The 72,089-nt window shown below is 41.5% G+C and overlaps 2 protein-coding genes across 2 annotated transcripts; both read left to right on the top strand.

Annotated features, from left to right (window-relative positions):
* Positions 1 to 14,716: 14,716 nt before the first annotated feature.
* On the top strand, positions 14,717 to 21,403 carry LOC311066507 (uncharacterized protein). Its single transcript, XM_084087736.1, has 8 exons — positions 14,717 to 15,229; positions 15,308 to 15,410; positions 15,540 to 15,739; positions 16,021 to 16,101; positions 16,824 to 16,902; positions 17,023 to 17,191; positions 19,046 to 19,115; positions 19,206 to 21,403. Coding segments are annotated over exons 2-6 (477 nt in total). The 5' UTR covers positions 14,717 to 15,229; positions 15,308 to 15,408; the 3' UTR covers positions 17,138 to 17,191; positions 19,046 to 19,115; positions 19,206 to 21,403.
* Positions 21,404 to 51,158: 29,755 nt separating this feature from the next.
* LOC311098447 (uncharacterized protein) lies at positions 51,159 to 53,222 on the top strand. Its single transcript, XM_084138646.1, has 5 exons — positions 51,159 to 51,262; positions 51,392 to 51,591; positions 51,711 to 51,792; positions 51,873 to 51,947; positions 52,667 to 53,222. Exons 2-5 carry the CDS (start codon positions 51,556 to 51,558, stop codon positions 52,978 to 52,980), a joined length of 507 nt encoding a protein of 168 aa, XP_083994772.1. The 5' UTR covers positions 51,159 to 51,262; positions 51,392 to 51,555; the 3' UTR covers positions 52,981 to 53,222.
* The last annotated feature ends 18,867 nt before the right edge of the window (positions 53,223 to 72,089 follow it).

Genomic DNA, 72,089 nt, shown 5'->3' with positions numbered 1-72,089 from the left:
ACCATAGACAGTATAAGAAAGACTCACACCACTGATCTATATAGAATGTCACTGTGACGTCATATAGCGTCAAACGCAGGTCAATTAAAGCACACTTTCACTCATTTTCTTCATTACTTTGCTGTTAGTTTTCTACTGGCATTTGAAAATGGGTTCAATCTTTTTTTTGTGTTAATTGCGTAGGTGTATGTGACAGTGTGGAGAATTTACACAAAACAGAGAAAGACAAGACCAGCTCAAGTGAGGGTAAGAAAGAGGACCAGACATGTCAATGTTATTGGAATATGTAGAGTATGTAGAATATGTGAAGTTTTGTTTTTAAAGCCTAATAAGTCTAAAAGATAATGTAGAGCGAGGCGGTTGTTATAGCGAATACAACCCCGACAGGCTGAACGGGACCCCGACGCGAAGCAGAGTCGTTATTACATGGCTACCTACCAAATAAATCAATAATTACTAAAGGATAATTCACTAACATAACATACTTAACATGTATAGATGAAAGATGCGTAAATGCCTTTAAACAGACATTAAAATGTATTATTACATGGCTTGGTTGAATTCCAATATAGAATGCGGTCTGTTATTTCTTGATAACAGGCCGCTGCGAAGTATAACACACCGTTGCCATGAAAAACAGAGCGTTGCTGTGGATGCTTTATTTAGCGGAAGCAATACAATAGTTTTTAAATCAATAAACTCCTTTTTAAATCAATAATTTGTGTCAAATTATTGATTTATTTGGTAGGTAGCCATGTAATAACGACTCCACTTCGCGTTGGGGTTGCATTCGCTATAACAACCGCCTCGCTCTACATTATCCCTTACTTAACTTACCCCTAAGATTTTTATTGAAGTTTTTATGTTGTCTTTACAAGTCTTAAAAAGGTGAAATTTCTCAAGAATAATTTTTATGCCGCATGATTCAAGTCTAAAAATCAAGATGTTGTGCTAATCAGATGGCAAATTCATGAATTCTACATTTGAACATGTATGGTTACTAAAGAATTACCAGGCAACATCTGGATTGCCCCATTAACATTCACACACACAACTGAATGAAACTTAATGAATGTAAACTTAACTTAATGACTGTGTTGAAAAGTTAAACTATTTTTAATTTGACACTTAAACAGAGAACAGAACATTCCTGCATGTGCTCACTGACCGACAACTGAGAAAGCAGATTGCACAAATTAGACCTGTCTGAAAGCCCCAAAAACTCGCTTCATAATTTACAGCAAGCTTAGTTGCAGCAATATTAGTGTCTAGTAATGTATATGGTTATGCAATCTTTTATTAATAGTATTTCATTAAAACCATCTTTTGGTTATATCATTTCCCTCTTTAGATCAGACTTCTCAGCATGTCACCAGTACCAGTGAGGCTGAAGTCCTCCCCATTGCAGAGGAACCTGGTCATGCTAAAGTCGATGATGAGTGGACGGATGACTCCTTCCAGGACTTAGTCAGAGACTGTAGAGATGATGCCCCTCAAGTTACAGACTGTGCCACGTCAGACTGTGGAGTCAACAATGTCCATGTCGGACCGACAGGGGACACTGTATCACCTCCGTTAAAGAAACTGGAGGATAATATGATTATTGGTAAGTTGACTGTCATGATGCCAACATAACACAATACAGACAAACTTTTGATATTATATCTGTCTTTACTAATGTCAACTCCTATTTTTCTTTTAACAGACACCGGTTTCTACAGCTATGAAATCGGCAGGAAGCTCGGTGAAGGAGCCTATGGATGCGTTTATGCAGGGATTCGCTTGAATGATGGCCTTGAGGTATCACTTATTTTACTTGCATTATTTATCTATCAAAGTGTTCTTGCCCTATCTTATACTCGAATCATTCTCTTCTTTTCAAGCATTCTCAGTGTATCTTATGTTCACTACTTAGAGCACTTGACCTTTCAGACCTGTTTAAATTGTTAGAAATGCTCTACATGATTAAAATTTAAATTCATGAAACTGAACATGTCTGTTCAAGGTTAATGACTGACATGATATGAACTCTGCACACACATTGTAAATAATTCTAACACAAATCCATTTTTTGTGTTGTTGATCAGGTGGCGCTGAAATTCACTCACAAAGTGGTTGTAGAATGCATCGACATTGTAAGTACTCTGTTTCTCTCAGTCTATTTTTCAATAGACATACTGGTATTGTCAGTAGTTTAGTAGTGGTCTACATCCTTTCTCCATGTAATATCATAAGAATTGTCTTTCTTCTAGGAGGGTCATCCTGAAGCCGTTCCAAAGGAGATCGGTCTGCTAATTCTTGCCAACAAAGGCCCCAGGGTTCCCCAGATCATCCAGCTTCTGGACTGGGTCGAAGTGCCTGAAGGATACATTATGGTTCTAGAGCTGCCTAAGCCCTGTGAGAACTTGTTTGAATTTTATAAGCGCCTCGAAGGCTACATTGAAGAAAGCACAGCAACGGTTATCATGCAGCAGGTAACCCTCGCAGCTCAAGCATGCTGTCAACGTGGAGTGCTGCACCGCGACATACAGCTGAGAAACCTGCTGATTAACCCGGACACCCTGGAAGTCAAACTGATTGACTTTGGGTGCGGCGAAATCCTGACCAATGCGGGATACACGTCCTATGCTGGTATGTATTATTCCTCAGAGCTGTAAGGTGGGCCTCAAACTTTGATGACGGGTCAGAAGCCATTCGACTTGAATGAGTCAAGGTCTTACAAAGCATCATGTAATGGGATCCACCATTGTGAATCAATAGCATCAAATAATTTCTTGCATGCTAATGAATACCTAGTCAAATGTTTCTTTAATACAAACTTACAAATCAGATAAAATGTATTTTTCCAGGCACAGTAGCGTACTGCCCCCCTGAGTATAAGTCAAACGGCATGTATCACGGGGAACCAGCGACAGTTTGGTCACTCGGGATACTCTTGTTTGTACTGATGTGTGGGCAATTTCCTGAGTCAGAAGAATTTGACAAACTCAATGATAACATCTGGACCAAAGAGGGCTTGTCACAAGGTAAGATCTTCATTTCAGCAAAGTACACTTGCAATTCTAAATCATACAAAATAGAACAAAGTAATTCAAATGGTTGTGTGGGTAATGCAGTAATATTTAGATCTTTCAGCTTAATCAAAGAGAGCGAGTGTGAAGTTTAAGATAATAATAGGACTCTCTTCTCTTTCTTCACAGAATGCTGCGAATTACTTTGCTCTCTCCTGCAAAGAAACCCAGAGAAGCGGCTTGAATTGGACAGTGTTTGTCGCCACAATTGGTTTAAGAAATTTAAGTGTCAGCCTGAGAATAATGAGATTATTGGTAAGTTTACTGTCATAACTCCGACATAACACAAGACAAACACACGTTTGATACAATATAAGCCTTTACTCAGGCACAAAGTAATTTTCATATCAACTCTTCTTATTTTTCTTTTAACAGACACCGGTTTCTACAGCTATGAAATCGGCAGGAAGCTCGGTGAAGGAGCCTATGGATGCGTTTATGCAGGGATTCGCTTGAAAGATGGCCTTGAGGTATCACTTATTTTACTTGCATTATTTATATATCAAAGTGTTCTTGTCCTATCTTATACTCGAATCATTCTCTTCTTTTCAAGCATTCTCAGTGTATCTTATGTTCACTACTTAGAGCACTTGACCTTTCAGACCTGTTTAAATTGTTAGAAATGCTCTAGATGATTAGAATTTAAATTCATGAAACTGAACATGTCTGTTCAAGGTTAATGACTGACATGACATAAACTCTGCACACACATTGTAAATAATTCTAACACAAATCCATTTTTTGTGTTGTTGATCAGGTGGCGCTGAAATTCGCTCACAAAGTGGGTATAGAATGCATCGACATTGTAAGTACTCTGTTTCTCTCAGTCTATTTTTCAATAGACATACTGGTATTGTCAGTAGTTTAGTAGTGGTCTACATCCTTTCTCCATGTAATATCATAAGAATTGTCTTTCTTCTAGGAGGGTCATCCTGAACCCGTTCCAAAGGAGATCGGTCTGCTAATTCTTGCCAACAAAGGTCCCAGGGTTCCCCAGATCATCCAGCTTCTGGACTGGGTCGAAGAGCCTGAACGATACATTATGGTTCTAGAGCTGCCTAAGCCCTGTGAGAACTTGTTCGAATTTTTTAACCGCCTCAGAGGCTACATCGGAGAAAGCACAGCAACGGTTATCATGCAGCAGGTAACCCTCGCAGCTCAAGCATGCTGTCAACGTGGAGTGCTGCACCGCGACATAAAGCTGGAAAACCTGCTGATTAACCCGGACACCCTGGAAGTCAATCTGATTGATTTTGGGTGCGGCGAAATCCTGACCAATGCGGGATACACGTCCTATGCTGGTATGTATTATTCCTCAGAGCTATAAGATGGGCCTCAAACTTTGATGACGGGTCATTAAGCTTTTCGACTTGCATCATGTAATGGGATCCACCATTGTGAATCAATAGCATCAAATAATTTCTTGCATCAAGAATAATAATAATAAACGAAGCAAAAACAATAGGGTCCTCTCACCATCGGTGCTCGGGCCCTAAAAATAATCCAGTCTATGACCCCTTTAATACGAACTTACAAATCAGACAAAATGTATTTTTCCAGGCACAGAAGTGTACTGCCCCCCTGAGTATAAGTCAAACGGCATGTATCACGGGGAACCAATGACAGTTTGGTCACTAGGGATGATCTTGTTTGTACTGATGTGTGGGCAATTTCCTGAGTCAGAAGAATTGGACGAACTCAATGATAACATCTGGACCAAAGAGGGCTTGTCACAAGGTAAGATCTTCATTTCAGAAAAGTACACTTGCAATTCTAAATCATACAAAATAGAACAAAGTAATTCAAATGGATGTGTGGGTAATGCAGTAATATTTAGATCTTTCAGCTTAATCAAAGAGAGCGAGTGTGAAGTTTAAGATAATAATAGGACTCTCTTCTCTTTCTTCACAGAATGCTGCAAATTACTTTGCTCTCTCCTGCAAAGAAACCCAGAGAAGCGGCTTGAATTGGACAGTGTTTGTCGCCACAATTGGTTTAAGAAATTTAAGTGTCAGCCTGAGAATAATGAGATTATTGGTAAGTTTACTGTCATAACTCCGACATAACACAAGACAAACACACGTTTGATTCAATATAAGCCTTTACTCAGACACAAAGCATTTTTCATGTCAACTCATTTTTTTTTATGTTAAGTGTAAGAGATGCCTGGTTGAGTCTCTGCAGTAATAACGACTCCGCTTCGCGTTGGGGTCCTAATCAGCCTGTCGGGGGTTGTATTCGCTATAACAACCGCCTCGCTCTACATTATCCCTTACTTAACTTACCTCAGATTTTTATTGAAGTTTTTATGCTGTCTTTACAAGTCTTAACAAGGTGAAATTGCTCAAGAATAATTATTATGCCGCGTGACGTTTGCCCAGTGGGCCAAATTCAAGTCTGAAAATGAAGATGTTGTGCTAATCAGATGGCAAATTCATGAATTCTACATTTGAACATGTATGGTTACTAAAGAATTACCAGGCAACATCTGGATTGCCCCATTAACATTCACACACACAACTGAATGAAGCTTAATGAATGTAAACTTTCATGTAAATAGCTTTAAAATGTAAAATGAATGAAGCCTGGATGAATGGATGGATGAATAAAATGTTTTCTTTTTAATAAAAGATCAGATAAAATAAGAAAAATAACTTTATCGTTGAATCGGGATCACCAGGCTCCACCCTCGTAATCGTGATAATAGTGAAATAAAATGACTATTAATATTGTGAAATAATATGTTGGGACATTTATGCAGGCATTAAGCAGAAGTCAGGTGGATAGCGTGAACAATTCCCATTACTTTAGATTTGTAACATTACAGATAAGATTTTAATAGTAAAATGTAAGTTAAGTCATATCATTGCTTAATTTGACGTCAGAGATGGGTCTAATAGTTGTTTTCATTTGTTTTTTCTTCATTTCAGAAAAAGCTCCAGAACGTAGGAAGATACCTGGTTGTTTCCTCAGGCTCTGGAAGGCTACTAAGGGTGTTTTCAGCAGCTCTTCCAGTAGTGCTGTGAATGTTGTGGAGCCTTTTATTCCTCCAGCAGATCCTGTTGTTGAACCATCATCACCTGCTCCAGTTCACTCCGGCGTCAAGACAAATAATGGTAAATCATTATTTCTCCATCATTATTTTAAAATTATCTTGTTTTCCACTCAAAATAAGGCTTGTTTTTACAGCATATTAAAATTATTTCCCCCATTATAATAGCGCTGACATCTTATTTATAAATTATAGAAACGTCTGTCTGTCTGTGTGTGTGTCTGTTATTCGCATTTCTCTCGAACCGTTAGTCCGATGGATTTCAAACTTGACAGGTGTCTCGCTACGGGCACGAGTAAGTGCAGTGCCAAGTTTGACATTGTTTGGATGAGAAATGCAAAAGATATCGTTAAAAATACCAGTAAAAGAAGCACTTAGAAGGTTGTGGTTTAAAAATAAACATTCTGATAAGCTACACTGTTTACTTCTGAATATTATATTTTATTCACGGCCATCATTTAACCTATTCACAAACTGTTTGCTCAAGCGTAGCATTTTTTCGGAGTTCACTGTGTTTCACTGTGTAGCCTGCTCCCTGAAATCTGTAAGCCACCTACGCCGTTTACTTCTGTATATTATATCTATCTATAAATTACGGGAACGTCTTTCTGTGTGTGTGTGTGTGTGTGTTATTCGCATATCTCTCAAACTGTTATTCCTATGGATTTCAAACTTGACAGGTGTCTTGCTACGGGCACGAGTAAGTGCAGTGCCAAGTTTGACATTGTTTGGATTAGAAATGCAAAAAATATCGGTAAATATATATATTGGTAAAAGAAGCACACACTGGCTTTTGCCGCTCTAGCCACTCTGACTTTTGACTCTCACAGAGAGGGTCGAAGAAAGCAGTGGAGCTTAAGTAGCTCGGAGTTCACTGTGTATCCTGCTCCCTGAATCGTGTAGTTTAATTTTCCACATTTATTGTATGTCATTATGTCAGTATCAGTATTTGCTTTCTACCATGCACAAATAAAAATGTCACTGAACTTTTGCTGTGCAATTGTAACAATGAGCACTCAAACACACCAAACCAACAATTACTAAAAACACACCCAAAAACTTTTGCACGGGCATTTTGCACTAGTTTTGATTAATTTGAGTAAAAATGTGTTTTCTTTACCAAGAAAGTGGCAAGATGAAATCCACTATTTTCTGTTTCAAACTTTCACATAGCATCTTTAGGTTATAATAACATAAAAAAATTCAAATCCAGATTTTGATTGTCACAGATTTATTATAAAAACCCAAAAATGCAATAAATTCATGAGACTTTTTTTTTCAAAATGTAATTAATCCATTGAATCAATATAAAAGTTATTTTTTATTATATTGAAATCAGCCATCGCTAAGAAAAATCTCCTGAACTTTTTTGACTGCGATCAGCTCACAAAAACTGATTTGACGTCAGAGATGTGTCTTTATAGTTGTTTTCATTTGTTTTTTCTTCATTTCAGAAAAAGCTCCAGAACGTAGGAAGATACCTGGTTGTTTCCTCAGGCTCTGGAAGGCTACGAAGGGTGTTTTCAGCAGCTCTTCCAGTAGTGCTGTGAATGTTGTGGAGCCTTTTATTCCTCCAGCAGATCCTGTTCTTGAATCATCATCACCTGCTCCAGTTCACTCCGGCGTCAAGCCAAATAATGGTAAATCATTATTTCTCCATCATTATTTCAACTACATGTCAACTTATTCTAACCCTACCAGTCTACTAATACTCTCATTAGAGTTAGTAGACATGTTGGTGCAATGTTACTTATAGACTTATAGAATGTCTTAAAGGGACCAAAATAAAGTGAAACCAAATTAACAATTTGATGTGACCACTGACATTGATAATTAATATTATAAAAAAATAAATAAAACAAAAACAGTTTTTGATGTCTGAAATGTTCCATCCTCAGGCTACCCCAGATCCTGGAGAACTGCTTCCACAGATTCTTCTCCGGGCATCACGTCATCCTCAGCTTGGTCCCTCCCTCAGGTCCATGTCGAGAGGAGATGTAGAGAGTCGTTGAGTCTGTGCAGCCGAGGATCGGATGGCCCAAACCAACATGGTTTGTCCAGGTCCGACAGCCTTGAAGTGTTTCTGTGTCCTCCGCTGCCTGGTCAAGTTCCTTTCGAGCCAAAAGAGAGATCAACTGGCCGAACTGCTCAGGGTGCCGTGGAATGCCAGTATTAAATATACAGCACCTAGCTGTGTCAGAGTTGAGAGAGAGGACCCAAAAGCGAAAGCAGGTAATAATGTCTTTTAATAGAAATTAGGCAATCGGCCGCTTAGGCTGGCAAACAGAAAGTCTCTCATAAATAATCAACAAAAGTAGATGTAGACCCAAGGCAGGGTAAAACAGGTCATAGATGAGAACAGCGGTGGCAAGCAGCAGCGGCCGTAGACAGGTGTACTCACGGAACCGATAACAGCATTCAGGTGCACGTGAGCTGGGCAGAGCACAGATTTAGCATAAACACTTAAGGCAGTGGAGGTAGACGAGATGGTCGTGTAGACCAGACAGGACAAGACAAGGCTTGGTGGTAGAGAGATCAGACACATATGTAATCAATGTTAATAATCTGGCAGAGAACAAAGGAAAGAAGAGAACTAGAAGTAGAGAAGCTAATCAGAGAGAAAGAGGGGACAGGTGTGGAATGGATGAGTGTGATGACAACAGGTAATGAGGAACAGCTGAGTCAAAGTGAGTGTCCCGGGCAGGAATCCAACTTCTCTCCTCAGGACCGTATCCCTCCCAATCGACCAGAAACTGATGACCACGACCTCGAGGGCGAACGTCCAATAATCTGCGGAGAGTATACACAGGAGAACCCTCGACGCGGATAGGAGGAGCGGCAGGACGAAGAGGAGCGCGTACTACTGGCTTAAGACAAGAGACATGGAAGACAGGATGGATGCGCTGCAAATTAGAAGGCAACTTGAGTTTTACAGAGACAGGGTTCAGTACCTTAATAACCCGGAAGGGCCCGATGAATTTAGGGGCCAATTTGCGTGAGACGGACTGGAGTGGGAGGTTAAGAGTGGAAAGCCACACTCTTTGACCACAGACATATCGAGGGCTCTTAATACGGCGGCGATTAGCGGCTCGGCGAATGCGGGAACAGGACTTGCAAAGAGCTGATCTTACCCTTCTCCAAGTGCGTTTACAGCGTTGGATGAATGACTCTACAGAGCGTTGGACTCTGAGTTCTAAGAGGTGAAGAGTTGGGGCTGGTAACCTAAACAACACTGAAAAGGAGAAAGACCGGTGGCGGAGGAAGGAGCCGAATTGTGGGCGTATTCAGCCCAGGGAAGCTGTTCGGCCCAGGATGTGGGATTGCAGAAGGCTAGACTGCGAAGGATGCAGCCAATAATTTGGTTTGCTCGCTCGGCTTGGCCGTTAGTCTGTGGGTGAAAGCCAGAGGAAAGGCTAGCGGACGCACCGACGAGACGACAGAACTCTTTCCAAAATTGCGAAACGAATTGGGGTCCACGGTCAGAGACAATGTCAGAGGGGAGACTGTGTATTCGAAAAACATGCTCGACGACGATTTGATGGAGAAAGTCCTGTTATAAAATCAAGGGCAATGTGGGACCACGGCCGAGAAGGGACGGGTAGAGGTCTGAGGAGACCAGCAGGCGGTGAATTATTAAGCTTGGTCTGGGCGCAGACGGTACAAGACGCAATGAAGTGGCGAATCTCCCTGGTGGGCCACCAGAACCTCTGACGGATAGAGGCTACTGTAGAGTCCTGCACGGGTTTGGGTACCAACTGTGTCGGATACGGGTGCGGGTCGGACACGGGGGAAACACAGGTCTAAACACGGGTTTAAAACATGCAAACGTAAAATATAAATATGCATATTTTTAGGTACCCATCTACAAAAATATGCCTGTATTTCAAGTTGATAAAATAATTTAAAATCCACATCAGTTTATTTGTGCCCACGTGCCACGCCCTCCCAGGAATCTATAACGTTACCTAGGCTACATTCACTTTTAAAAATTCATCATAACCACACGCGCGCGATCTGCTTGCAGTCGTCGAGATGGATGCTGAGGAGTTGAAAAGAATAGCTAAGATAGTTAAGATAATAGCTATAAAGTTGTCGACAATACGTCATCAAAAATCAAGTCCAGTGTGTGGGAGAAATTTGGAGTTATCTGAAGAAAATATTGTGAAAGGCTTATTTGCTGCATGCATTTTCATGTTGGATAGCCGTAAATGTGGAACTTCATCGCAGAGGAAGCACGCAGATAACTGTTACTGTGGTAACAAACAAAGCAGTTCTATCGAACAGTATGTTTCAAATTTAACACTAAGTATGTGTGGTGTGCAGGGCGTGTTTGAACCCAATATTGTCAAATGTAGGCTAGACAAAATTGCGTGGCAAATAGTGTTGTAGCCGCGTCTGTTCGATTGGTAAAATGTTATAGGGCTACTCAGTTTTGTGGAAACGTTTGCCATGTTCTTCATGTAACTTACTGCCCTTTTGACAGCTTCTGCTGAAGTTGTCCTTGTGTTAATTGTCGTGTAGCTTCTGTATGACCTGGCAATAAACATTTTTGTAAGTTTGTCTATAATGTGATAGTCTAAACTGAATTTATTTCGGGTGCGGGTCGGGTATCGGTTCTATTTTAAGCGGGTTGGGTCGGGTGCGGATTTTAATTAGTGCTGCTGTCGGGAAACGGGTCGGATGCGGTTTTAAGCACTGCGGGTACGGGCGGGTGCGGATTTACAAAATCGGACCCGTGCAGGACTCTGGGCTATGGTACCCCTAACACCGGGATGGGCGAATAATTTAGACGAATGCCCCCACTGAAGGACAGCCAGACGAGCAGAGGAAGGAACAAACAAAAGTCCCTTAGGACAACCACGAGGCGCGATACAATGAGAGAGGGTCCGTTTGACAAGACGCTCGATTCCCCAGACCACTGTGCCAACCACACGGCCCTGAGGGAGGATCTCCTCCTGGGTTGGCACAATCTCTGGGGAAGCGAACTGATGCGAGAAGGCGTCGGGCTTGACATTATAGAGCCCGGACGGTAGGAAATTGTGAAATCAAATTGAGCGAAGAAAAGTGCCCAACGTGCCTGGCGAGCGTTAAGCCTCTTTACTGAACGAATATACTCTAAATTTCGGTGGTCCGTCCAGACAATGAACGGAACGGACGCTCTCTCCAACCAATGACGCCACTCACCCAAAGCAAGGCGGACGGCCAGCAGTTCTCGATTACCGACACCATTATTTCGTTCAGTGGGTGTGAGGCGATGCGAAAAATATATACGCACAGGGGTGAATCTTCCCGTCGGAGGAGGAACGCTGGGAAAGGATTGCCCACCTCCGATGCATCGACCTCGACGATAAACTGCTTGGAGACATCTGGAGTAGAGAAAATAAGGGCAGGCATAAAGAAAGACTATGAGATCAAAAGCGGCTTGATAGACGTGAATGCAGTGAGTGGGGCAGCAATTTGACTAAAGTTATGAATGAAGCGTTGATAAAAGGAGAGTACCTCGTCTTTAATGTCAGCATTCAAATCCTCCAGGAAACGAGCGACCAGAGCGGGTTCGTTCCATTCACAGGAGGAACAATTCTCCAAAAGACGTTGAAGAACGCGCCAAACGTGCTTAACATGCACCTGGAGAGAGGGGGAGAAAATCAAAATATCATCGAGATACACGAAAACAAAAATGTTTAGCATGTCTCTTAAAACGTCATTGACTAAAGCCTGAAAGACAGCTGGGGCGTTGACCAAACCGAAAGGTAAAACACGATATTCAAAGTGCCCTAATGGCGTGTTAAACGCCGTCTTCCACACCATCAAGGGCTCCTGAGTCGATCAACGCTTGAAAGGAGACAGCAGCACCCGGCCAGCGGAGGTTGACCGAAAAAGTAGTGCAAGTGCGTGAAGGAGGGGCTAGGACAGATGCGCTCACCAGTAACCCTCTCTCTACTGGTGAGCGTTGGTTTTTACTTGACAGGATGAGACGAAGTGATCTGCCGCTCCGCAGTACAAACAAAGGCGATTAGTGATACGCCGTTGACGCTACGCGGTGGTGATGCGAATTCCCCCCAGCTGTATTGGTTCAGAGTCAGAGCTAGCAGAGGGAGAGGAAGTGGAAGCAGGAGCGGAGAGGAGTGACTTCTCCAGACTGCGAGCTCGACGTTGTGTAAGTCAAAACGCTTCTCCACGCGGATAGCCAGGTCGATCAGAGGATCTAGGCGAGATGGAGTCTCGGAGAGTACCTCGGCTTTAATGTCAGCATTCAAATCCTCCAGGAAACGAGCGACCAGAGCGGGTTCGTTCCATTCACAGGAGGAACGATTCTCCAAAAGACGTTGAAGAACGCGCCAAACGTGCTTAACATGCACCTGGAGAGAGGGGGAGAAAATCAAAATATCATCAAGATACACGAAAACAAAAATGTTTAGCATGTCTCTTAAAACGTCATTGACTAAAGCCTGAAAGACAGCTGGGGCGTTGACCAAACCGAAAGGTAAAACACGATATTCAAAGTGCCCTAATGGCGTGTTAAACGCCTTCTTCCACACCATCAAGGGCATAAACAGAAGTGGCCTCCTTTAGATAGATGAGAGGGATGCCCTGATCGAGAGCCCAGGATACATCAACGAAACTTGCCTCAGCTCCTGAGTCGATCAACGCTTGACAGGAGACAGCAGCACCCGGCCAGCGGAGGTTGACTGAAAAAGTAGTGTGAGTGCGTGAAGGAGGGGCTTGGACAGATGTGCTCACCAGTAACCCTCTCTCTACTGGTGAGCGTTGGCTTTACTTGACTTGATGAGACGAAGTGATCTGCCGCTCCGCAGTACAAACAAAGGCGATTAGTGATACGCCGTTGACGCTCCGCGGTGGTGATGCGAATTCCCCCCAGCTGTATTGGTTCAGAGTCAGAACTAGCAGAGGGAGAGGAAGTGGAAGCAGGAGCGGAGAGGAGTGACTTCTCCAGACTGCGAGCTCGACGTTGTGTAAGTCAAAACGCTTCTCCACGCGGATAGCCAGGTCGATCAGAGGATCTAGGCGAGATGGAGTCTCAGAGAGTACCTCGTCTTTAATGTCAGCATTCAAATCCTCCAGGAAACGAGCGACCAGAGCGGGTTCGTTCCATTCACAGGAGGAGGTCAGTGTGCAAAATTCAATAGAGAAATCAGCGGCAGACCTCTTCCCTTGGCGGAGAGTAGATAGAAGGTGCGAAGCTTTAGGTCCGTGGTCGGAATGGTCAAACACTCGAATCATTTCCTCCTTGAAGAGAGTGTAATGATCTGGGCTGCGTTTCCCAAAAGCATCGTAAGCCTAAGTAGATCGTAAAAACGATCGTACGACTGGTCTTAATATTACGGTCTGTTTCCCAAAAGCATTGTAACTTAAGTAGCACTTAAAAATCATCGTAGATCTACGAGTGCTCTGGAGTAATCGTAAATCCCCAAGTGCATCATAAGAAGACAGAGTTATGAGGTCACCTGCAGGACAACCGGCAGATTACACCTTTAACTTTATTCAAATGCAATGTGATTATAATATAAGTTTTGATTGTACTTTATTGTACACTTTATTAGGCCTACTCTTTTTTGTTGTTGTTGTTGTTGTTGTTGTTTTTTTGTTAAATTAATGTATAAATTAAATATTTGAAAAGGTCAGAAAAAAAGCAAAAAAAATGTAATCTAATAATTTTAATCAAAGTTAAATGAATGAAAAAAAAAGAAAGATGTAATATGCTTCAAAGACTGGGAAAAATAGGGATGAAAAAAATAAAAATAATAATCTGTCAATGACTTGCACCTGATTTATTAAATGTTTTCCTCTGCAGAGCCCTTTTCCTTTTAGCAAAGGCTGGCAAAGTCCTGCCACTTCTTCCTGACCTCCTTCCCTGATCTTTTAATGCCCCTAGTTGCAGTCAGTTTTCTAGCAAAATCCTCCCAGATTTTTGTTTTGTTTTGTTTTCTTTATATTTAAATCACTTCCCTTAAACCTGCTGAAAATAATATGTTTGTATAGCTCCACCTCCTCTAAAATTACCTTAATCTCCTCTTTTTAAAAAAAAAGGTATTTTCTTTTTTTTTGGTTCAGCCATTTTGCTGGTGTCTCCACTCGTAGCTTTGTGCTTTTATAGATTATTGGCCTCGTGGAAAATGCACATCAGGTGAAAACAGGTTAAACATTTAAAATTGCAAACGTGCGCTGCAATTACAAGCCATTCTACAAGGTGACATTTCAGCACTTGACAAAGGGACAGCGACTCTTAAGTAGCACTTAAAGCACAGCTGCGAACGATCGTGCTAAGTGCATTTTTGTGAAACGGACGTGAAATGAACACGAACGTTCGTAAAGTCGCTCGCAGAAAATCCTCGTAAGTGCTAAGATCCATCGTTATCGGGAAACTCAGCCCAAGACAGTCAGCTTCAGCGTTCCACACGTCAGTTCCCCATTCCCGTGCTCGTCCCGTCAGAAGGGAGACCACGTAAGCGATTCGGGAGCGATCCTTGGAATACGTCGAGGGCTGTAGCGAAAACACAACCTCACATTGAGTAAGGAAAGAACAGCACTCGGTGGGCTCACCAGCATAGCGGGGAGTATTGTTGACTCTGGGTTCATGAGCGTCGAGAGTTCTTGGTGATAGTGGATCAGCACGGAGATGACGAAGTTGCGTGGAAAGATCGGTCACCTGGGCGGCCAAAGTCTCAATGGCGTGACGGGCGGCGGACAACTCCTCGTGTCTGCCCAGCATAGCCCCCTGCATCTCGAAGGCAGTCTGAAAAGGGTTCTCCTTCGCTGGGTCCATGATGGCCAGATTATTCTGTCAGAGTTGAGAGAGAGGACCCAAAAGCGAAAGCAGGTAATAATGTCTTTTAATAGAAATTAGGCAATCGGCCGCTTAGGCTGGCAAACAGAAAGTCTCTCATAAATAATCAACAAAAGTAGATGTAGACCCAAGGCAGGGTAAAACAGGTCCGTAGATGAGAACAGCGGTGGCAAGCAGCAGCGGCCGTAGACAGGTGTTCTCACGGAACCGATAACAGCATTCAGCGGCAGGTGAGCTGGGCAGAGCACAGATGCCAAGTCAAGACTGGGTGTCCTGGGAGATTAGAGCTGTTCACTACTGGTATGTTGGGGATATCTCTAATTTATGTATTCTTAGGAATGATTATAGTGATTTAATTCATCTTTTTTATTTAAACAGATAACTATGAGGAAGGAAGGAGGAAGGTTTGAGAGGCTGAGGTTCAATCTGACCTTCAGTCAGAAGCAGAGGAGCCAGGCCGAAAAAAAGCAAAGCGTAAAATGTAGGTGTAATATTTTTTGTAATATTTGTTTTCTGTTGTCTCATAATAAATTGGTTTTCACATTATATGATTTGCTCAGTGCACTGAAGTGACACAAATTACTTTATTTAAAAAAAATATATTTTAAAGGCCAAGCACTCGACTGTTGAGCTCGTTTGTGATCATGGACTCTGAAGAAGATGAAGAATTACAGCAGGGTAGCACAGGCCTTCGTACTGCTCCACCAGTCCACCAGTTTGACCGACCCACACATACAAAGAGTATATCCTTTACAGATATGCTGACCAGTCACCATGCCATCTGGCCAACTGAGGATTTCACATGTGAACGTGAGTGTATACAGCACATGGTTCTATAGGAAATTATGGGTATATGTCAGACATATACTTTTTTTTTTAAATAAAAAAATTAATCTGCATATTCTTTTTTTTAAAAAAAACCTCTCCAGCTCCACAAGAGCCTATACGATCCTGGTTCCCAGAAATACCTCTCTGTGGAAACAGCTCAGCAGTCAACTGAACTAATTGCCAGTAAGTTGGTGTAGGCCAAAATTATGTCATATAAATTAATAAACGGTTTTCTATTTACCCCTTGCATTATTTTCCTTAAGGTCCAAAGAGCCCAAAACAGCCTAAACAGACTCCAGAAGGATCCCAAAGGACTCCTCAGACTCCTACTCCTGAAGTTGTCTGTAAGTATGTTTTCTTTTATCAGCAGAATGTACTTGAGCATAAAAAAGGCTACTTCAGTATTAAAAGAAATATAACACAGAATTTAGAAATAGTAAGACATAAACATGGTTTCTGGAATGTAACATTTATTGTACACTGATGAGCCAGAACATTATGAGCAGTCACAGGTGAAGTGAATATCTTTGATCATCTTCTAACAGGCCCATATATTAAAGGGATACTCCACTTTTTTGGAAATAAGCTCATTTTACAACTCCCCCAGAGTTAAACTGTTGAGTTTTACCGTTTTTGAATCCATTCAGCCGAACTCCGGGTCTGGCGGTACCACTTTTAGCATAGCTTAGCATAGATCATTGAATCGGACAGGACCATTAGCATCTCTCTCTAAAAAATGACCAAAGAGTTTCGATATTTTTCCTATTTAAAACTTGACTCTTCTGTAGTTACATCGTGTACGGAAGGAGACGGAAAATGTAAAGTTGCGATTTTCTAGGCTGATATGGCTAGGAACTATACTCTCATTACGCAGGAACTTTTCATTTTTCGTCGGTCTTAGTACATGATGTAACTACAGAAGAGTCAAGTTTTAAATAGGAAAAATATTAGTGGTAAATTAGTAGTAAATTAGTAGTGATATTGGTAGTATCACTGCTAATTTATTGTTCATTTGCTATAATGGCGAATATATCGGATGTGTGTCTAACGTTACCTTTGAGTGCAGGTGAGGACACGTTCGAGCTGCATTCGGTGCAGTTAGAGCTGGAGTCCGTGGAGAAGCAGATCCGCGACCTACTAGAGAGGCAAGCCGAGCTGCGAGATCGGCGATCAGCACTTGAAACATCACGCGCTGATGCTCACAAGTCAGTGGTTAGTAACTTTTTGACTCCGACCTCGTCTACTCCGTGTGTTTCTCTGCACAGGACCCGAGCACCCAGGACGCCATCATCCCTGGTTTCACATCAGGCTCCAGCAGACAGAGGTTCGGAAGAAGGACTACAGGAGCCTGATCGAGACGGTACGCAGCACATCGCCTGAAACAACGATCATCGTGTCTGGACCGCTTCCCACGTACCGACTAGGACATGAAAGGTTCAGTAGATTATTTGCTCTAAATTAATGGCTAATGTCATGGTGTAATGAACAGAGACTGCTCTTTGTAAATAATTGGAATCTGTTCTGGGAGCGATCTAGGCTCTTCCGTGCTGATGGCCTTCACCCCAGCAGAATCGGAGTGGCTCTTCTGTCGGACAACATCTCCAAGACGTTACACACCATATGACTAGTAAGTCAAAGTCCAAATCACAGTCTTTGCTGTCCCAACTTAATTGATATAAGTACCAATGTAGAACATTATATAGAAACTGTGTCTATTCCTCGTTTAGTGAGGTCAAACATTAAATCTACTGTAAAATCTAGGAAAAATCTAATTGTGATTAAACCAGAAAATCTTAATATTAGTGAACAAAAACAATTTCTAAAGCTAGGTCTTCTAAACATTAGATCGCTCACACCTAAGGCGGTTATTGTAAATGAAATGGTCACAGATAATAGTTTCGATGTACTTTGCCTTACTGAAACCTGGCTTAAACCAAATGATTATTTCGGTCTTAATGAGTCTACTCCACCAGAATACTGTTATAAGCATGAGCCCCGTCTGATTGGTCGTGGCGTAGGTGTTGCAACAATCTATAGAGATATTCTTAATGTTACTCAGAAAACAGGTCACAGGTTTAATTCGTTTGAAGTACTTGTGCTAAATATTACGCTCTTAGATGTAAGAAAGAAATCCCTATTATCTCTAGCCTTGGCTACTGTATATAGACCTCCAGGTCTTACTTCTAGCTTCTGACCAAGGCTGTATCTCAATACTAGTTTTACTCGATCTTAGCGCTGCGTTCGACACTATAGATCACAAAATACTCTTAAATCGACTACAAAACTACACTGGTGTTCATGGACAGGCATTAAGCTGGTTTAGATCGTACTTATCAGACCGCTACCATTTTGTCTGTTTAAATGGGGAAAAATAGAAGATAACGTCAGTAAACTATGGAGTGCCGCAAGGATCTGTGATAGGCCCTCTGCTATTCTCAATATATATGCTGCCACTTGGTAATATTATAAGAAAACATGGAATTAATTTCCACTGTTATGCTGATGACACTCAATTATATATTTCATCACGACCAGATGAAAACACTAAATTATCTAAATTGACAGAGTGTGTTAAAGATATAAAATACTGCATGACGTGTCATTTTCTGCTATTAAATTCAGATAAAACGGAGGTATTGCTTATTGGCCCAAAAAACTGCCCACAAAACCTCTTACAATACAACTTTAATTTAGAAGGATGTCCTGTTACTTTATCCACTACAGTAAAAGACCTGTGCCTGGTTGCATAAAGCACCTTAAGTGTAATTTTCCCTTAAGTTCGCCCTTATGTTTCCCTTAAACCTAAGGGTGTTGCAGAAAAAAACCCTTAAGTGTTACTTAAGGGGTTCTTTAACAGACACACAGACAGACAGACAGACAGACGTAATTTATAGAGAGATGTGTGTGTGTGAGAGTAAGTGTGTGTGTGCGTTTATGAGTGTGTGTGTGTGAGAGAGTGAATGTGAAGTGTGTGTGTGTGTGTGTGAAATAAATTATAATCATAATTATATATTAATATATTAGAATTTATTATTCATTTACCTGCATCAAAACTGTACATAAAAATAAAAATGAAATGCAAATAAAACTCAATGCAAATCTACAATAAATATATACAATTATTTTTGGTAGATTTGCAGAAATGAGTTCCATCATTGTATGTACATTTTTATTGCATTTATGCGCATATTATTATTTTTTTTATGTTATAAAATGTCGACAAAATCTATTGAGTTCCAGGTGTGAACATCACACACTCACTCCTCTGTTCTGTCGCTCTGTGTTCAGACAGTAACCTGAGGCTGTTCGTGAGCCGAGACGGAACCACAGCGCTGAGCGGGATCCAGCTGGGAAACAGGTGATTCATCACAAACACACCAGAACTGGGTTCGTTCTGCTGTTGCAAAAACACAAAACCTACTGATCAAACTCTGTGTTGTGTTCGCAGGGTCTCTGCTGGTGTGTATGAGCCAGTCGTCATCGAAAGCCATTAGATGTATTCCCAACGTGTGTCCTGTTTTAACACCGGAACAATCACACAAACTCTGATCTATTCAAATCACAATTTAATGTTCTTAAAAAAAATTTAAGTGCCAAACCACTGCAGATGCCAGATCCAAACCACTGCACTGGACACATCACAAGGTTTTTCACCGACTGCATGTATGTTGTCTACTTACAGCCGCATTTACATGTGATTTGTCTGGTCTGTGTCTTTGTCTTGAAGTTTACACATCTGTAAAGTGTGCGTGTATTTTTGTGAGTCTGATGGCACGTTTATAATTTGCGCCGAACACTAAGTTTTGACATGGACGGGCTCTTTAAGGCCTGTGATGCGTGACGTGGGCTTTTCCTGGAGTATCAGCCGGTCTGAATGCTGTGAAAGGACCAGAGATGCTCTCTGACCCACTGGACGTCTCGTCTCGTCTCTTGTTGTTCTGTGTTGCTGTGCAGCACAAAACTCCCTCGCTACAGATTCTAGTGTTATAAAAACCAGTTTAATGCACTTTAAAGGACAATCTCACAAAAACACGTCCAGGTCACGTAGTGCCTCAAAATCAAAAGGACAAGAAATTGTATTTTCCACAAAGAAAATGACTATTTTAGGATCATTAAGATATTTTTGGATGGTAACATCAATGATAATTGAGCATTTTTTATTCATAATGGTTATCTTCGTAATATTTTAACTGTTTTTCATTGTATTGCAATATATATATATATATATATATATACATATTGCATTACAAGACATTTGAGGTAATCTGCTCTATCATAAAGAATAAAGTCACAAATCTCAATGGTTCTAATAATAGTCTTTTTTTCTCTCCAGATTTTGGGATGAAATATGATTTGGACGTTTCTTGAAAGATTTCATGACATTCACTTGTACACCCAAATACCCCCAAACTGCATACAACTAAATACAAAATACATAACATTTTTAAATACACAGCAAGAAATGACTTTTATACTCAGTTTTTTTATACTTGTTTTCCAGCACAAATATCTAAACATTCTTTAATCAAGATACATTTACTGGAGAAGCAAAATGACTTGGAATAATAAGTCTTGATCAATGAAAAATGTATCAAAATGAAATTAGTTTATGCTTAAAATGAGATAAATATCAGAATAATTGAATTAAGTTTATTTTTCTGACCCCACTGGCAGATATTTGTTCTTGTTTTAAGCACAAACTCACTTCATTTTGACACATTTCTCAGTAAACCAGACTTAATATTTTCACTCATTTTGCTTCTCCAGTAAATGCATCTTGATTTAACAATGTTTAGATATTTGTGCTGGAAAACAAAACAATACTGAGTAAGAAAGTCGTTTTTTTTGCAGTGTACAACTTCTATAAGAGCATGTTGACTGGAAGAAGTCTCAATATGTTCAGATATTAATTTTTAGCATCACTCTCAATGCAGTCAGTGGCTGTTTGATTACTCACAATATAATCATCAGCCACATTATTAAAGTGAGTTTCATCTGCTCTTGAAAGCATTAGACTGAGCTCACAGACTCAATTCTCCAATACAGAACCAGCTGGCTGGTTATTTCCCTCCACTAAAAATCCCTTGAGACGAATTGTGCCGGAGTTTTGCAGTAAGACAGATGCTTTTGTTGAAGACTAAGTGTGTTTTGTGTTTCTCAAGTGCACTTGATAAGCTGTGATCGACTCTGTCGGTGCTGCTCATATGAACTGAGTGCTTGTCGAAATCTGAATTCAAAGCACATGTTTGTTTTTTTACACTTTCAAACCGTTCTCGTTTATTCTAATGAGAGTACACTCACTTTAATGTTAGCGCTTCAGCATGTTGGCCTGCTAAATCACGATCACAGCATAAGCACTAAATAATATGCAGGTTCAGCTTCGGATCTTCCGAGCAGAATGACGTTCATCCGTTCAGCACCGAACACTGAGATCTTTACATGTTCTGTTAGAGAGCACAACATGCACAAGCCCTTCATATCTCTTGCAAATAAGCTAACGTTTTAATGCTATATTAATAAAATAGACCTATAACTTAATAAATCTCTGTAATTTCAGTGAAATTCACTTGTAGTTCTGTATGTAGCGCACTATTTTTGTGAATCTCAAATGTGCTTTTAATCAATAAATTTTAAGAAACTCTTTCACCCGTTCTGTTTTGTTGTCATGTCATTATGGATGCGATATATTATTCTTCCATATTTTTTTCACTAATTAGCATTGTCTGATAAACAGACGGTTTTTCCTGCCTGTAACTCTCTAAAAGGTTTAAACATTTTTAAAAAAGAGTCCTTTTGGTTATTAAATATTGTGTAACGAGTTGATTTACATTACCATTTAAAAGTTTGGGGTTTGTACATTTTTTTTTTTACATTTAAAAAAAAGAAGTTTTATTTGATCAAAAACACTGAAATATTGTGAAATATTACCACAATTTAAATTAATAGTCTTCTATCTGAAGAAATAGTCAAATGTAATTTATTCCTGTGATCAAAGCTGAATTTTACTCCAGTCTTCAGTGTCACATGATCCTTCAGAAATCATTCTAATATGATGATTTGATGCTCAAGAAACATTTATGATTATTATCAATGTTGAAAACAGTTGTGCTGCTTTATATTTGTGTTTTCAGGATTCTGTATTCTGTATTTAATGCATGCTTGCTGAAGAAAAGGCCTACTAAAGAAATGTGTAGGCTACTCACGCCTCAGAAAACAAATTCAATTTCCATGAATATGCATTTGAAATGAATGAAATAGTGAGTTATGTAACAGATTTTGTCCCGTCTGAGTGTGTTTTACAGTGCCGTTTCTTCCTCAGCGTGTCGGTTCTCAGAGGTGGACGAAGTACACAACTTCCTTTACTTGAGTGAAAGTACAGATACTACTGGTCAAATATTACTCCGTTACAAGTAAAAGTTGTAAAGATCTATTTTTACTTAAGTAAAAGTACAGAAGTACTAGTTTTTAAAAATACTTAAGTATCAAAAGTAAAAAGTAAATGTCAATGCATTGTTTTATTATTGTTGCATTGTTGTATGTAATACTTAAAGTACCGTATGCCTCTGAATCTACGCCTGCCTTCCTAACCCTCATATCAATATCAAATTTATTTCTAGAACACAGTTCCAGTAGTGGGATTGAATGTGGGATTGAATGTGAGATTGAATGTGAGATCGAATAAGTCACTCAATAACGTCCACAATGGTTTCGAACACCCAAATGGCTGTTCCCTCAAATATTGCCCTATTTAAAGTTGTTTGGCTTTTAGTATGAATATGTTAGCCTTACTGTTATCTATAAGCTATTGTGCTCCAAAACAATGACAAAAGTCACATTTAGAAGACCAAACCCAACGTTGAAAATGAAAATCAGGTTTATGTCAGAATCCAATGTCAGATTGACATTGATCTCCAACGTTGGACAGACGTTGTATTGTGGTTGAAAATGAAAATCGGGTTGACGTCAGAAACCAACATCAGTCGGGTTCTGACGTCAACCCGACTTTTATTTTCAATCAATATCCAACGTCAATCTGACGTCGGGTTCTAATGTCAACCCGACTTTAATTTCCAACCAAAATGCAACCAAAATCATCCTCTGACTGATGTTACTTTCTACTCAAGGACCTTGACAGAATTGTAGTGGAGTAAAAAGTACAATATTTGTCTTTCAAATGTAGTGAAGTTAAAGTAAAAAGTTTCCAGAAAAAATAATACTCAAGTAAAGTACAGATACTCAAAAAGTGTACTTAAGTACAGTACTCAAGTAAATGTACTTTGTTACTGTCCACCTCTGTCGGTTCTGCAGTGAGATCACAGTGTGTCTCTCAGTGAGCAGTTCTGCTTCCTCCTGACGGTCAGCTGACAGCACATCATACACCAAACACTGTCTTCTGGAGCCATCTGAACACCATGACTCGTCCTGAACGGCCGGAGCGCACATGATCCTGCAGGTACAAGAGAGGACAGGCATCATTAGCATAATGCAACTCTATGTGGGATAATGTACTAATGCCTTTACATGCTCAAAAAACAGTTAAAGTCCCCCTGTGGTGAAATCCAGCTTTTAATGTTGTTTATATGTCTATGTGGTGTTTTTAATTTGCTTTAAGACAAACCATGTGTAAATTCATAAGTCGACTCCATTGCTGAGTATGTTCTCCTTAAAACTGCAGTGAACCAAAGACAGTCTCAAAAACACGCTTTGAAATCGCTGGTGTTTCTGACGTCACAAACTACCTTGTAACCAGTAGCGGTTTTTGGCACGGGCGAACCGGGCAATCGCCCGGGGCGGCATTTTTGGGGGGGCGGCGCCGCCGGCACGAGCAGAATAAATAAATAAATAAATAAATAAATAAATAAATCTGCGTCGCGAAGCGGTTTTCTATTATCTATCATTTCACTGTGTGGGGAATTGGCAAATTTGCGCCCCTGCTTGCTGAGAAGATGCCGTGCACAGAAGCTGTTTGTTTGAGAAGGGGAAAGGGGAGGGGCGCGGAGGCGCGGGCGCGGATGACAGTTCACCTCTGGGTCTCTCCCAAATGGAACGGACAAGTGGGGGGGAAAGGGGGATCCATATAGTTATCTAAGTCAGTCACACCTCGACTTTCTTCCAAATAACGCACATTTCATTCAGAATATTATATATACAGGCCTCTATATTTCCTGAACATTTTTGTTTTTCTGAATTGTCTGAATGGCTAATAAAAATAGGTAATACAAAACGATTACTTGGTCACCACCACCAAGGTGAATTGGTTTAGTCTTGACTTCTGGTCGTGACTCGTCGTGAGTGACAGTTGGTATGGGGGGGGATCAGGGGAAATCTGTTGATTGTCGATGTCGAGTGCCAAATAGGAGATGGACAAGAAAGGTCAAAGCCATCAGGTGCCCAATTTAGAAACGAGCGAAAGATAAAGGTATGCAACTATGTTTTCTCTGTATGATTACGGTATCCATGTCATGAATGAAGGGGCAATATTAATTGGTGGGTATAACTCTTATTTGTTAGCCTTTTTGCTATGATTCTTGCTATGCTTAACAATAATTCGGTTTTAACTCAAACACGAGATCTAATTTCACCATAATATTGTGCTTTGCAACAAAACTGTTACAAGTTCAGTTATTACACTGCAAAAAATGCTTTTCTTACTTAGTATTTTTGTCTTGTTTCCAGTCCAAATATCAAACATTTCTTAAATAAAGATGCATAACATTATATTACTAAAGTAGTAAAATGACATAAGATATTAAGTCTTGTTTTCTGGGGAATAAATAAAAATTGAGTTTTTGCTTAAAACAAGCAAAACATGATCTGCCAATGGGGTAAGAAAAATTATGTCCAAATTGGGGGTCGAGGATTGGGGGGGGCGCTCGAAGGGGGTCTCGCCCAGGGTGTAATTCAATGTAGAACCGCCACTGCTTGTAACCAATCAGATCAACGTGTGATCGTCAACCAGTGGATCTCTGAGCTGAGTGAGTGAGTGGAGGCGGGGCTCATTTGCATATTCATAGAATGGCATATACAAAATGAGGCAAGGGTGTCGAGTTACATTCAAGATATTTTAAGGCATGAAGAATTTGTTTTCAACCTTGTAACCAATCAGATCAACTTGCCGTCAGGCTTTAGCATATCATTAACTGCTGTGATCCCGATTTATACATTTAGCAATATAGCGAGTGAATTTGTATATGATGTATATTATTATTATGTATGTTAATGATGAACTATATGCCTTTCTCCACTGACGTTCTGAGTTGTTCTAAGTATTTCTGAGGATGCTGATTTTTAGAAGGCAGCTGTGTGACTTTGAGATGGCGAACGCAAACATGGTTTGTGTAACATTAGCATAATGTCTGATAATGTAGGCAAGCAAAAGGATAATCATATTAATTATTGTTATTTGTCCGACATATTAAAGAAGTGATACCATTGTGCAGCATTTACTACAGTAAAGTTTACCGAGTGGATCTCTAAGCTGGTGTGAGTGAGTCAAGGCGGAGCTAATTTGCATATTCATGGTTCTGTGCATACTAAATGAGGCAAGGGTGTAGAGTTACATTCAAGATATTTTAAGGTATGAAGAATTTTTTTTCACTGTAAAAAACTTTAAAAATATGTAATTTTGGTGATCAAAAATGAGTTTTAAGGGATACAATTATTGACTACAGGGGGACTTTAAAATTATAGGATAATTTCTGACACGGAATGAAAAATAAATAGCCAAAAAAGGTACAATTTACAATTGAGACTTTCCCCCTGCAATTTTGAAAAGAAAAGTTAGAAACTCACAATAAAATAAAAAAAAGGCTATGAATTGTGACATAAAAAGTTACAATAAGTTCCTTTTATGGGAGCTTGTTCCCACCACTGAGTATAGAATAAAAGAAAGATAATTTCATCTTTTTTCTCACAATTCGGACATTTTTTTTTCTTGAAATTACGAGTTAACGTCTCGCAATTCTGACTTTTTTCTCAGAATTGTGATATGTAAACTCGTAATTGCGAGTTATAAAGTCAGAATTGTGATATATAAAGTGCAATTCTGACTTTTTTCTCCTAATTGTGAGTTTATATCTAGCAATTATGACTTTTTTCTCAGAATTGCAAGATATAGCTAGACTTGCAATTACGAGAACAGTTAAGAAAATTTCACCTTTTTTCAGAATTGGACTTTATAGAATTGGAATTTTTCTTGCAATTGTGATTTTATTTCTCAAAATTGCATGTTTATATCTCGCAATTCTGAGAACAAAAGTCAGAATTGTGAGATAAGAAGTTGCAATTATACCTTTATTTATTTATTTAGGCTTTTTTCGTGGCGGGGGAAAACAACTGCGAAATCTCAAATCTGAGAAAAAGTAAAAATTCTGAGGAAAACAGTTTATAACTCACAATTCTAAGAACAAACGTCAGAATTGAGACATAAATTTTATTGAATAAAAGTTTTTAATTTTTTTATTCAGTGGCGTCCCATAACCGTTCACTATAATCAGTTTGTTGATTGGGTTGTAGTGCCCTCTACTGGACTTCAGCTGTACTACAGGCTCCTCAGCGAGAGATGCAGAATGACCTATAATGAAGTACGCCGTCACACTGATGCAGAGGATGATGAGGAGGATGGTCCCGGGACCCACGTCCACCGGCGCGCAGGCGTTCGGACACGCGCAGGGACTCTCCACCCACATCTGCAGGAGCGCGCGCTCGCTCAAGCTCACGCTGGACGTCACGGAGCGACTCGGGCTACATCGGTAATGAACTACAGTCTGAGGCTCGCTGTCAGGAAACACTGAGGAAAGACAATCAACAGCTGAATGCATGACACATATATTGCTTTTTACATTTAGTGAAATTTCTCTGAATTATGAAGGAGGATGAGTGCCACTTAAAGATCTCGTGAAATCGTTTAAGGAAAAGAGTGCAAGTTTTCTTGAAGATCTCATGATTTCATTAAATAGTTAACAGCCTTTTGCTTTTACAGCCATGAAACGTGATTCACTTTTTTTATCGGGCAAAAAATTGGGCACAATTAGTGCAAGATATTTTTGCTCCATTTCCCAGCTAGAGAAATGCTGTAATTTTTTAAATGCAAATCCAAAATCTGCAAAAATTTTGTTGACTTTTAGTAGGCTAGCATGTAGAAGTGCTCATAATTACAGACAATATATATATATATTTTTTTTTTAACAAAATGAAGGAAAAATATAAATGTAAACAAAGAGGCCTAAATTGCAAATAAATATGCATTTAAGATAATAAATGAATAAATCATTTTTAGATAGACAGACAGACAGACAGACAGACAGACAGATAACAGCGATAGATAGATAGATAGATAGACAGATAGACAGACAGACAGATAGACAGACAGACAGACAGATAGATAGATAGATGGATAGATAGATAGACAGACAGATAGATAGCTAAATGCCTGCTGAATTAAAGGCGTCTTGATGCAGTAACTTACTGGAATAAGACACCGAGAGCGTCTTCTCTGAGTCGTTATAGCTGAATGTATTGCCCTTGTGTTTGCCGTAGTTGAAGTATTGAGTGTCGAACCTGTTGTCCTGATGAACCCTAAAAACAGCTCTCATGAGTTTCACTTCACATAACATTACGTCACGTCTCAACATCTACAGATAAAGACTGGCAATGAGTTGACAATGAAATATTCTAAAGCTTGTCTCCATGCATCCTAACAGTGCTGTGTGATCTCCTCACCGTCTGCTGACACACACAGCCACGCCGGTGCAGTCGGTGTCGGTGGAGCGCTCGGGCTCGGAGAAGGCCAGACACGGGCTGAAGGACAGCAGCACATCTGGGGTTTGAGGCGCTGATGGCAGGGGTTTCAGTCGCTGGATGAACCCGTCCTCATCCGCCACCGAGCCCAGATCAATGAGCCCGGATCCGTCCCGCATCAGACATTTACACTCATTCACTTTAATACAGCCGCCGTGTCTCAGCTCGGATGGAGGATCCGCTGCCGTGAGTCCTAAAGAGAAATAAAGCACAGTCAGAGAGAGAACCATAGTGAACGTTCACTGATACTGAGTCTGAGAGTCTGAACACTAACTAACACTGCAGTCCGTTCACACACCAGTGAGAATCAACATGAGTGTGTCAGATTCCTGCAGAGCTCCACACCAACATCTATCTATCTATCTATCTATCTATCTATCTATCTATCTATCTATCTATCTATCTATCATCTATCTGTCTGTCTGTCTGTCTGTCTGTCTGTCTATCTATATTGGGGAAAATGTAAATTATACTGAATTTACCATATATACGTCAGAGGTTTAGAATAATTAAGATTTTTTAATGTTTTTGAAAGATGTCTTATGCGCATTTATTCGATCAAAAATAGAGTAAAAGAGTGATATTGTTACATTGTTAATACTTTTAATTGTAGGCCTACATAAATTATTAATTACAAAAATGTAAAATGTCTTTTCTATGTGAATATATTTGAGTAACTTTCCTTATAGAATGCTCTAACATCTTTTTCATTTTCTTTTCTCTACCGAACAGCTTAGGAGATGCATCCTAAGATGCACAGATCTACCTCTAGTCCACCTTCATTCCCACACCCACCTGGCCATCAATGTTTCATTAAATATGAAATATGCAGTCCATAACCAGTGTCTGCTATGCACAATCTGTTCCTTGTTCATTGCAAATGTTTTAGATTGTTCTATTAAAGCTCATTATAATCTTTGAGACCGGTATTATGGTAGCTGCAACACTTCCTAGGGAAGGGAACTTTCGTGTAGGCTGGTGATCTGACAGAACTCGTCCAGCAGGAGCCAGTCGTGGGCCGTATCGCTCCAAGATCCTCCAATCAGCACCAGGACATCAGCGAAAGCCAGAGTCGTTACTTCTTATACTGTCTATGGTCGTTACTGGACCTTATTTGTGACTATATTCACCTTTATGCTCTCAGCAGTTACTACATTAAATTGTGTCCTTATTTTAAAAAATATATATATTTAAAGATGGTTTTAAAGTTGAATCAATTCTCTGGAAAGTAAATGGCATTAAATCTGTGAGGTAATATGAATCAAATTAACATTTGTATATTGTTTCCTCCTAAGGCTTCTTCCTCAGACATCTACAAGGGTATGGCAAGCCGTTTTAGCTTAAAGTACCCAGCGTTACTCAGCGTAATTGCATTTTTACTAGTAAGAATTAAATTTGAGAGCTCTACAATTCAATTCTTACTAGTAGCAATTACAATTAGAGAGCTCTACAAATGAATTTTTACTAGTCATATGTCTCCATTGACTTCCATTCATTTTTAATTACGGAGCTCTACAATTGAATTGTTACTAGTAAGAATGAAATTGCAGAGCTCTTTAATTCAATTACAGAGCTCTGCAATTATACATATCTTTAATTCATTTGTTTTACTTGTAAGTATTTAACTAGAGAGCTCTCTAATTGTAATTGTTACTAGTAACAATTGAATTGTAGAGCTCCGTAATTAAAAATGAATGGAAGTCAATGGAGGAAGAGAGAGGCCCCGCCCCGGGCTTTGGACCCGGAAACAGAGGTTGCTAAGCAACGAGGCAGCCAGCAACAAACAAACAGACAGATAGACAGACGGACAGCAACTTTAGTGAAATAGTTTAACTTTACAAACGCTTTACAAATAGTTTAACTTTACAAACGCTTTACAAATAGTTTACAAACGCTTAACTTTATAGAAACAATAGGAAACATGAAACGCGTGTTAAATTACACTCGACAATGTATCGACGGTATATTACCTGAGAGAAACGCCAGGTGCAGCCGAACAGATGCCCAGAACACGACAGGTAAGTTAACATTATTAATACAAAACTCACATATATGCAGAAATAACAGTCACAGGTTGCCAAAAAGACGATGGCCCAAATTGTGTGCCGAATTGTTGTGCCGAATTTCGACCGTAAAAGAAAGATGTTGTCGACTCCTGCCAGATTTCCACACACGCGTGATTCCTGTCAGAAACTCTGGATTAAGTGTTGTTTTTAGTTCTCTTTATTAATGGTGTGATTAATTTGTACTTTTCATAATACTTTTACTAGGGCCATAATAACGCCAGCATAAATTGTACGATCTGGGTTCCACTTGAAAATGTATAAGTTATTCCTTATGATTTTTTTAAACCATGGTTCATGTAACGTTAGCTGCTAAGTTACCACAAATTGGTTGGAGTACCACAGTTTAACCATGGTTTTACAAACGTATCTTGAATTACATTCAAGCCTAGTTACAACAAACAACAACAATCATCTATGTTACAAAATAACAACAGAAAGACAAGTTACCATGTAATGAGACTTTATTACAGACGTTACATAATCTTATCTTAATATTAACAGGTGCCTTTAACAATCTTGATTACAACCTTACTTGGTTACACTTTATTTGAATGTGTCCCTGTTACAGTGTAATTATAGATTTAAGTACTGAGTAATACTAATTAACTACATGTACTTACTATAGGGTTTGGGTAGGATCAGGATTTGGTTGAGGGTTAATTGCATGTAATTATGCGTAATTTAGAGTTATTACTATAGTAAATACATGTAACGTGTGTAACAAGGACACATTAAAATAAAGTGTTACCCAATTAATTACTTAATTACTTCAATACATTACTAAAAGTTTATTTTCTTTTATTGGAAAATGTTTACACATACTAAATAAGCAGTATTTTTAAGAATGTTTAATATGATATCCACTCACATAAGATAAAGACATGGAGGCAGATGTGTATGTGTGTCTGTGTCTGTGTGTGTGTCTGTCTGTGTGTCTGTCTGTCTGTCTGTCTGTCTGTCTGTGTGTCTGTCTGTCTGTGTGTCTGTCTGTCTGTGTGTCTGTGTGTCTGTCTGTCTGTCTGTCTGTCTGTCTGTGTGTCTGTCTGTCTGTGTGTCTGTGTGTGTTTTGACAATCACAAACATGAACTTAAATCCAAAACCTGCTAATTATCCATATGTGTCAATGTCAAGCGTGTTTCCTGATTTTATTTGTAATCTTCACACTGGTTGGTTCAGTTCAGTCTCATGCTGTTGTGTGTTTTCCAGGATCCTTTGACTCTCTTTTTGAAGTGAGAAAGAAACTGGCATCGAAACGCCATGGCATTGTCCATGAAGGAATTCGAAAATCAGATGGCACACAAGTATGTTGCTCTTTCTGGATACAGCAAACTTTTTGCCTCTTGTTTCCTTCTGTCTTTTTTATTCAAAACATGTTTTAAAAAAGATTGTAGATTATCATGTAAACAACAAAAATGAGTCAGTTCACTGACGTTTGCAAATGTTTTCTTTATTTTTTTAGGTGATCATCAAATCTGTTAAGAAATCCCTGTTTGATTTCTACGTAAGTTGACACGATTTTATTCTTCATGAAAATTACTATTAATAATTATTTATTAAATTCTTATTCGGTAATTGATAATTCTGTATGTAGACAGCATTAGATAAAACTGAAATAGACAATCAAAGCCTTGAAGCGTCAGTTGTAAAGTACATGTAAAGTTCTTGAATTTCCCTCACTCGTTAGTAAGGAGGTTTGAGGTTAGGAGTCAACTAACCTTTTGTCAATCTCTTCTTTCAGATGGGGGATTCCAAACCTTTGTGTCGAGAGGCAGCTATAATGCGGATGGTGGAACATAGCGACCATGTCGTAAAGTTACATGAATGGTTTGACATGAAAGATCACGACATCTTAATTATGGAACATCCAGATATCAGCATACCCTTGTTTGATCACATCAAAGCAAACAGAGGTCGTCTGACAGAAGCAGAAGCAAAAGACATCATGCAGAAACTCATCGCTGTGTTATGGCACTGCAGTGAACAGGACGTTTATTATAAAGGCATAAGCCTGAAAAAAGTACTCATCAACCCAAACACCAGGCAGATCAAGTTAACCGGATTTTACAGAGCACTGACCACCAGAGAAACACGTGAGCTTGCTTTTTGAGCACAAGTCACTGATTTATTATGCACAGGATATGGACATAAGGGTGTTTTACTGAAAACTGAAAACTTACTGCTTACAGGAAAAGGCGATCATAAATCAAGTGGAGAGAGGAGAATTCACGCTTTAATGGAAACAAAGAAAGGTTTACACCGAGTGCTGAAGGGGATGGTCAAAGGAGAATGGTTTCATGGGAAAAATACAGACTTGTCCAAAGGTGAGACCAAAAACAAGAACGAAATGGAAATAGCATTGCTTGGAAACATGTAAAGCTCTTACACAAGTGACAGTAAAATTACCTTGATGACAAATAAGCAAAGTGTAAAACACAGCGGATTGACAGGGAATGTTTAGCCATGAATAAATGTTCATGGGCATCCAGAGAATGCCATAGTAACAGCAACATTACTTTACATAAACTACATACTATCTCAAAATCAAACAGACTAGAGACTAATCAGTTCTCTTCTGAAAACTTTTACAGAATGTCTGGATCTACTTCGGAAACTTCGTCACAGAGAGACATGGATCACCTTTCAGAACATTTTAGATCATGACTGGTTTAAAGAAACACCAGACCCAGATGCAATTGATTCCAAGCCGACGGACGGTGAGTTTCTGGTTAGAGATAATACACCATAGACAGTATAAGAAAGACTCACACCACTGATCTATATAGAATGTCACTGTGACGTCATATAACGTCAAACGCAGGTCAATTAAAGCACACTTTCGCTCATTTTCTTCATTACTTTGCTGTTAGTTTTCTACTGGTATTTCTCGCAGTGTCGTTATTTAGCATTTGAAAATGGGTTCAATCTTTTCTTGTGTTAATTGTGTAGGTGTATGTGACAGTGTGGAGAATTTACACAAAACAGAGAAAGACAAGACCAGCTCAAGTCAGGGTAAGAAAGAGGACCAGACATGTCAATGTTATTGGAATATGTAGAGTATGTAGAATATGTGAAGTTTTGTTTTTAAAGTCTAATAAGTCTAATAGATAATGTAGAGCGAGGCGGTTGTTATAGCGAATACAACCCCGACAGGCTGAACGGGACCCCGACACGAAGCAGAGTCGTTATTACATGGCTACCTACCAAATAAATCAATAATTACTAAAGGATAATTCACTAACATAACATACTTAACATGTATAGATGAAAGATGCGTAAATGCCTTTAAACAGACATTAAAATTTATTATTACATGGCTTGGTTGAATTCCAATGTAGAATGCGGTCTGTTATTTCTTGATAACAGGCCGCTGTGAAGTATAACACACCGTTGCCATGAAAAACAGAGCGTTGCTGTGGATGCTTTATTTAGCGGAAGCGATACGATAGTTTTTAAATCAATAAACTCCTTTTTAAATGATTTATTTGGTAGGTAGCCATGTAATAACGACTCCGCTTCGCGTTGGGGTTGCATTCGCTATAACAACCGCCTCGCTCTACATTATCCCATACTTAACTTACCTCAGATTTTTATTGAAGTTTTTATGCTGTCTTTACAAGTCTTAAAAAGGTGAAATTTCTCAAGAATAATTATTATGCCGCGTGATTCAAGTCTGAAAATCAAGATGTTGTGCTAATCAGATGGCAAATTCATGAATTCTACATTTGAACATGTATGGTTACTAAAGAATTACCAGGCGACATCTGGATTGCCCCATTAACATTCACACACACAACTGAATGAAACTTAATGAATGTAAACTTAACTTAATGACTGTGTTGAAAAGTTAAACTATTTTTAATTTGACACTTAAACAGAGAACAGAACATTCCTGCATGTGCTCACTGACCGACAACTGAGAAAGCAGATTGCACAAATTAGACCTGTCTGAAAGCCCCAAAAACTCGCTTCATAATTTACAGCAAGCTTAGTTGCAGCAATATTAGTGTCTAGTAATGTATATGGTTATGCAATCTTTTATTAATAGTATTTCATTAAAACCATCTTTTGGTTATATCATTTCCCTCTTTAGATCAGACTTCTCAGCATGTCACCAGTACCAGTGAGGCCGAAGTCCTCCCCATTGCAGAGGAACCTGGTCATGCTAAAGTCGATGATGAGTGGACGGATGACTCCTTCCAGGACTTAGTCAGAGACTGTAGAGATGATGCCCCTCAAGTTACAGACTGTGCCACGTCAGACTGTGGAGTCAACAATGTCCATGTCGGACCGACAGGGGACACTGTATCACCTCCGTTAAAGAAACTGGAGGATAATATGATTATTGGTAAGTTGACTGTCATGATGCCAACATAACACAATACAGACAAACTTTTGATATTATATCTGTCTTTACTAATGTCAACTCCTATTTTTCTTTTAACAGACACCGGTTTCTACAGCTATGAAATCGGCAGGAAGCTCGGCGAAGGAGCCTATGGATGCGTTTATGCAGGGATTCGCTTGAAAGATGGCCTTGAGGTATCACTTATTTTACTTGCATTATTTATCTATCAAAGTGTTCTTGCCCTATCTTATACTCGAATCATTCTCTTCTTTTCAAGCATTCTCAGTGTATCTTATGTTCACTACTTAGAGCACTTGACCTTTCAGACCTGTTTAAATTGTTAGAAATGCTCTACATGATTAAAATTTAAATTCATGAAACTGAACATGTCTGTTCAAGGTTAATGACTGACATGATATGAACTCTGCACACACATTGTAAATAATTCTAACACAAATCCATTTTTTGTGTTGTTGATCAGGTGGCGCTGAAATTCACTCACAAAGTGGTTGTAGAATGCATCGACATTGTAAGTACTCTGTTTCTCTCAGTCTATTTTTCAATAGACATACTGGTATTGTCAGTCGTTTAGTAGTGGTCTACATCCTTTCTCCATGTAATATCATAAGAACTGTCTTTCTTCTAGGAGGGTCATCCTGAAGCCGTTCCAAAGGAGATCGGTCTGCTAATTCTTGCCAACAAAGGCCCCAGGGTTCCCCAGATCATCCAGCTTCTGGACTGGGTCGAAGAGCCTGAACGATACATTATGGTTCTAGAGCTGCCTAAGCCCTGTGAGAACTTGTTTGAATTTTATAAGCGCCTCGAAGGCTACATTGAAGAAAGCACAGCAACGGTTATCATGCAGCAGGTAACCCTCGCAGTTCAAGCATGCAGTCAACGTGGAGTGCTGCACCGCGACATAAAGCTGAGAAACCTGCTGATTAACCCGGACACCCTGGAAGTCAAACTGATTGACTTTGGGTGCGGCGAAATCCTGACCAATGCGGGATACACGTCCTATGCTGGTATGTATTATTCCTCAGAGCTGTAAGGTGGGCCTCAAACTTTGATGACGGGTCAGAAGCCATTCGACTTGAATGAGTCAAGGTCTTACAAAGCATCATGTAATGGGATCCACCATTGTGAATCAATAGCATCAAATAATTTCTTGCATGCTAATGAATACCTAGTCAAATGTTTCTTTAATACAAACTTACAAATCAGACAAAATGTATTTTTCCAGGCACAGTAGCGTACTGCCCCCCTGAGTATAAGTCAAACGGCATGTATCACGGGGAACCAGCGACAGTTTGGTCACTCGGGACACTCTTGTTTGTACTGATGTGTGGGCAATTTCCTGAGTCAGAAGAATTTGACAAACTCAATGATAACATCTGGACCAAAGAGGGCTTGTCACAAGGTAAGATCTTCATTTCAGCAAAGTACACTTGCAATTCTAAATCATACAAAATAGAACAAAGTAATTCAAATGGATGTGTGGGTAATGCAGTAATATTTAGATCTTTCAGCTTAATCAAAGAGAGCGAGTGTGAAGTTTAAGATAATAATAGGACTCTCTTCTCTTTCTTCACAGAATGCTGCGAATTACTTTGCTCTCTCCTGCAAAGAAACCCAGAGAAGCGGCTTGAATTGGACAGTGTTTGTCGCCACATTTGGTTTAAGAAATTTAAGTGTCAGGCTAAGAATAATGAGATTATTGGTAAGTTTACTGTCATAACTCCGACATAACACAAGACAAACACACGTTTGATTCAATATAAGCCTTTACTCAGACACAAAGTAATTTTCATATCAACTCTTCTTATTTTTCTTTTAACAGACACCGGTTTCTACAGCTATGAAATCGGCAGGAAGCTCGGTGAAGGAGCCTATGGATGCGTTTATGCAGGGATTCGCTTGAAAGATGGCCTTGAGGTATCACTTATTTTACTTGCATTATTTATATATCAAAGTGTTCTTGCCCTATCTTATACTCGAATCATTCTCTTCTTTTCAAGCATTCTCAGTGTATCTTATGTTCACTACTTAGAGCACTTGACCTTTCAGACCTTTTTAAATTGTTAGACTTGCTCTAGATGATTAGAATTTAAATTCATGAAACTGAACATGTCTGTTCAAGGTTAATGACTGACATGACATAAACTCTGCACACACATTGTAAATAATTCTAACACAAATCCATTTTTTGTGTTGTTGATCAGGTGGTGCTGAAATTCGCTCACAAAGTGGGTATAGAATGCATCGACATTGTAAGTACTCTGTTTCTCTCAGTCTATTTTTCAATAGACATACTGGTATTGTCAGTAGTTTAGTAGTGGTCTACATCCTTTCTCCATGTAATATCCTAAGAATTGTCTTTCTTCTAGGAGGGTCATCCTGAACCCGTTCCAAAGGAGATCGGTCTGCTAATTCTTGCCAACAAAGGCCCCAGGGTTCCCCAGATCATCCAGCTTCTGGACTGGGTCGAAGAGCCTGAACGATACATTATGGTTCTAGAGCTGCCTAAGCCCCGTGTGGACTTGTTAGAATTTTATGAGCACCTCGAAGGCAACATCGGAGAAAGCACAGCAACGGTTATCATGCAGCAGGTAACCCTCGCAGCTCAAACTTGCTGTCAACGTGGAGTGCTGCACCGTGACATAAACCTGGGAAGTCTGGCGATTAACCCGGACACCCTGGAAGTCAAACTGATTGACTTTGGGTGCGCCGAAATCCTGACCAATGCGGGATACACGTCCTATGCTGGTATGTATTATTCCTCAGAGCTGTAAGGTGGGCCTCAAACTTTGATGACGGGTCAGAAGCCATTCGACTTGAATGAGTCAAGGTCTTACAAAGCATCATGTAATGGGATCCACCATTGTGAATCAATAGCATCAAATAATTTCTTGCATGCTAATGAATACCTAGTCAAATGTTTCTTTAATACAAACTTACAAATCAGACAAAATGTATTTTTCCAGGCACAGAAGCGTACTGCCCCCCTGAGTTTGATTTAAACGGCGAGTATCACGGGGAACCAGCGACAGTTTGGTCACTCGGGATACTCTTGTTTGTACTGATGTGTGGGCAATTTCCTGAGTCAGAAGAATTTGACAAACTCAATGATAACATCTGGACCAAAGAGGGCTTGTCACAAGGTAAGATCTTCATTTCAGCAAAGTACACTTGCAATTCTAAATCATACAAAATAGAACAAAGTAATTCAAATGGTTGTGTGGGTAATGCAGTAATATTTACATCTTTCAGCTTAATCAAAGAGAGCGAGTGTGAAGTTTAAGATAATAATAGGACTCTCTTCTCTTTCTTCACAGAATGCTGCGAATTACTTTGCTCTCTCCTGCAAAGAAACCCAGAGAAGCGGCTTGAATTGGACAGTGTTTGTCGCCACAATTGGTTTAAGAAATTTAATTGTCGGCCTGAGAATAATGAGATTATTGGTAAGTTTACTGTCATAACTCCGACATAACACAAGACAAACACACGTTTGATTCAATATAAGCCTTTACTCAGACACAAAGTAATTTTCATATCAACTCTTCTTATTTTTCTTTTAACAGACACCGGTTTCTACAGCTATGAAATCGTCAGGATGCTCGGTGAAGGAGCCTATGGCTGCGTTTATGCAGGGATTCGCTTGAAAGATGGCCTTGAGGTATCACTTATTTTACTTGCATTATTTATCTATCAAAGTGTTCTTGCCCTATCTTATACTCGAATCATTCTCTTCTTTTCAAGCATTCTCAGTGTATCTTATGTTCACTACTTAGAGCACTTGACCTTTCAGACTTGTTTAAATTGTTAGAAATGCTCTACATGATTAGAATTTAAATTCATGAAACTGAACATGTCTGTTCAAGGTTAATGAATGACATCACATAAACTCTGCACACACATTGTAAATAATTCTAACACAAATCCATTTTTTGTGTTGTTGATCAGGTGGCGCTGAAATTCGCTCACAAAGTGGGTATAGAATGCATCGACATTGTAAGTACTCTGTTTCTCTCAGTCTATTTTTCAATAGACATACTGGTATTGTCAGTAGTTTAGTAGTGGTCTACATCCTTTCTCCATGTAATATCATAAGAACTGTCTTTCTTCTAGGAGGGTCATCCTGAACCCGTTCCAAAGGAGATCGGTCTGCTAATTCTTGCCAACAAAGGCCCCAGGGTTCCCCAGATCATCCAGCTTCTGGACTGGGTCGAAGAGCCTGAACGATACATTATGGTTCTAGAGCTGCCTAAGCCCTGTGAGAACTTGTTCAATTTTTTTAAGCGCCTCGAAGGCTACATTGAAGAAAGCACAGCAAGGGTTATCATGCAGCAGGTAACCCTCGCAGTTCAAGCATGCAGTCAACGTGGAGTGCTGCACGGTGACATTAAGCTGAGAAACCTGCTGATTAACCCGGACACCCTGGAAGTCAAACTGATTAACTTTGGGCACGGCAAAATCCTGACCAATGCGGGATACACGTCCTATGCTGGTATGTATTATTCCTCAGAGCTGTAAGGTGGGCCTCAAACTTTGATGACGGGTCAGAAGCCATTCGACTTGAATGAGTCAAGGTCTTACAAAGCATCATGTAATGGGATCCACCATTGTGAATCAATAGCATCAAATAATTTCTTGCATGCTAATGAATACCTAGTCAAATGTTTCTTTAATACAAACTTACAAATCAGACAAAATGTATTTTTTCCAGGCACAGAAGTGTACTGCCCCCCTGAGTATAAGTCAAACGGCGAGTATCACGGGGAACCAGCGACAGTTTGGTCACTCGGGACACTCTTGTTTGCGCTGCTGTGTGGGCAATATCCTGAGTCAGAAGTATTGGACGAACTCAATGATAACATCTGGACCAAAGAGGGCTTGTCACAAGGTAAGATCTTCATTTCAGCAAAGTACACTTGCAATTCTAAATCATACAAAATAGAACAAAGTAATTCAAATGGTTGTGTGGGTAATGCAGTAATATTTAGATCTTTCAGCTTAATCAAAGAGAGCGAGTGTGAAGTTTAAGATAATAATAGGACTCTCTTCTCTTTCTTCACAGAATGCTGTGAATTACTTTGCTCTCTCCTGCAAAGAAACCCAGAGAAGCGGCTTGAATTGGACAGTGTTTGTCGCCACAATTGGTTTAAGAAATTTAAGTGTCAGGCTAAGAATAATGAGATTATTGGTAAGTTTACTGTCATAACTCCGACATAACACAAGACAAACACACGTTTGATACAATATAAGCCTTTACTCAGGCACAAAGTAATTTTCATATCAACTCTTCTTATTTTTCTTTTAACAGACACCGGTTTCTACAGCTATGAAATCGGCAGGAAGCTCGGTGAAGGAGCCTATGGATGCGTTTATGCAGGGATTCGCTTGAAAGATGGCCTTGAGGTATCACTTATTTTACTTGCATTATTTATATATCAAAGTGTTCTTGCCCTATCTTATACTCGAATCATTCTCTTCTTTTCAAGCATTCTCAGTGTATCTTATGTTCACTACTTAGAGCACTTGACCTTTCAGACCTGTTTAAATTGTTAGAAATGCTCTAGATGATTAGAATTTAAATTCATGAAACTGAACATGTCTGTTCAAGGTTAATGACTGACATGATATGAACTCTGCACACACATTGTAAATAATTCTAACACAAATCCATTTTTTGTGTTGTTGATCAGGTGGCGCTGAAATTCGCTCACAAAGTGGGTATAGAATGCATCGACATTGTAAGTACTCTGTTTCTCTCAGTCTATTTTTCAATAGACATACTGGTATTGTCAGTCGTTTAGTAGTGGTCTACATCCTTTCTCCATGTAATATCATAAGAATTGTCTTTCTTCTAGGAGGGTCATCCTGAACCCGTTCCAAAGGAGATCGGTCTGCTAATTCTTGCCAACAAAGGCCCCAGGGTTCCCCAGATCATCCAGCTTCTGGACTGGGTCGAAGAGCCTGAACGATACATTATGGTTCTAGAGCTGCCTAAGCCCTGTGAGAACTTGTTCGAATTTTTTAACCGCCTCAGAGGCTACATCGGAGAAAGCACAGCAACGGTTATCATGCAGCAGGTAACCCTCGCAGCTCAAGCATGCTGTCAACGTGGAGTGCTGCACCGCGACATAAAGCTGGAAAACCTGCTGATTAACCCGGACACCCTGGAAGTCAATCTGATTGACTTTGGGTGCGCCGTAATCCTGACCAATGCGGGATACACGTCCTATGCTGGTATGTATTATTCCTTAGAGCTATAAGATGGGCCTCAAACTTTGATGACGGGTCATTAAGCTTTTCGACTTGCATCATGTAATGGGATCCACCATTGTGAATCAATAGCATCAAATAATTTCTTGCATCAAGAATAATAATAATAAACGAAGCAAAAACAATAGGGTCCTCTCACCATCGGTGCTCGGGCCCTAAAAATAATCCAGTCTATGACCCCTTTAATACGAACTTACAAATCAGACAAAATGTATTTTTCCAGGCACAGAAGTGTACTGCCCCCCTGAGTATAAGTCAAACGGCATGTATCACGGGGAACCAGCGACAGTTTGGTCACTAGGGATGATCTTGTTTGTACTGATGTGTGGGCAAGTCAGAAGATTTGGACGAACTCAATGATAACATCTGGACCAAAGAGGGCTTGTCACAAGGTAAGATCTTCATTTCAGAAAAGTACACTTGCAATTCTAAATCATACAAAATAGAACAAAGTAATTCAAATGGTTGTGTGGGTAATGCAGTAATATTTAGATCTTTCAGCTTAATCAAAGAGAGCGAGTGTGAAGTTTAAGATAATAATAGGACTCTCTTCTCTTTCTTCACAGAATGCTGTGAATTACTTTGCTCTCTCCTGCAAAGAAACCCAGAGAAGCGGCTTGAATTGGACAGTGTTTGTCGCCACAATTGGTTTAAGAAATTTAAGTGTCAGCCTGAGAATAATGAGATTATTGGTAAGTTTACTGTCATAACTCCGACATAACACAAGACAAACACACGTTTGATTCAATATAAGCCTTTACTCAGACACAAAGCATTTTTCATGTCAACTCTTTTTTTTTTTTATGTTAAGTGTAAGAGATGCCTGGTTGAGTCTCTGCAGTAATAACGACTCCGCTTCGCGTTGGGGTCCTAATCAGCCTGTCGGGGGTTGTATTCGCTATAACAACCGCCTCGCTCTACATTATCCCTTACTTAACTTACCTCAGATTTTTATTGAAGTTTTTATGCTGTCTTTACAAGTCTTAACAAGGTGAAATTGCTCAAGAATAATTATTATGCCGCGTGACGTTTGCCCAGTGGGCCAAATTCAAGTCTGAAAATGAAGATGTTGTGCTAATCAGATGGCAAATTCATGAATTCTACATTTGAACATGTATGGTTACTAAAGAATTACCAGGCAACATCTGGATTGCCCCATTAACATTCACACACACAACTGAATGAAACTTAATGAATGTAAACTTTCATGTAAATAGCTTTAAAATGTAAAATAAATGAAGCCTGGATGAATGGATGGATGAATAAAATGTTTTCTTTTTAATAAAAGATCAGATAAAATAAGAAAAATAACTTTATCGTTGAATCGGGATCACCAGGCTCCACCCTCGTAATCGTGATAATAGTGAAATAAAATGACTATTAATATTGTGAAATAATATGTTGGGACATTTATGCAGGCATTAAGCAGAAGTCAGGTGGATAGCGTGAACAATTCCCATTACTTTAGATTTGTAACATTACAGATAAGATTTTAATAGTAAAATGTAAGTTAAGTCATATCATTGCTTAATTTGACGTCAGAGATGGGTCTAATAGTTGTTTTCAGTTGTTTTTTCTTCATTTCAGAAAAAGCTCCAGAACGTAGGAAGATACCTGGTTGTTTCCTCAGGCTCTGGAAGGCTACTAAGGGTGTTTTCAGCAGCTCTTCCAGTAGTGCTGTGAATGTTGTGGAGCCTTTTATTCCTCCAGCAGATCCTGTTCTTGAACCATCATCACCTGCTCCAGTTCACTCCGGCGTCAAGACAAATAATGGTAAATCATTATTTCTCCATCATTATTTTAAAATTATCTTGTTTTCCACTCAAAATAAGGCTTGTTTTTACAGCATATTAAAATTATTTCCCCCATTATAATAGCGCTGACATCTTATTTATAAATTATAGAAACGTCTGTCTGTCTGTCTGTCTGTCTGTGTATGTGTCTGTTATTCGCATATCTCTCGAACCGTTAGTCCGATGGATTTCAAACTTGACAGGTGTCTCGCTACGGGCACGAGTAAGTGCAGTGCCAAGTTTGACATTGTTTGGATGAGAAATGCAAAAGATATCGTTAAAAATACCAGTAAAAGAAGCACTTAGAAGGTTGTGGTTTAAAAATAAACATTCTGATAAGCTACACTGTTTACTTCTGAATATTATATTTTATTCACGGCCATCATTTAACCTATTCACAAACTGTTTGCTCAAGCGTAGCATTTTTTCGGAGTTCACTGTGTTTCACTGTGTAGCCTGCTCCCTGAAATCTGTAAGCCACCTACGCCGTTTACTTCTGTATATTATATCTATCTATAAATTACGGGAACTTCTTTCTGTGTGTGTGTGTGTGTGTGTTATTCGCATATCTCTCGAACTGTTATTCCTATGGATTTCAAACTTGACAGGTGTCTTGCTACGGGCACGAGTAAGTGCAGTGCCAAGTTTGACATTGTTTGGATTAGAAATGCAAAAAATATCGGTAAATATATATATCGGTAAAAGAAGCACACACTGGCTTTTGCCGCTCTAGCCACTCTGACTTTTGACTCTCACAGAGAGGGTCGAAGAAAGCAGTGGAGCTTAAGTAGCTCGGAGTTCACTGTGTATCCTGCTCCCTGAATCGTGTAGTTTAATTTTCCACATTTATTGTATGTCATTATGTCAGTATCAGTATTTGCTTTCTACCATGCACAAATAAAAATGTCACTGAACTTTTGCTGTGCAATTGTAACAATGAGCACTCAAACACACCAAACCAACAATTACTAAAAACACACCCAAAAACTTTTGCACGGGCATTTTGCACTAGTTTTGATTAATTTGAGTAAAAATGTGTTTTCTTTACCAAGAAAGTGGCAAGATGAAATCCACTATTTTCTGTTTCAAACTTTCACATAGCATCTTTAGGTTATAATAACATAAAAAAATTCAAATCCAGATTTTGATTGTCACAGATTTATTATAAAAACCCAAAAATGCAATAAATTCATGAGACTTTTTTTTTCAAAATGTAATTAATCCATTGAATCAATATAAAAGTTATTTTTTATCATATTGAAATCAGCCATCGCTAAGAAAAATCTCCTGAACTTTTTTGACTGCGATCAGCTCACAAAAACTGATTTGACGTCAGAGATGTGTCTTTATAGTTGTTTTCATTTGTTTTTTCTTCATTTCAGAAAAAGCTCCAGAACGTAGGAAGATACCTGGTTGTTTCCTCAGGCTCTGGAAGGCTACGAAGGGTGTTTTCAGCAGCTCTTCCAGTAGTGCTGTGAATGTTGTGGAGCCTTTTATTCCTCCAGCAGATCCTGTTCTTGAATCATCATCACCTGCTCCAGTTCACTCCGGCGTCAAGCCAAATAATGGTAAATCATTATTTCTCCATCATTATTTCAACTACATGTCAACTTATTCTAACCCTACCAGTCTACTAATACTCTCATTAGAGTTAGTAGACATGTTGGTGCAATGTTACTTATAGACTTATAGAATGTCTTAAAGGGACCAAAATAAAGTGAAACCAAATTAACAATTTGATGTGACCACTGACATTGATAATTAATATTATAAAAAAATAAATAAAACAAAAACAGTTTTTGATGTCTGAAATGTTCCATCCTCAGGCTACCCCAGATCCTGGAGAACTGCTTCCACAGATTCTTCTCCGGGCATCACGTCATCCTCAGCTTGGTCCCTCCCTCAGGTCCATGTCGAGAGGAGATGTAGAGAGTCGTTGAGTCTGTGCAGCCGAGGATCGGATGGCCCAAACCAACAGGGTTTGTCCAGGTCCGACAGCCTCGAAGTGTTTCTGTGTCCTCCGCTGCCTGGTCAAGTTCCTTTCGAGCCAAAAGAGAGATCAACTGGCCGAACTGCTCAGGGTGCCGTGGAATGCCAGTATTAAATATACAGCACCTAGCTGTGTCAGAGTTCAGAGAGAGGACCCAAAAGCGAAAGCAGGTAATAATGTCTTTTAATAGAAATTAGGCAATCGGCCGCTTAGGCTGGCAAACAGAAAGTCTCTCATAAATAATCAACAAAAGTAGATGTAGACCCAAGGCAGGGTAAAACAGGTCATAGATGAGAACAGCGGTGGCAAGCAGCAGCGGCCGTAGACAGGTGTACTCACGGAACCGATAACAGCATTCAGGTGCAGGTGAGCTGGGCAAAGCACAGATTTAGCATAAACACTTAAGGCAGTGGAGGTAGACGAGATGGTCGTGTAGACCAGACAGGACAAGACAAGGCTTGGTGGTAGAGAGATCAGACACATATGTAATCAATGTTAATAATCTGGCAGAGAACAAAGGAAAGAAGAGAACTAGAAGTAGAGAAGCTAATCAGAGAGAAAGAGGGGACAGGTGTGGAATGGATGAGTGTGATGACAACAGGTAATGAGGAACAGCTGAGTCAAAGTGAGTGTCCCGGGCAGGAATCCAACTTCTCTCCTCAGGACCGTATCCCTCCCAATCGACCAGAAACTGATGACCACGACCTCGAGGGCGAACGTCCAATAATCTGCGGAGAGTATACACAGGAGAACCCTCGACGCGGATAGGAGGAGCGGCAGGACGAAGAGGAGCGCATACTACTGGCTTAAGACAAGAGACATGGAAGACAGGATGGATGCGCTGCAAATTAGAAGGCAACTTGAGTTTTACAGAGACAGGGTTCAGTACCTTAATAACCCGGAAGGGCCCGATGAATTTAGGGGCCAATTTGCGTGAGACGGACTGGAGTGGGAGGTTAAGAGTGGAAAGCCACACTCTTTGACCACAGACATATCGAGGGCTCTTAATACGGCGGCGATTAGCGGCTCGGCGAATGCGGGAACAGGACTTGCAAAGAGCTGATCTTACCCTTCTCCAAGTGCGTTTACAGCGTTGGATGAATGACTCTACAGAGCGTTGGACTCTGAGTTCTAAGAGGTGAAGAGTGGAGGCTGGTAACCTAAACAACACTGAAAAGGAGAAAGACCGGTGGCGGAGGAAGGAGCCGAATTGTGGGCGTATTCAGCCCAGGGAAGCTGTTCGGCCCAGGATGTGGGATTGCAGAAGGCTAGACTGCGAAGGATGCAGCCAATAATTTGGTTTGCTCGCTCGGCTTGGCCGTTAGTCTGTGGGTGAAAGCCAGAGGAAAGGCTAGCGGACGCACCGACGAGACGACAGAACTCTTTCCAAAATTGCGAAACGAATTGGGGTCCACGGTCAGAGACAATGTCAGAGGGGAGACTGTGTATTCGAAAAACATGCTCGACGACGATTTGATGGAGAAAGTCCTGTTATAAAATCAAGGGCAATGTGGGACCACGGCCGAGAAGGGACGGGTAGAGGTCTGAGGAGACCAGCAGGCGGTGAATTATTAAGCTTGGTCTGGGCGCAGACGGTACAAGACGCAATGAAGTGGCGAATCTCCCTGGTGGGCCACCAGAACCTCTGACGGATAGAGGCTACTGTAGAGTCCTGCACGGGTTTGGGTACCAACTGTGTCGGATACGGGTGCGGGTCGGACACGGGGGAAACACAGGTCTAAACACGGGTTTAAAACATGCAAACGTAAAATATAAATATGCATATTTTTAGGTACCCATCTACAAAAATATGCCTGTATTTCAAGTTGATAAAATAATTTAAAATCCACATCAGTTTATTTGTGCCCACGTGCCACGCCCTCCCAGGAATCTATAACGTTACCTAGGCTACATTCACTTTTAAAAATTCATCATAACCACGCGCGCGCGATCTGCTTGCAGTCGTCGAGATGGATGCTGAGGAGTTGAAAAGAATAGCTAAGATAGTTAAGATAATAGCTATAAAGTTGTCGACAATACGTCATCAAAAATCAAGTCCAGTGTGTGGGAGAAATTTGGAGTTATCTGAAGAAAATATTGTGAAAGGCTTATTTGCTGCATGCATTTTCATGTTGGATAGCCGTAAATGTGGAACTTCATCGCAGAGGAAGCACGCAGATAACTGTTACTGTGGTAACAAACAAAGCAGTTCTATCGAACAGTATGTTTCAAATTTAACACTAAGTATGTGTGGTGTGCAGGGCGTGTTTGAACCCAATATTGTCAAATGTAGGCTAGACAAAATTGCGTGGCAAATAGTGTTGTAGCCGCGTCTGTTCGATTGGTAAAATGTTATAGGGCTACTCAGTTTTGTGGAAACGTTTGCCATGTTCTTCATGTAACTTACTGCCCTTTTGACAGCTTCTGCTGAAGTTGTCCTTGTGTTAATTGTCGTGTAGCTTCTGTATGACCTGGCAATAAACATTTTTGTAAGTTTGTCTATAATGTGATAGTCTAAACTGATTTTATTTCGGGTGCGGGTCGGGTATCGGTTCTATTTTAAGCGGGTTGGGTCGGGTGCGGATTTTAATTAGTGCTGCTGTCGGGAAACGGGTCGGATGCGGTTTTAAGCACTGCGGGTACGGGCGGGTGCGGATTTACAAAATCGGACCCGTGCAGGACTCTGGGCTATGGTACCCCTAACACCGGGATGGGCGAATAATTTAGACGAATGCCCCCACTGAAGGACGGCCAGACGAGCAGAGGAAGGAACAAACAAAAGTCCCTTAGGACAACCACGAGGCACGATACAATGAGAGAGGGTCCGTTTGACAAGACGCTCGATTCCCCAGACCACTGTGCCAACCACACGGCCCTGAGGGAGGATCTCCTCCTGGGTTGGCACAATCTCTGGGGAAGCGAACTGATGCGAGAAGGCGTCGGGCTTGACATTATAGAGCCCGGACGGTAGGAAATTGTGAAATCAAATTGAGCGAAGAAAAGTGCCCAACGTGCCTGGCGAGCGTTAAGCCTCTTTACTGAACGAATATACTCTAAATTTCGGTGGTCCGTCCAGACAATGAACGGAACGGACGCTCTCTCCAACCAATGACGCCACTCACCCAAAGCAAGGCGGACGGCCAGCAGTTCTCGATTACCGACACCATTATTTCGTTCAGTGGGTGTGAGGCGATGCGAAAAATATATACGCACAGGGGTGAATCTTCCCGTCGGAGGAGGAACGCTGGGAAAGGATTGCCCACCTCCGATGCATCGACCTCGACGATAAACTGCTTGGAGACATCTGGAGTAGAGAAAATAAGGGCAGGCATAAAGAAAGACTATGAGATCAAAAGCGGCTTGATAGACGTGAATGCAGTGAGTGGGGCAGCAATTTGACTAAAGTTATGAATGAAGCGTTGATAAAAGGAGAGTACCTCGTCTTTAATGTCAGCATTCAAATCCTCCAGGAAACGAGCGACCAGAGCGGGTTCGTTCCATTCACAGGAGGAACAATTCTCCAAAAGACGTTGAAGAACGCGCCAAACGTGCTTAACATGCACCTGGAGAGAGGGGGAGAAAATCAAAATATCATCGAGATACACGAAAACAAAAATGTTTAGCATGTCTCTTAAAACGTCATTGACTAAAGCCTGAAAGACAGCTGGGGCGTTGACCAAACCGAAAGGTAAAACACGATATTCAAAGTGCCCTAATGGCGTGTTAAACGCCGTCTTCCACACCATCAAGGGCTCCTGAGTCGATCAACGCTTGAAAGGAGACAGCAGCACCCGGCCAGCGGAGGTTGACCGAAAAAGTAGTGCAAGTGCGTGAAGGAGGGGCTAGGACAGATGCGCTCACCAGTAACCCTCTCTCTACTGGTGAGCGTTGGTTTTTACTTGACAGGATGAGACGAAGTGATTTGCCGCTCCGCAGTACAAACAAAGGCGATTAGTGATACGCCGTTGACGCTACGCGGTGGTGATGCGAATTCCCCCCAGCTGTATTGGTTCAGAGTCAGAGCTAGCAGAGGGAGAGGAAGTGGAAGCAGGAGCGGAGAGGAGTGACTTCTCCAGACTGCGAGCTCGACGTTGTGTAAGTCAAAACGCTTCTCCACGCGGATAGCCAGGTCGATCAGAGGATCTAGGCGAGATGGAGTCTCGGAGAGTACCTCGGCTTTAATGTCAGCATTCAAATCCTCCAGGAAACGAGCGACCAGAGCGGGTTCGTTCCATTCACAGGAGGAACGATTCTCCAAAAGACGTTGAAGAACGCGCCAAACGTGCTTAACATGCACCTGGAGAGAGGGGGAGAAAATCAAAATATCATCAAGATACACGAAAACAAAAATGTTTAGCATGTCTCTTAAAACGTCATTGACTAAAGCCTGAAAGACAGCTGGGGGCGTTGACCAAACCGAAAGGTAAAACACGATATTCAAAGTGCCCTAATGGCGTGTTAAACGCCTTCTTCCACACCATCAAGGGCATAAACAGAAGTGGCCTCCTTTAGATAGATGAGAGGGATGCCCTGATCGAGAGCCCAGGATACATCAACGAAACTTGCCTCAGCTCCTGAGTCGATCAACGCTTGACAGGAGACAGCAGCACCCGGCCAGCGGAGGTTGACTGAAAAAGTAGTGTGAGTGCGTGAAGGAGGGGCTAGGACAGATGTGCTCACCAGTAACCCTCTCTCTACTGGTGAGCGTTGGCTTTACTTGACTTGATGAGACGAAGTGATCTGCCGCTCCGCAGTACAAACAAAGGCGATTAGTGATACGCCGTTGACGCTCCGCGGTGGTGATGCGAATTCCCCCCAGCTGTATTGGTTCAGAGTCAGAACTAGCAGAGGGAGAGGAAGTGGAAGCAGGAGCGGAGCGGAGAGGAGTGACTTCTCCAGACTGCGAGCTCGACGTTGTGTAAGTCAAAAAGCTTCTCCACGCGGATAGCCAGGTCAATCAGAGGATCTAGGCGAGATGGAGTCTCAGAGAGTACCTCGTCTTTAATGTCAGCATTCAAATCCTCCAGGAAACGAGCGACCAGAGCGGGTTCGTTCCATTCACAGGAGGAGGTCAGTGTGCAAAATTCAATAGAGAAATCAGCGGCAGACCTCTTCCCTTGGCGGAGAGTAGATAGAAGGTGCGAAGCTTTAGGTCCGTGGTCGGAATGGTCAAACACTCGAATCATTTCCTCCTTGAAGAGAGTGTAATGATCTGGGCTGCGTTTCCCAAAAGCATCGTAAGCCTAAGTAGATCGTAAAAACGATCGTACGACTGGTCTTAATATTACGGTCTGTTTCCCAAAAGCATTGTAACTTAAGTAGCACTTAAAAATCATCGTAGATCTACGAGTGCTCTGGAGTAATCGTAAATCCCCAAGTGCATCATAAGAAGACAGAGTTATGAGGTCACCTGCAGGACAACCGGCAGATTACACCTTTAACTTTATTCAAATGCAATGTGATTATAATATAAGTTTTGATTGTACTTTAATGTACACTTTATTAGGCCTACTCTTTTTTGTTGTTGTTGTTGTTGTTTTTTTGTTAAATTAATGTATAAATTAAATATTTGAAAAGGTCAGAAAAAAAGCAAAAAAAATGTAATCTAATAATTTTAATCAAAGTTAAATGAATGAAAAAAAAAAAAGATGTAATATGCTTCAAAGACTGGGAAAAATAGGGATGAAAAAAATAAAAATAATAATCTGTCAATGACTTGCACCTGTTTTATTAAATGTTTTCCTCTGCAGAGCCCTTTTCCTTTTACCAAAGGCTGGCAAAGTCCTGCCACTTCTTCCTGACCTCCTTCCCTGATCTTTTAATGCCCCTAGTTGCAGTCAGTTTTCTAGCAAAATCCTCCCAGATTTTTGTTTTGTTTTGTTTTCTTTATATTTAAATCACTTCCCTTAAACCTGCTGAAAATAATATGTTTGTATAGCTCCACCTCCTCTAAAATTACCTTAATCTCCTCTTTTTAAAAAAAAAGGTATTTTCTTTTTTTTTGGTTCAGCCATTTTGCTGGTGTCTCCACTCGTAGCTTTGTGCTTTTATAGATTATTGGCCTCGTGGAAAATGCACATCAGGTGAAAACAGGTTAAACATTTAAAATTGCAAACGTGCGCTGCAATTACAAGCCATTCTACAAGGTGACATTTCAGCACTTGACAAAGGGACAGCGACTCTTAAGTAGCACTTAAAGCACAGCTGCGAACGATCGTGCTAAGTGCATTTTTGTGAAACGGACGTGAAATGAACACGAACGTTCGTAAAGTCGCTCGCAGAAAATCCTCGTAAGTGCTAAGATCCATCGTTATCGGGAAACTCAGCCCAAGACAGTCAGCTTCAGCGTTCCACACGTCAGTTCCCCATTCCCGTGCTCGTCCCGTCAGAAGGGAGACCACGTAAGCGATTCGGGAGCGATCCTTGGAATACGTCGAGGGCTGTAGCGAAAACACAACCTCACATTGAGTAAGGAAAGAACAGCACTCGGTGGGCTCACCAGCATAGCGGGGAGTATTGTTGACTCTGGGTTCATGAGCGTCGAGAGTTCTTGGTGATGGTGGATCAGCACGGAGATGACGAAGTTGCATGGAAAGATCGGTCACCTGGGCGGCTAAAGTCTCAACGGCGTGACGGGCGGCGGACAACTCCTCCTCGTGTCTGCCCAGAATAGCCCCCTGCATCTCGAAGGCAGTCTGAAAAGGGTTCTCCTTCGCTGGGTCCATGATGGCCAGATTATTCTGTCAGAGTTGAGAGAGAGGACCCAAAAGCGAAAGCAGGTAATAATGTCTTTTAATAGAAATTAGGCAATCGGCCGCTTAGGCTGGCAAACAGAAAGTCTCTCATAAATAATCAACAAAAGTAGATGTAGACCCAAGGCAGGGTAAAACAGGTCCGTAGATGAGAACAGCGGTGGCAAGCAGCAGCGGCCGTAGACAGGTGTACTCACGGAACCGATAACAGCATTCAGCGGCAGGTGAGCTGGGCAGAGCACAGATGCCAAGTCAAGACTGGGTGTCCTGGGAGATTAGAGCTGTTCACTACTGGTATGTTGGGGATATCTCTAATTTATGTATTCTTAGGAATGATTATAGTGATTTAATTCATCTTTTTTATTTAAACAGATAACTATGTGGAAGGAAGGAGGAAGATTTGAGAGGCTGAGGTTCAATCTGACCTTCAGTCAGAAGCAGAGGAGCCAGGCCGAAAAAAAGCAAAGCGTAAAATGTAGGTGTAATATTTTTTGTAATATTTGTTTTCTGTTGTCTCATAATAAATTGGTTTTCACATTATATGATTTGCTCAGTGCACTGAAGTGACACAAATTACTTTATTTAAAAAAAATATATTTTAAAGGCCAAGCACTCGACTGTTGAGCTCGTTTGTGATCATGGACTCTGAAGAAGATGAAGAATTACAGCAGGGTAGCACAGGCCTTCGTACTGCTCCACCAGTCCACCAGTTTGACCGACCCACACATACAAAGAGTATATCCTTTACAGATATGCTGACCAGTCACCATGCCATCTGGCCAACTGAGGATTTCACATGTGAACGTGAGTGTATACAGCACATGGTTCTATAGGAAATTATGGGTATATGTCAGACATATACTTTTTTTTTTAAATAAAAAAATCAATCTGCATATTCTTTTTTTTTAAAAAAACCTCTCCAGCTCCACAAGAGCCTATACGATCCTGGTTCCCAGAAATACCTCTCTGTGGAAACAGCTCAGCAGTCAACTGAACTAATTGCCAGTAAGTTGGTGTAGGCCAAAATTATGTCATATAAATTAATAAACGGTTTTCTATTTACCCCTTGCATTATTTTCCTTAAGGTCCAAAGAGCCCAAAACAGCCTAAACAGACTCCAGAAGGATCCCAAAGGACTCCTCAGACTCCTGAAGTTGTCTGTAAGTATGTTTTCTTTTATCAGCAGAATGTACTTGAGCATAAAAAAGGCTACTTCAGTATTAAAAGAAATATAACACAGAATTTAGAAATAGTAAGACATAAACATGGTTTCTGGAATGTAACATTTATTGTACACTGATGAGCCAGAACATTATGAGCAGTCACAGGTGAAGTGAATATCTTTGATCATCTTCTAACAGGCCCATATATTAAAGGGATACTCCACTTTTTTGGAAATAAGCTCATTTTACAACTCCCCCAGAGTTAAACTGTTGAGTTTTACCATTTTTGAATCCATTCAGCCGAACTCCGGGTCTGGCGGTACCACTTTTAGCATAGCTTAGCATAGATCATTGAATCGGACAGGACCATTAGCATCTCTCTCTAAAAAATGACCAAAGAGTTTCGATATTTTTCCTATTTAAAACTTGACTCTTCTGTAGTTACATCGTGTACGGAAGGAGACGGAAAATGTAAAGTTGCGATTTTCTAGGCTGATATGGCTAGGAACTATACTCTCATTACGCAGGAACTTTTCATTTTTCGTCGGTCTTAGTACATGATGTAACTACAGAAGAGTCAAGTTTTAAATAGGAAAAATATTAGTGGTAAATTAGTAAATTAGTAGTGATATTGGTAGTATCACTGCTAATTTATTGTTCATTTGCTATAATGGCGAATATATCGGATGTGTGTCTAACGTTACCTTTGAGTGCAGGTGAGGACACGTTCGAGCTGCATTCGGTGCAGTTAGAGCTGGAGTCCGTGGAGAAGCAGATCCGCGACCTACTAGAGAGGCAAGCCGAGCTGCGAGATCGGCGATCAGCACTTGAAACATCACGCGCTGATGCTCACAAGTCAGTGGTTAGTAACTTTTTGACTCCGACCTCGTCTACTCCGTGTGTTTCTCTGCACAGGACCCGAGCACCCAGGACGCGATCATCCCTGGTTTCACATCAGGCTCCAGCAGACAGAGGTTCGGAAGAAGGACTACAGGAGCCTGATCGAGACGGTACGCAGCACATCGCCTGAAACAACGATCATCGTGTCTGGACCGCTTCCCACGTACCGACTAGGACATGAAAGGTTCAGTAGATTATTTGCTCTAAATTAATGGCTAATGTCATGGTGTAATGAACAGAGACTGCTCTTTGTAAATAATTGGAATCTGTTCTGGGAGCGATCTAGGCTCTTCCGTGCTGATGGCCTTCACCCCAGCAGAATCGGAGTGGCTCTTCTGTCGGACAACATCTCCCAAGACGTTACACACCATATGACTAGTAAGTCAAAGTCCAAATCACAGTCTTTGCTGTCCCAACTTAATTGATATAAGTACCAATGTAGAACATTATATAGAAACTGTGTCTATTCCTCGTTTAGTGAGGTCAAACATTAAATCTACTGTAAAATCTAGGAAAAATCTAATTGTGATTAAACCAGAAAATCTTAATATTAGTGAACAAAAACAATTTCTAAAGCTAGGTCTTCTAAACGTTAGATCGCTCACACCTAAGGTGGTTATTGTAAATGAAATGGTCACAGATAATAGTTTCGATGTACTTTGCCTTACTGAAACCTGGCTTAAACCAAATGATTATTTCGGTCTTAATGAGTCTACTCCACCAGAATACTGTTATAAGCATGAGCCCCGTCTGATTGGTCGTGGCGTAGGTGTTGCAACAATCTATAGAGATATTCTTAATGTTACTCAGAAAACAGGTCACAGGTTTAATTCGTTTGAAGTACTTGTGCTAAATATTACGCTCTTAGATGTAAGAAAGAAATCCCTATTATCTCTAGCCTTGGCTACTGTATATAGACCTCCAGGTCTTACTTCTAGCTTCTGACCAAGGCTGTATCTCAATACTAGTTTTACTCGATCTTAGCGCTGCGTTCGACACTATAGATCACAAAATACTCTTAAATCGACTACAAAACTACACTGGTGTTCATGGACAGGCATTAAGCTGGTTTAGATCGTACTTATCAGACCGCTACCATTTTGTCTATTTAAATGGGGAAAAATAGAAGATAACGTCAGTAAACTATGGAGTGCCGCAAGGATCTGTGATAGGCCCTCTGCTATTCTCAATATATATGCTGCCACTTGGTAATATTATAAGAAAACATGGAATTAATTTCCACTGTTATGCTGATGACACTCAATTATATATTTCATCAAGACCAGATGAAAAAACTCAATTATCTAAATTGACAGAGTGTGTTAAAGATATAAAATACTGCATGACGTGTCATTTTCTGCTATTAAATTCAGATAAAACGGAGGTATTGCTTATTGGCCCAAAAAACTGCCCACAAAACCTCTTACAATACAACTTTAATTTAGAAGGATGTCCTGTTACTTTATCCACTACAGTAAAAGACCTGTGCCTGGTTGCATAAAGCACCTTAAGTGTAATTTTCCCTTAAGTTCGCCCTTATGTTTCCCTTAAACCTAAGGGTGTTGCAGAAAAAAACCCTTAAGTGTTACTTAAGGGGTTCTTTAAGTGAAATGTCATAAACACTTAGAATTTCCCTTAAATGCTGTTTTTTTTCACTTAAGTAATCCCTTAAAAAGCATTAAGTGTTGCATAAAACCCCTTAATGGTCATTTTCCTAAGTATAACTTAAGATATACTGATATTTGTATATTGGAAATCGTAACCTTAAGAGGCAAGGCAAGGCAAGGCAAGGCAAGGCAAGGCAAGTTTATTTATATAGCACATTTCATACACAATGGCAATTCAAAGTGCTTTACATAGAAGAAATTAAAATAATAAAAAGAAATAAGAATAATTAAAACAGTTTAGAAAAATAAAAAATAAAATACAGTACAGTACAGATAGTCGGACGAGCAGTGGCACAGTGCTCATTCATTAAATGCATAGCTAAACAGATGTGTTTTGAGTCTGGATTTGAATGTGACTACAGTAGGAGCACATCTGATCTCCTCTGGAAGCTGGTTCCAGCTGCGGCTGGCATAATAGCTGAAAGCGGACTCGCCATGCTTAGAGTGAACCCTTGGTATTTCTAGCTGATATGATCCTAGTGATCTGAGTGATCTATTGGGTTTATATTTAGTGAGCATATCTGCAATGTATTGAGGTCCTAGGCCATTGAATGATTTATATACCAGTAATAATACTTTAAAATCAATCCTAAATTTAACTGGGAGCCAGTGTAAAAACCTGAGGACTGGTGTGATATGTTCATATTTTCTGGTTCTGCTCAGAATCCTGGCGGCAGCGTTCTGTATGAGCTGCAACTGTCTTATGGTCTTTTTGGGAAGGCCAGTGAGGAGTCCATTACAATAATCCACCCTGCTGGTGATGAAAGCATGCACAAGTTTCTCTAAGTCTTGTCTGGAAACAAAGAATCTAATTCTTGCAATATTTTTCAGATGATAGTATGCTGATTTAGTTATTGCTTTGACATGACTACTGAAACTAAGGTCTGACTCTAGTGTCACACCAAGATTCCTGACTATGCGTTCACCTTGAGAACTTCATCTTTGTTTCCAAACGCAATGACTTCAGTTTTGTCTTTGTTTAACTGAAGAAAGTTTTGACACATCCAACTGTTGACTTCGTCAATGCATTGGCACAGGGAGTCAATGGGGCTGTAATCGTTAGGCGATAGGGCTAAGTAGAGCTGTGTGTCATCTGCATAGCTGTGGTAAGCAATTTGGTTCTTTCTCATTATTTGGCTCATTGGGAGCATATACAGGTTGAACAGGAGTGGCGCAAGAACTGAGCCTTGAGGGACTCCGCATATCATGGATGTCCACTCAGACTTATGGTCTCCTATACTCACATAATAACCTCTCCCATCTAAGTATGACCTGAACCATTTTAGGACTATCCCAGAAAGCCCCACCCAGTTTAAGAGTAACGCAGTAACTTAAGAGTAACGCAGACAAAAATAAGACGAAATGGCTGAATTTATGGAACCAGCTGAAGATCATTATGTGCCAAGAAGAATTTTTAGGGATAGGGAGAACCCTTTGGACCATCTTAGCGATGAAAAATTGTTGCAAGAATACCGATTTGATCGACGCGCAATATTTGACACCGCTAACAAACTAGACGGCGACCTTGACCATGTCACACATCGCAACCACTCTTTACCTGTGGTGTTATAACTGCTTATAGCACTGAGTTTTTTTGCAACTGGGAGTTTTCAGACGGTAGTGGGAGATGTTTTCCACGTGCATAAATCGTCTGTTAGCAGAGTGGTTCACCGGGTTGTGGGGGCTCTTTCCCGTCACTTAAACGCAACGGTCAATTTTTGCAACCTTTTACCATATTCGTCAAGAATGCATTTCTCCTCCTCTGTCCAATTAGGCTCTCTTTTTTTGTTTTCTTTATCCATTCCGATATCCTAGCCTACTTTATTTGATGAAACTGCGAAATTGCTAGTGTTAGTGTTTTGCGTATCTATGGCAACAACACTTTTATAACGTGAATCCAGGATCGCAGTCGTCGTGAAACACTGCATCCTCAATAAACAAGCTACAGTTAGTCCAAAATGCAGCTGCTAGAGTTCTTACTATGTCAAGAAAATATGATCATATAACACCAATTCTATCATCTCTACACTGGTTACCTATTAAGTTCTGTATCAATTACAAAGTATTACTACTGACCTATAAAGCCCTAAATGGTTTAGCTCCTGGGTATTTAACGGAAATTCTATCGCCCTACAATCCATCGCGCTCTTTAAGATCAATTGAGCGTCAGCGTCAGTTCTGGCAGGCCAGGTAGTCAAGACGCTGTTAATGCTGTCTGCTAACAACACTGTCCCGTCAGCTGATCTGCTCCAGCTGAGCTGCATTAGCTCGTTAACTCCCCTCGCTGCTCAATGGCCAAAGCTCAAACAAGGCGCCCTATTTAAAGCACATTCAGTTGCTCATACATGCTTGCTGCTCGCTTCTGCTGCCCGCCACCTCCCCAGCTCCTCCTTATGCATAACGTGGCATTTGCTTTATGTCATGTTGCCTGCTCTGTTCACAGGGGGGATATTTTAGCTCTCACAGACCTAACCTGTGTGAGCATTCCCTAATGCTGCTGCTGCTGCTGTCCTCTGACTCTCTGCTATTTCATGGTGCTCATGAAAGGTCAGAGGACTCCCTGAACAGAGCCATACCGCCAAATTTCAATTCAGGAACATCAACCTGTTTGCAATCTATTCAATATAATTCTTTAATTATTTTTATTGTCTGTGTTCTTGACTTAATGGACCTGACAGAACTAAATTCGAGGCTTCTGGTCATTCCTAGGATATCTAATTCCACTAAAGGAGGGAGGGCATTTTCACATTTAGCTCCTAAACTCTGGAATGGCCTTCCTGATATTGTTCGAGGCTCATAGTTTAAAACTAGATTAAAGACGCATCTTTTTAGCCAAGCATTCACATAATACTTACCTTTTATACTACAGTTGAATCAGATCGAATGCATTAATATTATGAACAGCAGCTATGCTAATTATTTCCCATCTGCTTTTCTGTTGTTATCTCGGGACGCTAGTCCCGAGGTAAATAGAGTTCGTCAGCTCCAGTTTGTATCCAGCCTCTCATGGAAACTTCAGATGCCCCAACACCCGTGAAGAGACGACTCGACGCCCGTGAAGAGACGACTCAAAGCTGGCGATATGTTATGCCCTAAATTAATACATTATTAACTAACTGGATTTGTCTATGTACATTTCTTAAATGCACTTTCTGTAAAGCTGCTTTGAAACAATATGTATTGTGAAAAGCGCTATACAAATAAATTTGAATTGAATTGAATTAATAGACTGCAGTGCTTTATTGTGCAGTGAATACTGAACTGTTTCATCAACAGAAGGGTGTTTTTAGTATGTTGTGTTAATTGATTTGAGAGCAACTATTAATTTAAAGAAGTTTGAGTGAGGAAAAACTAAATATCAGTCTATTAACCCCCCCTCCCACTTTCTGATTCATGTATTTGTGTTTAAAGTTGCTTGCTTTTTATTGTGTTAGGATATGTATTGTTTTAAATGTTGTGTGTTGTTATGATTTATGTGATGCAGGGGCTATTGAGCCCGAGACAAATTTCTAATCAGAGTGATTCTCAAAATGTTCAAAAAATAATAAAATAATTTTGTATGCTATTTATTTATGCTCATTGTCCATTTTTTTTTTTTTTTTGAACTTATATTTTTTATTTAGAACCACAACATTACATACAATACAGTATGGCTTTGGGTTTTAACATGTTAGTTTCCATGATATTGACAATTCTTCAAAACTTAGTTATATCGTACACATTATACAGAGAATGAAAACAAATACATCTAGTACAGGGGGAGAAAAAAAAAATAGGAAATGGAGAAAGGCAGAAATGAACACAGGGTGGATATGATAGTATAACTCATGATCACTGGAGTATTAAAGGCATCACAGGAGCCCACCTCTTTAAGAAAACCATTTTCTGAAGTCGTAATGCAAATGTGATTTGTTCCATTTCGTACAACTCCCATACTTTTTTAATCCAAGCATTGTATGATGGAGGGTCAGGTTTTAACCATCTGCATGTAATACACTTAATGGCTGCAGCAAGTAAAATTTGTAATAAATATATTTTAGCTCTACCCTCAAGGCCCTCTGGATGCACACCTAGAAGGGCTATTATGGGATCTTCTGGGATTTCATAATGGAAGATTTCTTTAAGGGCATCAAATATATCTTTCCAGTAATTTCTTAATTTTGGACATGACCACAAAATATGGGTGTGGTTACCAACATGCTGACCACAATTTCTCCAGCACTTGTCTGAACATGATGGATTCCATTTTGCAATTATCTGTGGGGTTCGAAAAAATCTTGTTATTATCTTCCATTTAAATTCCCTCCAGACATTAGAGTTGGTCACAAGATGTACCTCTCCACAAGCTTCCTCCCAAGTTTCAAGAGGAACTGTTTCATTAATTTCGGCCTCCCATTTTTCCTTAATCTGTAATGTGTTATTTGAATTCTTAGTCGAAAATAATAGATATCCTTTAGAAATAATTTTTTTGACCGCACGTCCAATTTGTATTTCTTTAAAATAAACTTCTATTGGGGAGGGTTTTTTAATCATTTCTAGATCCTTATGCGTTGTGAGCAGGGGCGGCGCTTAGAGGATGACACGGGAGTGGATTTTCACTCCTGTCCCGTCCCACTCCCATAGAAAGAAATCTTGCCCCGTCCCACTCCCAGACCAAAGTTTAAAAAATAATCCCGTCCCATCCCGCTCCTGGTAAATTGACTCCCACTCCCATCCCGGTCCTGTTTAAACTGACTCCCGCTCCTGTACCGCTCCCATATATTTTTTTCTTCAATTAGTGTTTAGTTAATACATAGAATTTGATTTAATCTGCTCTCCATCCTGTTTTAGACCAGCTGCTGAGCCCGTTTCTAGATTTTCTCCAGAAAATGGAAGACAGCAAATAAAATCGACCGGTGGCCCACCCAATCAGATTAATAAAAACAATTTAAATTTTTAATTTGAAGAATAATAATAATAATAATGAACTAATAAATAATTTCATTTTAATAGTTTCCTGAGGACATTTATGTACAATAGCTACGAAAAATAGCTACAAAAGAAAAATATTATGGCGGCATATCACGTGTCAGTCCATTGATGCTATCACGCAACTCATCTCTGTGCGCGCACTGACTTAACTTTGTGATAGTGACTCGCGTGACAAACAGATGAACTTCAGGTTTAAAGCAGCCGGGAGGGCTGACTGACATGAGTACAAGGTAGTTAAATTCCCTCGTACCGATCTGCTATTGTTGACATTTATCAGGCGTGTAGTGTTACATAGGCGTAATTTGCGGGTGGGACATGTCCCCACCACTTTTTAAAACATCTCGCGGCACGAATGTACCAATTCTACAAATAAATTAAACATCTCCAGTTAACCAGCAGAGCATTCATTTCGTTCGTTTGTTAAATAAGAGACGATCTAGCGCTGAAATGTTTTTTTTTTAAATCAGGTGATGAAAGTTGCCGCTGCGAAAAGTGGCGCTGATACAGTGTTCTCTCGTGTGGCTTGCGCACACACCGCACTGTCTTGACTCGACGCGCGCTTCAATCCTCTATTCGTTCTGGTGAAATCACACATCATAATGCACACGTGTCCCTCCTTGATATACAACCACTGATGAACATAATCAGTTTTGATGAAGAAAAAAAATAAATAAATTAGGCTACTGGAGCGGATTAGATCCCTCAACCTCTGACACTGTTAGCGAAAGCTCTACCTCTGGACCATTTAGGTACACATTATACGAGTAGGCGAATCTAAGTATTTTAGTCATACAAAAATTCTATCATACAGCATAGGCTACATCTCATTAAACGACAAATGTAGCATACTATTTAAATCGATGGACATCGTAATGTTATTGTACAATGTACATATAATTTAGCAAAGTTACGCAGCTTCAAAAAACGATTTTTAATTGTGTTACATTGTAGGCGTATTAAAAGGAAACTACAAAATTGTGCATTTACTTTTTTTGTCGTCTTTGCTATTGGTTGATTCCCGCTCCCGTCTGCTCCCGTTAACCATTTATCCTGTACCGTCCAAATCCCGTGATTAATAGCAAAGATGACTCCCATCCTGCAGGAATCCCACGGGAATCCCGTGACCCGTGGGATTCCCGAAAAAATGTCAGCCTCTAGCGGCGCTAGGGCTGGGCTAAGGGGGCTTAAAGGGATAGTTCACTTTGAAATTAAATTTTGGTATGTTTTAGCTTACCTCAAGGGCATCCAAGATGTAGGTGTCTTTTTTTCCGCAGTAGTTTCAATTTTGATATTTTTAGGTCAAACCGTTCTTGTCTGTCAGTCATATAATGCAGGTCTATGGTCACTGTCTCAAAGAGCATGCACAAGTCCAAATTAAAACAATTCCCCACCATCCAAATTAAACAATTCCCCATCGTAAGTACACTTTGATGGCCTAAGACACGAAACGAGCGGTTTGTGTGAGAAAACGAACCGTATTTATATAGTTTTTGCCTCTTGAACAAAGCCGCGTTCAACTGATCTGACGGCGCGGGCGGGTATAGATATATACACTGATGTCGCCTCGGCTAATGAACTGCAATAGCGAAGGCGACACCTAGTGCTAGTGTTTCTATACCCGCACGCGGGCGGATATAGATATAGAAACACTAGATGTCGCCTTCGCTATTGCAGTTCATTAGCCAAGGCGACCCCTTCTGGCAGATCAACGAATATTTGTTGATTTCCCACGCATGCAGAGACAAGCGCTCTGGATGGGGATGCAGAATTGATCCTCGGGCTTAAGAGAGAAGGTCTCTCCTCACCGGGATCGGCCATGGGGCTGACTCTGACAGCCTCGTCAGCTCTGGGAACCACGGTTGGTTTTCCCAGCGCGGGGCTATGAGGAGCACTGCACAGATCGTCTCCCTGATCCTCGCTAGCACTTGAGGCAGCATAGAGACCGGAGGGAACGCGTACAACGGGACGCTGGGCCAAACCTGGGCCAGCGCGTCCTCGCTCTTTGAGAAAAACCTCTGGCACTGAGCATTGTCGCTCGTAGCGAAAAGGTCGATCCTCGCTTCGCCAAAGCGATGCCATAGCATCTGGACTGTCTGGCGATGCAGAGCCCATTCTCCCGGAGGGACGTTGTCCCTGGACAGTTTGTCCGGGCCGTCGTTCAGGCAACCGGGCACGTGCAAAGCTCTTAGAGAGCGCAACGAGCCCTGGGCCCAGACCAGGAGGCGCTCTGTGAGGGCGCGCAGAGCTCCGGATCTGATTCCGCCCTGGCGGTTTACATAAGACACCACTGACATGTTGTCCGAGCGAACTAGTACATGGTGTCCTCACAGGAGCGGTAGAAAATGCTTCAAGGCTTTCTCGACCGCCAGCATCTCTAGACAGTTTATGTGAAGGCTTTTCTCCGCATTCGACCAGGGGCCGCAGATCGGGCTGCCTTCGTGAACCGCTCCCCAACCCATGTTGGACGCGTCTGTCGAGACCACTTTGCGGTGCGAGATGACCCCCATCATCACGCCCTGTCGGTACCATTCGGCCGCCAGCCAGGGCTGCAGGGCTGACACACAGCCCTGAGTCACGCTGACTCGCGCACGGCCCGAAATCCACGCTCTGCGGGGCACTTTCGATTTCAGCCAGCATTGAAGCGGGCGCATTCGTAGTAAGCCCAGCTGCAAGACTGCTGCGGCTGATGCCATATGGCCCAACAGTATCTGAAATGTCTTCAGAGGAAGACATTTGCCCACCTGAATGGAAGCGGCGAGGTGTCGAACACGGCGCGCGCGCTGTTCTGACAGCCTGGCCGTCATCGCCACTGAATCCAGATCTATTCCCAGAAAAGTGATAGACTGGCTGGGGGTTAGTGAGCTCTTGTCCCAGTTCACAGAAAGACCCAGGCTTTCTAAATGACTGAGAAGCGCATCCTTGTGGGAAATGATTTCCTCTATCGATTGCGCCAGGATGACCCAATCGTCCAGATAATTTAGAATTCGCATTCCCTGTGCTCTCAGGGGAGCGAGAGCCGAATCCATGCACTTCGTAAATGTACGGGGTGCCAGGGACAGGCCGAACGGCAGGACAGTGTATTGATATACCTGGCCGTCGAAGGCGAATCTCAAGAATGGCCAGTGACGGGGTATAATCTGAATCTGAAAGTATGCGTCTTTCAGATCGAGAGAAATAAACCAGTCCCCCGGGCGAATCAGCGCGAGGATTTGCCTGGTCGTAAGCATTTTGAACGGGCGTTTCATGAGCGCTTTGTTCAAATATCTCAGATCTAATATAGGTCTGAGTGCTCCGCCCTTCTTCGGTACGAGGAAATAACGGCTGTAAAGGCCTGCCTCGGTAACAGAAGGGTGAACCCGCTCTATCGCGCCTTTGCGCAGCAACTTCGCTATCTCTGAGTGAAGCAGATGGGCTGCATCTGCCTTCACCTGTGTCTCGACCCGAGCGCGAAAGCGCGGGGGGGCGGTGAGCGAATTGAAGCGAATAGCCCCTCATTACCATGTTCAGCACCCATTTCGACACCCCTGGAATAGCTTTCCATGCATTCGCACTCATAGCTAGGGGTCGAATGGCCTCTGGGTCCCGCTCGCTTTATGCAGGGGACTGGCAGAGGAGTACAGATGCGCTTTGACGGCGGTCCGGCCTCGGCGGGACCCAACCGTCTTTTCCCCCTGACGAGTGCTAGGAGGACTTCTCAGGCTCGGGTTTCAGCGAAACTCTAGGCCGAGGACCCCGCGGGGGCGGCGGCTTGTGCTGGCTGGTGGAGCGGGACCTGGGGCGGCCGCGCTGGCGCTGCTGCGAAGGTGGAGGTTGAGAAGGACGCTGAGCGGAGCTGCGTGCAGGAGGCTGTGTATGAGAGCGGCCTGCAGCGGAGCTCGAGCGGCGTGGCAGAAAGAGGTTCATGGCCTGCGACGCTTTCTGTACCTCCGAGAAACGGTCCACGAGGCCACTCACCACTGGGCCGAAGAGACCAGTGGGTGAGAGCGGGGCGTTGAGAAAAATGGACCGCTCCTGTTCCCCCATGTCGGCCAGCGTTAACCAGAGGTGGCGTTCGGTGACTGTAAGTGAAGCCATGCAACGACCAATGGCTTGGGCCGCTACCTTTGTAGTGCGAAGGGAGAGATCCGTCGCGCTGCGCAGGTCAGTTAAGGCGGCTTTGTCCGGGCCACCCTCATCCAGCTGGCGGAGGAGGTCAGCCTGGAGAACTTGAAGAACCGCCATTGTGTGCAGGGCCGAGGCGGCTTGACCAGCGGCGGAGAAAGCGCGGCTGACAAACGCCGAAGTAGTCCTGCAGGCTTTGGACGGGAGGGCAGACTTTGAGCGCCATCTCGCGGATGGGGGGCAAAGGTGCGCTGCAACCGCCTGTTCGACCGGTGGGATCTGGTTATATCCCTTCTCCATGGCTCCGTCCACGCGGGAGAGAGTCGATGAGGCCGGAGAGTGAAGTCTGGCCGAAACTGGAGCGTTCCACGACTTGGATAACTCCTCGTGAAGCTCCGGCAGAAAAGGCGCTGGTCTGGACGCTGGTGCTTGGCGGCGGCTGGGCAGGAAACACCCGTCGAGCCTGTTCGGTGCGGGAACCACAGGCGGGGACCATTCGAGGCCCAAGTGCTCGACAGCCATGGTGAGGAGGCGGAGAAGCTCGGCGTCCATACTGGCGTGGGTCCTGCCCGATTCTACAGCAGAAGAAGAGGCGGAAAGCGAACCGGACCATCCTTCGCTGTCTGACGCCATCAGCGAGCAGCTGTCCAATGCTGCATCATCCTCCGCTTCATCCCCTACGGCGACGGCATCGAGGGCGAGAGCCGTCGGCTGCGCGTCGGGAAGCGGGGGCGGAGAAGGAGAGAGCAAGGCTCGCGGGAGGGGCTCCGGCGAAGGCCTGACTCTAATCTCGGGCTCCGGTGGTCTTTAAGAGCGGCGTTTCTTTTTTCGCGGCCCAGAGACAGGTGGAGCAGGTTCCGTGAAGAGGGCGAGTCAAGCCCGCAGGGTCGACATCGAGAGCTCTTCACAGGAATCACAGCCGCCCGAAGATAAAGCGACGGCTGCGTGGTCCCGGCCCAGGCAGAGAGCGCAGATGAGATGGCGGTCTCCGTCGCTGAGCGGAGCGCGGCATGAGCCGCACGTGGTGCGAGGCATTTGAAACAACGCCTCTGCTCTTTTAGAATGTGCTGCGGAAGAAACACACACACACACAATGAGTGAAAGGATATCGCCGGATAGCGGAGCTGGCACGGCAGGCTGAAGGCGGCGAAGAATCGTCCGGCTTCTTCAGGCTGTCCTAAGCTGGCTCGATGCTGTTCCTTGTAGGACAACGGCGATGGCTTCTCCTCGAGTACAGCGATGCGAGTGCTTCGCTGAAAAGACAGAAATCAGAGAATTTAGCCTCCGAGCCCTCTTTTATACGCTCTGACGCCGCCCATTCTGGCAGGCTGTGACGCGCCAAGGGCGTGCTCGCCCTCATTGGGCGTGACGTCACGCCGGGCTCACCGGTAGGCTAAAGCAGTTGCCGCGCGGCAGCCAATGAGCGTGCAGTATGCCGCTCTAGCTCAGCTGGCCGCAGCTGCACTGCGTTGACAATATATGAAAATTAAGGATAATTTTTGGCTTCAGTATTTCGAGAAAAGACGACCTTTCCCGGTAAGAGAACCTCTCGTAAGAGAACCAAGCGGCAACCTCCCCGTCTCTCTCTTGAAACCAACACGGAAGTGAGTTAAACTGCAATTCGTTGACTGGCCGCTTGAGGCGGTTGTCAAAAGTGAGTCAAATCTGTAGGCTATCTCCACCATGTTAAAATTACCAACTTTACAGCAGAAAAAAACTTGTTTACAGCCTGGTGTCTGTATGTGGCTTTGGTCTATACAGCTAATTTTGCCCTTCATGACAACTGTGAGGGGGGTGAATTTTTTTATAACTCTTCCGTTTAGTTGATTAATATTTAAAGTTCTGCAAGGGTGTGGCCACTTGAGTGACAGGTGGATTGCCGCTGATGTCAATGCTAGCCGTTTGTCTGCTGTTACTAGCCGTCAGTTCACCTCAGCAAATGTTAGCTGCTGAACTTGCCACCTCTGCAATGTTTTGTGCTTTTTTTCGGGATTATTTCATACAATTTAAAACACCCACGGCTTAGGATTCCGTCGTTGTCGTCGAGTATCATTCGAGAGAACAACCAGCGCTGTATTTCAGTTGTTTTCCTCTGTGAACATGCACTAATGGATGTCTGACAATTTCGTTGCTTTTTGGAGTTTTCAGATTTAAAAACGTCAATAAAGGCTCGTTCGTTCTGCTCTCCCGGAACAGATATAGATTATAATATGCTTATGTACCGTCAGATGAAATCGTGCAGGCGTCGGCGCTTTCTCCGTCCATGCAATAACGTTAAAGGAACACTCTGACTTTTTGGGACTTTAGCTTATTCACAGTATCCCCCAGAGTTAGATAAGTCCATACATACCTTTTTCATTTCTGTGCATTTCAAAGCATGTTGAAGTCTGTCTTTTTTATCAGAGGTACTCTTAAACTGTGAGTGACGGAATCTAAAACAAAAATCCAGAAAATCACATTGTATGATTTTTAAGTAATTAATTTGCATTTTATTGCATGACATAAGTATTTGATACATCAGAAAAGCAGAACTTAAAGGAACACGCCTTTTTGGGACTTTAGCTTATTCACCGTATCCCCCAGAGTTAGATAAGTCCATACATACCTTTTTCATCTCTGTGCGTGCTGTAACTCTGTCTGACGCACCCACCGCTAGCCTAGCTTAGCACAAAGACTGGAGGTAAACGGCTACAGCTAGCATACTGCCTAGAGCACTGCACGGGCAAAACATCCAGCCTTTAAACGAGACCTGGCCCGTGGTGTTCAAGCCCTAATCCGGCCCCAGCCTGAAAACGTCTACAATTTTTCAGCCCGAACCCGACCCAAGACCAACATTAATATCACTCCTCCATACAGACCTTCTCCAGATCCTTCAGGTTTCTGGGCTGTCGCTGGGCAATACGGACTTTCAGCTCCCTCCAAAGATTTTCTAATGGGTTCAGGTCTGGAGACTGGCTAGGCCACTCCAGGACCTTGAGATGCTTCTTAAGGAGCCACTCCTTAGTTGCCCTGGCTGTGTGTTTTGGGTCGTTGTCATGCTGGAATACCCAGCCACGACCCATCTTCAATGCTCTCACTGAGGGAAGGAGGTTGTTGGCCAAGATCTCGCGATACATGGCCCCATCCATCCTCCCCTCAAAATGGTGCAGTGCACCTGTCCCCTTTGCAGAAAAGCATCCCCAAAGAATGATGTTTCCACCTCCATGCTTCACGGTTAGGATGGTGTTCTTGGGGTTGTACTCATCCTTCTTCTTCCTCCAAACACGGCGAGTGGAGTTTAGACCAAAAAGCTCTATTTTAATCTCATCAGACCACATGACCTTCTCCCATTCCTCCTCTGGATCATCCAGATGGTCATTGGCAAACTTCAGATGGGCTTGGATATGTGCTGGCTTGAGCAGGGGGACCTTGCATGCACTGCAGGATTTTAATCCATGACGGCGTAGTGTGTTACTAATGGTTTTCTTTGAGACTGTGGTCCCAGCTCTCTTCAGGTCATTGACCAGGTCCTGCCGTGTAGTTCTGGGCTGATCCCTCACCTTCCTCATGATCATTGATGCCCCACGAGGTGAGATCTTGCATGGTGCCCCAGACCGAGGGAGATTGACCTTCAACTTGAACTTCGTCCATTTTCTAATAATTGCGCCAACAGTTGTTACCTTCTCACCAAGCTGCTTGCCTATTGTCCTGTAGCCCATCCCAGCCTTGCGCAAGTCTACAATTTTATCCCTGATGTCCTTACACAGCTCTCTGGTCTTGGCCATTGTGGAGAGGTTGGAGTCTGTTGATTGAGTGTGGACAGGTGTCTTTTATACAGGTAACAAGTTCAAACAGGTGCAGTTAATACAGGTAATGAGTGGAGAACAGGAGGGCTTCTTAAAGAAAAACGAACAGGTCTGTGAGAGACAGAATTCTTACTGGTTGGTAGGTGATCAAATACTTATGTCATGCAATAAAATGCAAATTAATTATTTAAAAATCATACAATGTGATTTTCTGGATTTTTCTGTCACAGTTGAAATGTACCTATGATAAAAAATGACAGACTTCTACATGCTTTGTAAGTGGGAAAACCTGCAAAATCGGCAGTGTATCAAATACTTGTTCTCCCCACTGTAGTTCAATGAATATCACCATGACCCATGGATCTTCCTGCTTTTGGATCTTATTTGATTGACAACTTCTTTATCACTAATGACCACCTTTTTCTCTATACTTGTGTGATTTTCAAGCTGATTATTGACACTTGATCTAAATCAGGACAGGATGTTAAATTCTCCATGTGTGAAAACCTGTGAACACTTAATTAAAGGGATAGTTCACTTTGAAATTAATTTTTGGTATGTTTTAGCTTACCTCAAAGGCATCCAAGATGTAGGTGTCTTTTTTTCCGGAGTAGTTTCAATTTTGATATTTTTAGGTCAAACCGTTCTTGTCTGTCAGTCATATAATGCAGGTCTATGGTCACTGTCTCAAATCAGCATGCACAAAGTCCAAATTAAACAATTCCCCATCGTAAGTACACATTGATGGCTTAAGACACGAAACGAGCGGTTTGTGTGAGAAAACGAACAGTATTTATATAGTTTTTGTCCTCTTGTAAACACACACACCCAAATGATCAGAGGACGCGGGTGCTTCGGTCTGCGCAAGCGCCGGAAAGCGACGGAAAAGGTCAGAGGGCGCGGGCGCTTTGATCTGCGCAAGCGCCGGAAATTATCTCTCGCGCGTGTACGTCACTCATTGTTTACACAGAGATTTCGGAAGCCTTACCTTTCACTGTGAAGATCTAAACATATTTAGACGTACAGGAAATGGCAATGGAAGACGATTTCGATATATCAACAGACAACGTTGAATTTTTTACACAACCATATTTATTTGAACCAGAGTACACCGATCAAGAATCACGAATGGAACATAGCAATGCCACAGCTACAAGACGACGAGGACATTGACAGTACCCCGTCATACACCTGCCTGACTGAAGATCCCGAGTTTTCTCCGCTGTTGAGCCGCAGCGTTTTGCACGTTGGCAGGTGTATGACGGGGTACTGTCAATGTCCTCGTCGTCGTCTTGTAGCTGTGGCATTGCTATGTTCCATTCGTGACAACATATGCTCTCTACTTCTGTTGGCATCTCACAACACTTGCTACAAGAACACCACCAATTTTGCAGAGATCTCTGTCTCTCTGAGGCTTGAAGACGTGCTGCTGCAGCGGATGCTTCCTCTATCGCTCTGAGTTCTTGATCGGTGTACTCTGGTTCAAATAAATATGTTTGTGTAAAAAATTCAACGTTGTCTGTTGATATATCGAAATCGTCTTCCATTGCCATTTCCTGTACGTCTAAATATGTTTAGATCTTCACAGTGAAAGGTAAGGCTTCCGAAATCTCTGTGTAAACAATGAGTGACGTACACGCGCGAGAGATCATTTCCTGCGCTTTCCGGCGCTTGCGCAGATCGAAGCGCCCGCGCCCTCTGACCTTTTCCGGCGCTTTCCGGCGCTTGCGCAGACCGAAGCACCCGCGTCCTCTGATCATTTGGGTGTGTGTGTTTACAAAAGGACAAAAACTATATAAATACTGTTCGTTTTCTCACACAAACCGCTCGTTTCGTGTCTTAAGCCATCAATGTGTACTTACGATGGGGAATTGTTTAATTTGGACGATGGGGAATTGTTTAATTTGGACTTTGTGCATGCTGATTTGAGACAGTGACCATAGACCTGCATTATATGACTGACAGACAAGAACGGTTTGACCTAAAAATATCAAAATTGAAACTACTCCAGAAAAAAAGACACCTACATCTTGGATGCCTTTGAGGTAAGCTAAAACATATCAAAAATTAATTTCAAAGTGAACTATCCCTTTAAAGTTTGTAACTTTTTGTATTTGTTTGTACATTTGACATCAAAACAAAATACAAAGTAAGTAAATGTAGCCTGATAATATCAACAATAATAATAGTGATAATAATAATAATATTATTCATAGTTAAAAACAACTATTTTTACAATATCTAAGCTGTTTCTTCACATTACTTCTCAAATGTGAATATTGCATTGAATTGCCCATGTAGGAAAACTTACAAAAGCACATTTATTTCATGTTTGTACCTTGTTTAGTCAAAAAGATATACTGAAAAATAGATTTCAGCCTGGTGGTGGCGGCCATTTTGAATTTCTCAATTTTTAGGCATTTCTGGACATTTTTGAGCTTCATATACAGCAGATTTGGATTCAGCACCCCTTAATACCCCTATAAATGTTGTATTATATAAATAATCACAAAATGCCTCCAGCACTTTAAATAAGCACATTTTCAGAAATTCTGCCTAGACTATCAGGCGACATTCAAAAATGCTCTTCAGAAACCTACGGGTGACGTCACAGTCTATGGTCGGAACACAGGCCGCTGCGTCATAGAGTCGTGACTTTAGGTGTGTTCCGACCATAGACTGTGACGTCACCCGTAGGTTTCTGAATAGCATTTTTGAATGCCCGCCGGCAGCCTGTCATTAGCGGACTTAACGTTAGCTAACTACAGATCGTTCTCGCCGGCGTCGCCGCAGTAAATTGTGTAAAATCGTTGTCTTCCCTGGACTTTGTCAATTTGACCGCAAAAATGAAACGAGTCTGTCGATCGGGTGCAGAAAAAAGGAAAAATAAGAAGGATGACGACGAGAAGACACAGGTGCAATGTAAGTTAATTTTTAATAATAATGTAATTTAAGTTAAGGCGTAACGTTACGCCAGGTGACTGGGCCTAATATTAAAGGACACGTCCTTAATATAAATATTAGTTATTATTACTTTATCTTATGTAATTTACAAATTGATGTTTAGACATTAATGGAGAGTAACTAATGAAAAAATTCGGTTGCTGGAACTTGATGCAGCTGACTTTAGCTAGCTGTCCGTCAATTATGCTGAATCAACATTGCTTACACTAACGTTAGTTCTGGGAGAGAAAAAAACTAAAAATCTTTGTCTCAATAGACACTTATTACAATAAAAATAGTTTAATTATTGACGAGGCTGAATCCAGCTTATCCGTTCCACCTTAAATGACGCGAACTTCCGCGTTTGCTGGCCGCTCAACTGGGACCGTGTGGTTTTTCTCTTTTTCACGTTTTTAAAGGGATTGTGTTACTTTTGTGTCTATTTTCAGAATAAAAGAATGATAAAAAGGTACGATATGCAACTAACTATGTGATGTGTGATATATTCCATCCTAAGATCACTCCAGATTCAGGACAGCAGCTTCTGAATACCGTGATCAAGTTACAATATTTCCTTACTTGAGTGAAAGTAAGTTACATACTAGGCCTACTGGTCAAATATTATTCAGTTACAAGTAAAAGTTGAAAAGACTGATTTTTACTTAAGTAAAAGTACAGAAGTACTTGTTTTTAAAAGTACTTAAGTATCAAAAGTAAAAAGTAAATAATGCATTGTTTTATTAATGTTGTTTGTAATACTTACAGTACCTTATGCCTCTGAATCTATGCCTGCCTACATACCCACCCTCATATCAATATGAAATTTATTTCTAGAACACAGTTCCTGTAGTGGGATTGAACGTGAGATTGAATAAGTGCTCTCAATAACGTCCACAATAGTTTCGGGCTGTTCCCTCAAATAGTGCCCTATTTAAAGTTTTTTGGCTTTTAGTATGAATATATACAAGACCAAACCCAACGTTGAAAATGAAAATCAGATTAATGTCAGAATCCAACTGCTTTCTACTCAAGGACCTTGACAGAAATGTAGGAGTAAACAGTACGACACTTGTCTTTCAAATGTCCACAGGTCAGGCTCACGGGACGAGGGTGAAGGAGAACCCAGATTATGGACGTCCACATAAAAAGTCAGTATAAACTAAAAGGAATGTATACGTTAGGAAGGGAAGGAAAGGAACTAATACAAAAAAAATAGATGCATAATAAACCTATGAATATTTGTGATAATAAATTAATTGTGCATTGGAACTCATCACAGGGAAAGAGACACCCAAACAGTAAAACTACCGGAATTACACAGCGCTGTCTGCTCATGCCATCCCTCTGGAACTCATCACAGCTCCAGACGGGACGTTTTAGACTGGAAGCAAGAGGGAAAATATTCCTTGCAAAGTCCTTGCAACATCCACAGGAGGAATAACATGAAGCATGTCACCAAATCGCTACTTGCCACACGTTTTCCCACACTGAATGATCAAGCTGCAGTCAAACAGCAACAGAAGACTGCTGAAGGACAGCTGAAGGAAAAGCGGCTGCAGTGTGTTGAACTCCCTTCGGAGGCGTATCCCGACGCTCCTCAGCGGCTGTTTCCCTGTGACGTGTGCAATCGATACTTAGCTCCAGACCGGTTGGAGCCACACATGAGAGTGTGTGAGAAAGGGAGGCCTGAGCGCAAGGTCTTTGACACTGCCTTTTACAGAAACATTGGAACCGCGAACGAGAAGTTCCTGAAAACCACCAATGGCTGGAGC

The sequence above is a fragment of the Abramis brama genome (genome assembly GCF_963993115.1).
Source record: "Abramis brama genome assembly, chromosome: 16".
Lineage (NCBI taxonomy): Eukaryota > Metazoa > Chordata > Actinopteri > Cypriniformes > Leuciscidae > Abramis > Abramis brama.
This window is presented reverse-complemented; position numbering and strand designations above follow the sequence as displayed.

Excerpts from the sequence above, each read along its gene's own strand:
- LOC311066507 (XM_084087736.1), top strand. Across the intron at positions 16,102-16,823 it reads TCCTACTCCTGAAGTTGTCT|GTGAGGACACGTTCGAGCTG; the intron begins GTAAGTATGTTT and ends CTTTGAGTGCAG. Across the intron at positions 16,903-17,022 it reads ATCCGCGACCTACTAGAGAG|GACCCGAGCACCCAGGACGC; the intron begins GCAAGCCGAGCT and ends TTCTCTGCACAG.
- LOC311098447 (XM_084138646.1), top strand. The coding sequence starts at position 51,556 with ATGCCATCTGGCCAACTGAGGATTTCACATGTGAAC. Across the intron at positions 51,793-51,872 it reads GTCAACTGAACTAATTGCCA|GTCCAAAGAGCCCAAAACAG; the intron begins GTAAGTTGGTGT and ends ATTTTCCTTAAG. Across the intron at positions 51,948-52,666 it reads TCAGACTCCTGAAGTTGTCT|GTGAGGACACGTTCGAGCTG; the intron begins GTAAGTATGTTT and ends CTTTGAGTGCAG.